The sequence below is a fragment of the Rhea pennata genome, chromosome 1, assembly GCF_028389875.1.
Source record: "Rhea pennata isolate bPtePen1 chromosome 1, bPtePen1.pri, whole genome shotgun sequence".
NCBI classification, from domain to species: Eukaryota; Metazoa; Chordata; class Aves; order Rheiformes; family Rheidae; genus Rhea; species Rhea pennata.
The window spans coordinates 169,462,384-169,534,472 of NC_084663.1; the positions used below are offsets into that span (position 1 = coordinate 169,462,384).

Below are 72,089 nucleotides of genomic sequence, written 5' to 3' on the forward strand. Positions count from 1 at the left end.
TTGCTTTAAAACTGCATTTTCCAGGCACTGAACTTATGTATGTGCTGAAGTTTGTCAGAAACATACCTTCTGAAGCCTGAGGAATGCTTTTTCCAAACAGGCAATATATCGCCTATAGGACTTCAGAATTTAGAAATTTTACAGGTATGTACTTTTCCAAAATTTCTAAAGCTGATAATGGTAAAGGCACAGCCGTAAACTATTGTGATATTGAGGAAAGGCACAAAGCAAAGCAGAAGGCAGATATAGCTGCGTTGTTAACTCTCTTAACTACTGGAAAAAAAAAGGTAATAAGAACAAAGATATGTATCTAAGCATGAGTACAAAGGAGCAGCATGAGAATTGAAAGCTGAAAGTGAAAACAGATGAAAGTAGAAAGTAAGTTACAAACAAGTGACTTATTAAAGAAGATATAGCTCAGAATATTTAGAAAACTCAGGTCTTTCTCAGAAACTAAGGGTAAATGAAATCCATTCTCTGGCTCTAAAGAATCCAGGAACATTAATGATCTTTGGGAATTTAGAACAAAACAAAGATTTTTAAAAGAACGTAAGAAAAACCAAACAAACCAACCAACCAACCAACCAACCAAACAAAAAAAAGAAAAATAGCAATCACAGATAAATTAAGTCAACCCAAGTTTGGAACAGAGAGAAACAGTGGAATAAGTTAATGAACACTTTGTTAACATCTCAGTAATCAGGTGACTAGAAATGGACACTGAATTATCAAGAACTGAGTCTAATTATTGCAATTTCATTTATGGTCAGAGTGATGAGGTTATTGTATATGGATGAATCAGTAGACCTTTTATATCCAATAAAACTTTGTTCAGTATTGCCTATCAGATTAAAGGATGGTGGATCTCTGTCTAGGGGAAAAAAATACTTCAATAGCAGTTATTAACAGTCAGATTGCAAAGATATATCAGGTAAGCTCCTAAGGGGATCCTCCTGAGTGTTATACAAAGTTTTTGTTAACAGTTTGGCCAGCAGAACAAAGAACATACTTACAAAAATATGCTTGAGAAAAACTCAGAAGTTGTAATCATTCATAGAACAAGAGTGGAATTCAGAGTGATCTTGGTCAACAGGTGAGCGTATCCACTTTCAATTCAATTTCAAAATACTGTAAAAAACATTTCATATTATACCTTTGCTAAGAAGTGGTGGTGTTATAATAGCGTTGTGACTGGTAGTGTCACAATGACCACTTTGTTTGGTGGTTTTTTGTCTCTGATTAGAACAGTAGGGAAAAGGGGACAGAGAATTTAAATGAATTAAAGTTCTGTCTGTTCTATTTGTCTGTATTTATTACCTTGAGTTTCCCTATAAGCTTTATAGCAGATTTATCCGCGAAAACTATTTTTTTTTCTATTAGAGTTTTCCTAACCATAGCACACTCCACTTGCCATGGTGAAAGACTGCTGAGATACAGTTCTCAGATCAACATCACATCTGCGTCTGGCCCTGAAACACTTTCACTCCAGCAGGAAGCAGCTTCAAGGTGTCAAGAACACCTTTGCCTGAATCAAAAACTATGCATCACAGAAAAATTAGATTTTGCGGATATTTGAAAGATTTAAGTTATTGAAGGTGTAGACTCATAAGAAAATCAAATCCTACCTTGTCAATATTTTGTAGCTGCCTGAGCTTTTCCTAATATTTGTCATAGGTGGCAGTGTTCAGTCATAGCCTAAAAACTTTCATATGTGAAAAATACTCATGTATATTGTCTGGGGTGGAAAGGAGTTCATAACCCTCTGATGTAAAGTAACAATACACTAGTTAAAGTTGTTCGCCAAACTGGCATGCAGTTGAAAGTGCTGAAACAAAAATGTATACTTTAAAATCATCAACTGTCAGTTCCTGTGGAGTGTAATTTTGAATTAAGTTTAGTATATCAGGAGCTGGTTGATAGTGAAGCAGCTAAATAGAAGATCTCTAACTATAGGATACTCATAGGCATCTCAGAGACCCCATGAGAGAATCTGTTTTGAGAGTGAGATATTTCATGAGTGGTCAGATAACTCTTGCAGGTGATATGAGGACAGAGTCCACTGAGTGTCCCATCAAAATGATGTCACATAAGAAGAACTAGAAATTTTTTATGCAGAAGAGTCACCATCCACAAGCAGTGTAAAGAATTGTATCAGTACCTATACTTGTATTTTGGAGCAGTGGTGTATGGAATTCTAATTTTCTTGATATACCAGATACCACTGAAAAAGAATCTAAAGTATATGCTGCAGGATATTCTGATTAGGCAATCTTCATTACCTTGAAATCTTCAGTTATAATTCAAAAAAGCCATTAAAAAAATTAAGTCCTGATATAAGAAAACAGAATGCACAGAAAGTGCAGAATAGTTATCAACTTCCTTCCATACCAGATTCCCTGAATAACATGTCAAAAGCAAAATGTTTTACTGGCTTTGACTTAGAATCTGGACACTATCAAATTAAAAGGGGGAAGAAAAAGGAGGTGAAGATCACGAGGAAAAAAACATATTTATGACACCCCATCAATAATTTCAGCAGTACACCATGCTTTTCAGACTACAAGCATAAAGTCCACATGAGGGACTTTTCAGAAGGCACTAAATGATCTAATCCACATTTTGATAATTTAAGACATCCTCACGTATTTAGATGACTTCATTTGTTTCTATAAAACATCGGAAGAACATCTGGCAGGAGCGGAAAGCTTCTAAAGCTTTTTAAGGAGTAATGGTTTAAATTTGAGGAAAACAAATGTCAGTTTGTGAGGGATCGCATTACCTTCTAGGGATATGCATGTCCTGAAAATGGGCTAGATTCTCAGTCACAGAAACTAGATATTAAAAAATATTGGATAATTCTTGGAAACATGGATACCAAAGCTTATGAAGATTCTCAGAACACTGATAATTTTCCAAAACAGTCAAAGAAAATAAGCTGTGGTATAATAAAAAAAAAATCAGAAAAAATTTGACTTCCTGAAGAAAAAGTTTTTAATCCATCCAGTGTTTAATTTCCTGAAAATATTTTAGCAGTTTGTAGAAAGGTTTGATTCCTCATAACTTAATGTCAGTGTTTTAGTTCAATAGATCAATAAGAAGCTGAGTGGCACCCCTGGGAGCTCAGAAATCAAGTTATAGCAAAATAAAAATACATTATCTGAACTGTTAGGAGGCCTCAAAGAGATATCTACTTGGGGTACAATTCCCTGTAATCTCTACCTACAAACCATGAACACTCTTAGGGAAAGGGATTCACAATATGTTCTGTCACAAACTGTAATTGCAGCTGAATTGTAATTATTCATTAACCTGGAAAGTGAGGGTCAGTGTAAGTTTCAAGCTAAGTAATCTTTTTTATTTTTCTTTTGTTTTACCTGGCCTACTTGCAGCTGTTCAATGGCTTGATATCGGCCTGCCTTATTTGTTAAGGGAGTCTAACTCGAGTCTGAAGGTTGGTTTCCAGAAACACTAGGAAATTTTGTCCTAGGGAAGCTTTGGAGATATTTGAAGAAGCATCACTATATTCTTCTTCTTTTTTTTTCTTTCTTTTTCTCTCTTTTTTTAATGTTAGGTACCTATTTTTTGGCTATTTCTGGGGAAAAAAAAGAATATTAGGCTAGATGGACCATTGATTTCCCCTAACACAACTTCTCTTACATTTTTCCCCTTATGACAATAACGTAGTGAAAGGTATACCATCCACAGAAGGACAGAATAAGAGAGAAACAAATGCACTAATGGAAAATGTGGCTTTCTTCATCAAGCTGAGCCTTCAGAATCTGGGAAAGGAGTTTGAACCATTGTTGTAACTTTCCAATAACCATAGGTATCCAAAGAATACAACAGCGTTCATTATTCACTTCTGAAACAACAGGTAGTATTCCCCTCTGAAGCAATGGGGAAGTGAAGAAGGTAAATTTCATCATTCTTATTTTCTGGGGAGCAGTACAGACACATTTGCTCACCTTTGCATATAATGTTCTCACCTTTTCCAAAAGCTGCCAATCACCTTATTCTTTAAAATCCGTGAGAGCATACTCACCTATCCCTGTTTTAGGGTAGAATCTTTCATCAGTAGCTGGAAACAAGTACAGGAGCTGGAAACAAGTATATGAAATCCAAAACATTAGGAAAAATTAAAATAGGGGCCTCAAAGGACCAAAAAATACAATTTCACAAATAATAAATACAAATATTTTTAATTGGAATAATGAATTTAACTCAATAATGAAACAATGCATAACAGTATTTGTGGTAACAAAATAAATTCTCTTTTGACTGAAGCTTTTCTTCAGTAGCAAACTCTCAAGGGTTCAGCAGCAATAACAGAAAGATTGAGAGGACTCAAGTGAGCACATAGAAGGATGTCAAAAGTGGTGGAGAAATAACTCATCTTTATCTTCAGAGGTTCAAGGTGTTACTATCTTAAAAACACCGTCCCACCACAGACAGATTTAACCTATAGTACCAGATGAGAAATCCTTTGTTCGCTGAATATCTAGGTCCAATATAGAGCCCATAAACACAAGACTCAAGATGATCAATGAAGAAATATTAGCAGCATAATATGGAAGTACTTGTTGCATATTTGGACACAAAGGCATTAAGAAAATGAATTAAAACTTCTGAAGTTGTTCTGAAATTCTTATTAAACTAAAGAGCAGAAGGGAGGGAGGAGCAAGTTTTAATAAATATTGCTCTTATCTAAAATTTAATTTGGAGTTCACTTTAGCTCGTCACCTTTTGTAATCATTGGAAAGAAGCATGCATTTGGGTGGGCCTTGATGTCTAACACTGGAGAAAAAACACCTTAAAAAAAACTTGCTTCTAAGGCTTCATCAGAGAAAGCTAAGTCTTGTCTCTTTACTGCTTGTGTTAGCCTTCTGTTGGCTACTATTACCTCTAAAAATGCAAAATCAAAAGCACAGCACAAATTATAAAAGAGGGCAACAGGCTGGGCAGAATGTTGCAAAAAGGATCTGGAAGGTTCATTGCATGTAAATGCTAAACAGGATATATTAGAAGAAATAATATAAAATAGACACTTAACAGTTTCTAAATCAGTTCTATCATCTCAGAAAAGAGAGAGAAAAAGAAAAAAAGGATTCAGCCCAATGGACAGTTTAGTGTAGCAGTGATTAAAAATCTGCCCCCCTCCCCAAAAAAAAAAAAAAAAAAAATGGAAGGTGTGAGGAATGAGAGGTCATTATAAATGTATAATATTATAATATATTTAAATCAGTAGTCTTTCTTCATGCAGCACTACTGTGTTGTTCTTTCCTCTTTCTTAATATGAATAAGATTGCAAAGAGAACAACAGTCTGGTCATGATAGTAATTGTTAGTGTGGAAAAACACTCACAAAAAGAAATTCTGAGAAAGATTTAGGTACTTTTCATCAAATGTGAATAAATAATAGACTTAATAAATACATACATGACAACTAGTACAGGAAAAGGTGGAACAGATATGTCCTTTTCCTATTTCAGAAACAGAGTAATACAGAAATGATGAAATACACAGATTTGTAACAGATAAAAAGAAATATTCTCTCACACCACACACAATGAAAAGTAATTGCCACAAGATATCCAGAACCTAGCAGGACCTGAAAAAAGATCAGATGTGCTTACAAATATTAAAGGTACCCACAGAACTGCAAAAGTTATTATTCAAATACATAAAGAGGTCCATAAAGGGACATCATGTTTCAAAGCCTAAGTTGATCTCTAATTCTTTTGAAAGAAAGTAGAATTTCTCATCCCTTCTTCTGACATTTTTGGAATTAGTCATAGACAATGACAAGGTAGCAGATTTGCTGGAAATGAGTGCTCCAAATCAGTCTGGTAATTATTCTGGTGCAAGAAAAACAAGATACATGAATACTTCACAAACCTTTGTAGGAGGTAGCACAACCGTAGAGCCAGTAGAATTATGTCTCCAAATGAGACCAGAAGTCTTAAGGCTCTGGAAAGTCCCTATTCTTTTCACTGTAAGATAAGTTCTATCTGCCCTGCAAGTCAGATCGGTGAGCCTGTAAATTTGCTTCTTTTTTTCAGAGTTCTCACTTCATTGCACCATTTTCTGTATGACAGCCTGTACAAGATAACTGTTCTCCTATAACCACCACTGCATGCAACATAAAGAGAAAAAATACTGTCAGAAAGCATATACTTTTGCCATACAGGAGTGGGTAAACCTTTCAGATCACTCCAAGACTTCAAGAGCAACAAATTCTGACCCTAAAAGAGCACCCAGCTGTTTCTGAAAACACCAGTCAAAAGAAACAGAAGCAGCACCACAGGAAGACTCCTGTACAGGTAATGCCTTGCCCAGTGGGGTTGTCAGTCATCACGACCCAATTTAGATTGCTATCATGTTCTGGGACTCTTCTCTAGCCAGGTCCATGGGTGCTTCTATGCACTCCCAAAACAGACTAGATTTCAAAAGAACCTGAGCCCAAACTTTGTTTACTTCAGTTCATTCTCTTGTTTATGTACCTACTCCTGAGTTATCACATAGTGACTATAACTTTGAGTTTGTGATGCTGGAATTTACATCTTCACTGATTTTGTAGTTATTGACATTAAAAAAAGGAATATAGATTAACATTTGTATGAGGCTATGCTACTGCTAAAGTAACATGGAATGGATGCCTTACAAATGAGTTGTGACTTTGTGAAAGGGCTCATCATCAACAGATGCTTTTACAGAAAGAAGGAGAATTTGGCAGAACAACTATGTTATTATTCTCCTATTATCTAGGGTAAAGAGATAATGACAGAAAAAAAAATAAATGAGTATAAAGTGACCATGACTAAGCTTTGGCTGGAATTTAGGAGAAAGATACTTACTGTGAGAGAAGTAAGATTGTGGAGCAGGATTTGAACAAGATAAGGGGAGACAAGGAACATAACTGCTTCCGGATGGAGCTGGATACATTTATTAACAAGATTATATAAGGGGCTTGCCTGTAATAGCCAAGAACTGGATGTAGTACTTGAAAAGCTCTTTTACTTCTGTGTCCCAAAGGTCTCTATTACTAGCACAATAAAAAGTAAGCCTGAGCTCAAGGACAGTTAGAAAAACACATAGGGAGTTCATGGATGAGATTTTGAATATCAGTATATCTTACTTTTTATAATATTTACATAATAATAATAACAATAATAATAAAAACACAATCAATTCAAAAACATATATATGTGTATACATATTTTCCATTATGCATATACATATTCTCCATTTTTTGTGCTATTGTGAATCTTTATTCTTTTTTTATGAGTGAAAAACCTCTCTTGAGGAAGAAAAAGGATTTTTAAACTTCATATTCCATGGCAAAAACCCTGCAGAAATTATTTTTTAGGATTGTTAAGTATAATAACTGACATTTCTGGCATATAAGCTATCACTGAAGAGTAAGAGTCAAGTCACCTTATTTGCAGGTACTGTCTCCAAGATTTTGTGAAGGTAAGTATGCTATTCATTCCTTGTGCTATTATCAAAATCAAGCCAGACTTTATCTTCTAATGTAAAGAAATTTGTAGATGTAGTGATATAAGATATACAAAGTAATCCATAAATGACTTTTGGCACTGATAATGGCCTTTACTTTGTCCTTCTTATGACTCTTCTGTACCACATCAAATATTAATCACCATGAACAGTGATCTGAATGAGTGCTGGTTCCTCTGCCACACATGGCTGACTTAAGTTACAGGCTAGAGGTCAGTCCTTTAGCTATGGTATTGAACTTAAAATATTTGGCTATTTAAATGTGTATCAAAAGCCAGAGAAAATGAATCATTGCAGTACTATTCACAAACCTACATTCTGTTCCCTTAGCCTTGAAGAAACTTGCATAAGATTTGCAAAGTATTGGTGGACTGCAAAGAGCAAATTTCATGGAAGTATTATAAGTTTCTGCATTCCCAAAGCACAACTCTATTGCAAGTAAAATCATATTCACAATAGGTGAACTATGAAGCCTTGCCTTCTTTGCAATGCAGAGCATTCATGGCCTCTGCCAGGTGGTATCTACAATTACAAAAGCCAAATGAAGTCCCAAGGACCAAGGGAATATTGAACCTACAGAGGCTACTGCTGAGCTGCCCATATGACTTCCTGTAACTACTGTCAGCATCAATTAAATTAATAGAGGTTCCTGATGCCCACAGAGAAGAATCTCATACATCCTTTGGGGTTTGATTCAAACACTCTGTGACATCCTCTGTCAGGTAGCTGCCTCTGCAGCTGAGGAATGCGCAGCACATCTCAGTAAGGTGTGTGGGGTAAGACTACCAAAGTGTCCCTAAGCAATCCTTGCAATGTCTTCGTGAAAACGCAGGGAAGATCTAGTCATTTTCCTTTTCTCTTGTACAATTCCCTACGCATGCAAGCAATAAATTGGGCCTCACATTACGGCAGTTTTATGAAATGTCAGGATCCTCCTGCCATGAGAGCTCCAGCTGCCTAAGCCACCTCTATGACCATGTGTTCAGGGTCTGCAATATAGCAGAAGACTGAGCTTTTGTCTCTAAAATTTATCTGACACAATAGGATGCAATAATTTTCAGCAGCATAAAACTCCAAATGTCTCTCAAACCTGTGGATGCCATCTGCAAATAAATTAAATACACAGATTAGGGCTGAGTAACCTCTGACAGAAAAATGAATTCCAAAATTGAACTGATTTTGTATCTGATATCATTTATCTGTAGAATGCAATAATTTTCATTGCAGTCCACTGCTCAGCAAACTGTCACTAACAAGTGGTAAGGCAAAATACAGCTTAAGAGGATCCTGTAAATACTTAAATTCTAAATGTGCCTTGAGCAGAAACGACCTAATATCCTGTATTTAAAATGAAAATATATTTCTCCTTTGTGAATAGTTAGCTGGAGCCAAGAACACATCTGTTATGAGGATTCTATCTCATTTTTTGTGCTCAGCATTCCTGAGGACAAAAGTTTAAATAAGAACATTTATGAATTTATATCAGCAAAAACATTTGTATTATTTATTGTCTATTACATTGAAAATATTCTGTACATCTTCTACTTATTATTATGAAGTTAAATAGGAGAAAACTGATTCTATCCTGAAGGATTCTGAAAAAGAGGCATCAATGAGAGAAAAGGTTATGGGAGTCACAAAAGAATGTAGCTATATCTTCTGATAAACAGTGACCAAAGAGAGAGGAAGCTGTAAATGATTCATATCTTTGTGAAATTCTGTAGTCTGGGTAACTTAAGACATAGAGTTATATCTAATTAGAAGTAAGTACAGTATCTACCCCAGCCTTAACTCTTTTATTGGGTACTGGCTCCAATAAAATTATTTTCATGTGATCTACATTGCTATTTTAAGGGCCTCTATATGGTGTGTTGGTTGATTTATTATTATCTGATTTGCACATTGAAAATGATTAACCCCAGGAGAATTACAATGAGATTTGATTCAGATGTAAATAAATAACAGAACAGTCTTAAGAGATCTCAGCACAGTTTGCTTCTTTTCGTGGTGCTTTCCAGATTTCCTAACTTGCCAGAGAATCTTTTCCAAACCTAAAGGCATAACTTTACAATTTGCATCTCTCTCTCTCTCTCTCTTTTAGCAGATACGTTATTTGTACAATGAGCAGCTGCCTCAAATTTCAGAAATATGTATGTTCTTGTGGTCATTCCTAAAGGAAACAAAACAGACCTCTGCTAGTGACAGTTCTAAAGGCTAGGGTAGACAAATAGGTACGTTTTCTGTCAAGAGTAACATAGATGTAGCTGTTATTCCTGTTATGCATATAGGCTAGATAACTGCTCAAATCTGATAACTGGAAACAAAACAACTTTCTATTATCTGCTGTATGTATTAAAATATCATGGTCCTGCAAATATGCACACAAATACACACAATTACCCAAACATTTTCAAGACTAGGGTTAAAAGCTAAACGCACTATAAAACTTTAAAGTTAGAACTTGAAACTTCTCATTTAAGTACCTGAAGGGAGGGTGTCAAGGGGACGGGGACAAACTCTTTTCAGTTGTCCCGTGTGACAGGACAAGAGGCAATGGGCAGAAATTGAAGCACAGGAAGTTCTGCCTGAGCGTGAGGGGGAATTTCTTCCCTGTGAGAGTGACGGAGCACTGGCCCAGGTTGCCCAGAGAGGTTGTGGAGTCTCCTTCTCTGGAGATCTTCAAGGCCCGCCTGGATGCAACTCTGTCTAAAATGCTGTAGGTGCCCCTGCTGTGTGGGGAGGTTGGACTAGATGATCTCCAGAGGTCCCTTCCGACCTTGCTGATTCTACGAGTCTATGGTTCTACGATTTCTAGACATGTGGAACTCTGAGGAAAAACCAAAATCTTGGCTTCTGGCCTGTGCACCTTGGAGAGGAAATTCAGAAAACTTACATATGCTGGGCAGGGAAGTGCAGAGCTAGGAAATTTGAAATTCTGAACATCTCTAGAAATCAAGAGTGTAAATGGGACTGCCATGGGGCTCTTGTGACCATTGGGAATTCGTATTTCCTGGAGAAGGTTACCTACAAATGTACTTTGAAAAAAACAAAATCAAAAAGCACACAGTATTTTAGCTATTATTTATAAAAAACTTGGCAGTCATATAGGAATTTGTTGTATCCCAGTTCAAAGGGCTGTAAGTCCATTTGAGGGACAACAGTTTTTTAAGTAGCAGGAGACTGATACCAAGAGGATATTTGAGTGTATCTTGAGCCTACAAATACCCTGACATGTAACCTTGTACTTCTCCTTAGGTGTTAACTTTCTTCGACAGTTTTTCAATTTCAACCCTGGTGATGATATCAGAAATGCATTTGGTGACAACAGTCACCTGAATGACTTAACAAAATCCTAAATGACTAAAACATAAAGTAATTCTCTGCTCTTCACTGCTAATTATCTGGAGACGTCCGCTGTACTAATGAGCACTGAAGGAATACGCTTTAACACTAAGGGCAGCCAGAAGTATCTGTTCTTTTTACAATTTCATCTTTTTCTTTGGAAGCTCTGAAGAGACTCTTCAAATCACAGTGAAACAGTTAACTCCCTCCATGCATTCCACTTACGACTATGTAAGATGTACCAGTCCTGCATACAGACCCAGGTTTTTACCCTCCCAATGTGTGAGATATTCCTAATTCTTAATAACACTATCCTGCTTTTTACATTTTATTTTTAACCCTTCTCTAAGCCACATCCCTGAAATAAATAAACAAGTGTAAAAGATGGTGCTTTATAATAATTTCCTCCTACTGATTTCTCGTCTGACAACAGGCATGCTCTGACACTCTTGATGAGAGTCCTGAGCTAGTTTAGTTCACTTTTTTCCGATTGCTGTGTTTCTCAAAGCTACTGCCAAGCTAACCTAGTTTAAGTGGTGCTGGAAAGAGTAACTATGAAGAGAATGATGGTGAGTTATTGTTAAAAATAATATGATTTTTCTGAAGGAGATGTCTTTTTCTGCAATTAATCCCTTTTCAATGTAAGCATCAGGGAACAGCAACATCCAGCCTCCGCTGTCCGCAGAGCCCAAGCATGGTGGTGGGTCCAGGGCTGCGGCCAAGCTGTCGGGGGGACAAGGGGCCTGGGCAGAGGTGATGCAGCGCCTGGGCAGGTGCCTCAGGAGAAGGCAATGCTGGTGCTACTATAAAGCAATATTCCATGAAAGCCCTTAACTAACAGATTCAGGTGAGGAAGTTGGAAAGGCCAGAGGTCCAGGCAACTAGCTTGCCTAAAATTTCTGGTTCAATTCTTATGGTAATTCCATTACATGAGCTAGTTACCATCGTAGCATAAGTGATACATATCTTTTTTACCTCAGATTTAACGTAATGGCTGTTCATCCCACTGGAGTTTCAAACCCATCTGCCCATCTGTCACAACTAAATTACTTTGTGGGGGCAGAGTTGTAAGGCAAAAGGAGGGCAAATAGATCTTTGATTTTGCTGTACTTTGACTTGTATAATCCAGTTAATGTCCAAGAAAATATTTTTTTCTTCCTCTGTTGATTATAGTATTATTATAAATACCATATACAGTTCATGGTGTGAGAAAGTTTTTCTGCAAAGAATATCAGACATACTTAAAGAGATATATTAAAAGAAGAAGCAAGCAACAAAATGATTTCAAGGGCAAAATAGTGTGGTAGTAAAATGCAAGAACAGTAAAGTGATATAAGAAAAATTAAGAGTGGAAAGGAGAAATAAAAGGAAAAAAGAAAACAGGAATATGAATGATAAAATAAGGAAATAGACAAATAAAAAGAAAAATAGACAAAGAAGACAAATAAAAATAAAAGAAAGGAAGCAGCAGAGATAGTGATGAAAATAGAAGAAAAAGACTGAAGATAGAAATGTTACAAGAAGACAGAGAAAATTACTGTAGTTGCTAATTAAAAAACTTAATATGAAATTTAGTACATGTTATACCTATATATGAATTAAAATGTCAGTCCACCAAGAAACATCAGGGAATACCAAGCATACTCATGGAAGAGCTTGGTCTTGCTTTTAATTTTAAGTAGTGAGAAGACCAGAAGAAAAGCTCACATCAAGATATGGTATGGATATTGAATCAACCAACCAAGATCAACTGAAAAGCTCAAACATTCAATTTTTCATGAAAAAGCAAAAAAAAAAAAAAAAAAAAAAAAAAATCCTTAAAAAAGTTGGCAAATGCAAAATTTTCTGTTTTATTCAATATTTTCCATTAATGTATTTACCTTTACTTTACTCATTTTATCAATGTTTTGATTCATACTTTTGCTGAATAATTTATTTTTCCCTGTATATTTCCTTGAATGTTTGTTTTAGGTTATTAAGTTGGTAGAAATAGATGTTCAGATATATGTTCAGTGTATGACTGCATTGCATTTTATGAGAGTTTATTTTTAATGAGTTTTTGAAAGCACATTATCCAAGAACACTCAGAAATTGATTTTTTTTTTTTTTGCAAAAGAAAAATTAACTTCTGAATATTGGTGTTTGTAGGAAATTTTAATGAGTGATAGTTTTTTTCTCTCTCTTTCTTTAATAAAAAGATAATTTATATACATAACATTTCTTTCTATTAAACTCTAGTGACGATAAAGCATGATCAACTTTCTTGTCAAGGCAGTAAGGTCAATGCTACAGCCTCACTTATGTTGACCTCACTTTCATACCCACTAGTGGGATTTCATACCCACTAGGCTTTTACAACAGAATAATAATGCATATTGTTTCGTTTTTATTTGCAGCAAGTGCGTTCTGCAAGTCAGTCCTGGTCTGTTAACTGGTCACATCACAGCTCTTGTATCCCGGGTTCCATTCCAATGATACACACCAAATTCTTCTCCCAGTATTCAGTCAAGAGACATAGTGCCCACTCAGATTTGGGAGCTAGGAAGCACTCCCACATTACATGATTATAATACATTGTATAAAGGCAGTCACCATTTTGATATATCCTTAGTTGCCATTGGGTATAGGCAGAAAAGCTAAGAAACTTTTAGCATAATATTTCATCGGGGCCATCTACCAAAGGGTTAATGTTATACCAGCATGATGAGAACATTTTTAGGAAAGAGGCAGAAGGACTGCAAGCACAAATGTGACAGCCACCATAAAAAGTTGTTGTTTAGTAAATTGATAAACATATATATGAATTGAAGGAAATAAGGCAAGAAATTCCAAAGAGCAAAAGGTAAACGGGAAAAGGAATAATAAGTTGGGAAAGGCAGAAGATGAATACAGAGAAAAATGGCTATGAAAGATGTTTAAAGCAGTTCAAGGTTTTCTGTATCATATGAACAAGCTAATGCGCATTCAGAAGACATGTCTTGAAGTGCTGAGGATCTGCAGTATCTAAGAAGCATCTTCTAGGTGTTCTGACACTTTTTTTTAAATGGAATAGCTTCTACCTTAGTGACTACCTCTATTCTTCAGACTTTAATTATACTCACCAGCAAAACATTTGTTCTAGGAGGTGGAAAACATGCTTTGCAACTAACAGTCTAATTTGGGCAGAGGAGATATTTGAACCTGCTTTTACTATAACTAACTGAGTGGTCTAGCATATGGAGTCTCAGAAATATGGGGGTAGATATCTGCTTCATCTGTCTGCTCTTTACTAGCCATGTTTTTAAAAGGTCTATTGGCTCTAATTCTAGAATTAAACAAGAAATGTGAGAATCCCACTGCAAGCTCAGGTATAGGTTAGATGGTTTAACAGCTATGCCAAGATCTGAGTAGTTGTGTACATTCCCATTAGTAGAAATGTAGCTTCCTATGTAATTTGAATGCTTCCCTAGATGCTTGGAGGAAGTACAAGAGCTCTGAAAATTTTCACAGGTCCATGAGTGTCAGCCATTGCCTGAGCATGATAGATAGGTATCTAAAGCCTTTCATGAATTTAATTTCTTGTTTTTTCAAATCTTCTTTTGCAATCTATTAAGACGAAATAATAATTTTTTTAACCTATAAATTTGTAGTCTTTTCATAACTTTGTAAAATAGATCTCAGGTATCACTTGACAATTACAGGCAATACTGCAATAAGCAAACTCTTACAGAAGGTCATGGTTTGGTACCATGGCTAAGTTGGTAGGAAAAAAATGACTTCAAATGAAAGCTTTATTACAGATGAAGCAGAAGGAAGATAAGGGAGCAATTAAAGTGTTTTAGATTCTTTGAAGTTTCAGATTCTCCAAATCCTTCAAGGTCAATAGAGAGATGACCTAGATTAACTCCAACAGATATCTTCCAACCCAGTAATTGTAAAAAGGTTGCAGACATGTTCTTAAGTATAATTTTCTTAAGAGAACGACAGAGAGAGTTCTGATTCGAATGAACGATGGAAACATAATACGGAAAGATAAAAACTGTAATGGTATTAGCAGCTATCTAGTATAGTATGGTAGGTATCAGGCTGTTGTTTGGAGCTTTCAGTATACATCTAATCTACACAGTCCAGCTCTGTGCAGAAGTACTTAAGTACAACGCTTAAGTTCACTATAAGCGTTGAACGTGATTGTATTTAAACAAGTTTTATATTAATCTTTCTTATAGAAAGCATTATTATGAAATACTATAAACTTTCTGTTTACACCAGTTCTGTTTAAAACAGATCTATCCAGGATCAACAGCATTCAGAGCACAACAAACCTAAAGGCCAAATGTTTGTACCTTTCCACAGAAATGAATCTACCAAGCAGAGCTGAGATACTGATCTATGAATAAGCAGTGATCAGCACTAAGAAAAGCTAAGTTGAAAGCAAAGACATGTAACATGTGGACTCGCAGGCATGGCTATCTTTGGATTAAGGCTTACAGACATCCTGTTAAAGACTCCTAAAGATTATGAGAAACAATAAAGCATTAGCTAACACTGTTTCTTCATGCCTAGAGTATTTCTCTCCTCAACACCTCTCAAATTACTTCTGCAAAAGAATTATTGTAAGCTTTGCTTATGGATATTGCACTGGGTTTTTTGTGAATGAGATGTAATCATTCATCTGAAGGGGTGGTAAGCCTGGAGGACAATGACAATGGTAGGGAGAAATGGTTAGCTACTTTTTCTGTAAAAGCCATCTGTTATAAGAGTTTGAATTAACTCCCATTGGCCCCCTTGCACTTCTTGATTAAAATAACAGTTTGTTCAAATGCAAAATGACTTATATTACTTAAAGGACAACATACACAGAATTAAGCATCTCATTCTGACTATCACCTCCTATGTTTGTGTCACTAGTTTAAATTTTCCAGTAAAAATTACTTGGGTCCCTCAAATGCTGATACTGTGCATACCTAGAGGTACTATCTGAACACCCTGGGAGCAGACTCAATGAGAGGAAAGATAAATAAATTAAATATCGGGTCATATGCTCTAAATTTGGAACTCTAGGAACATGAAATAGTTTCAAACACAATATTTAGAGCATTCTTCTGTGTCTTTCCCTAAAAACTTTAAAAAAGTGCTCTCATTAAGTATCTTTAGAAATTAACCTCTCTTTCCATTTTTCTTTAGAAAAGGTTTGTCCTTAATGTATTTTTCAATACTAGAAAAATAATAACAGTATTTTTGTCTGAACTGTTTTAGAAGACAAACTCATGGTTAAATTATGGGATCATATTGTTGAGTAAGAGATCAAAATCTGGCATTTATGTTCATGCCATTTAGTTCAGACATCTTCAGATATCCATGAAAATGATCTACTTGGGGACAGGGACAAACTCTTTTCAGTTGTCCCATGAGACAGGACAAGAGGCAATGGGCAGAAACTGAAGCACAGGACGTTCAGCCTGAGCGTGAGGGGGAATTTCTTCCCTGTGAGAGTGACGGAGCACTGGCCCAGGTTGCCCAGAGAGGTTGTGGAGTCTCCTTCTCTGAAGATATTCAAGGCCTGCCTGGATGCAACCCTGTCTAACATTCTCTGGGTGCCCCTGCTGTGTGGGGAGGTTGGACTAGATGATCTCCAGAGGTCCCTTCCAACCTTACTGATTCTGTGATTCTATGAACTGTCATGTGGTGATCATTGTTTCGGCAGTACTGATCCATTTTTCTTCAAAGATTAACATATTTTTCATTATCAGTACAATCTGTAGATCAAGTCAATCCATATCTCTAGACAGCAATGTTAAATTATTGAAATACAGAAATTGTAATTTGAAAATTTCTGGAAATTTTGATCAATATAGCAAAACTGTGCAGTGGCCAGATTACTCCCACATCATTTATATAGGTAGAAACATTTCTACAGTCTTCAGTGTCTATTCAGAACCAGTCTTGCAAGAGGGAGAGTAGGGTCCTGCTGTGTAATATAGACGAAGATTTTAAGATTTTAAGAATTAGTCCTTTTACCGTTTGACTCTGACGTATCTGAACTGTGCATGTGTATATTAATCTGCCTGGACATGGCCCTGTGCAAAATGCTTTAGGTGACCATACTTGAGCAGGGATTGGACTAGATGATCTCCAGAGGTCCCTTCCAACCTCAGCCATTCTGTGATTCTATGATTCTGTGTGATTCCCTGGAACTCAGGGTAGGTGCAGAGATGTGTCTACAAAGCCATTCAGAGTCTACATTTTATTACTTCTCAAAACAACTTTCATTAATCTAAACAGTTAAATTTTAGAATTTTGTTTTGCACTGAAGAGAGAAAATACAAATGTTATGAAAATTAGAATCTACACATAAAGCATATGCCATGTAAACTCTGAATTTCTAAAACTTAATTAGAAAATCAATTATATTCATTTTAAGTTCATGCTTGTCTATGACTGCATGGTAAGAAATAAGACAATGTTATGATATGTAGTAGAGTCATGTAGTATATGCAGCTTTTATACTGTTCAAAGAACAAGATTTTTGTTTGTTTTAAACTGATAAATCAAATAAATGTCCAAAAAGCTCATTTAGAATATAGCAGTGCTCTAGAAGAAGTTGGGAGACTTCAATATCAGTTTCAAAATGAGCAAAATTTCATTTTTCATTGTAGCAGTATGCTTTATATTCTTCTCTCTTTCAAAAACAGCTGGTCTGTAGCACGTTAAATGTGTTGGGTTTTTTGTAACACTATATGAATCACTAAAAATGCTATTGAAAAATGGTGTATTTCACAAATAATGTCACTGTAGCAGGATATTGTCAGAGAAGAATGCTCTCCTGTCCTTATAGAAACACCAGATTTTTTGCAGTGATTCTGGACACATACAACAAGATTCTGTTTATTTTCAGAAGGGATCTATTAAACCTGTAGTAATGCTACAGTACAAAACTTTACTGAATTGCACTTATACTATTTATGATCTGTTGTACTTGAGAAATTGGAGACTAAGATATTGTCCTCTGTGTGCAAGGGCAAGAAAAGGCTGATAGAAAGCTTAGATAACAAACTTATTTGGACTGTTCTCCCTCTTTTACTACGTCAGTGATGAATATAGTGGAATTAGTTGAGTGTTAGAGATATCAGGAAAATTAAGTAAATTATTTCTTCTAGGCTGTTCATAAAAATAATAGCTAATAAAAATAATAATTAACTAGAGCCCAGCACAGTGAGTATTTTCTTATCTTTACAATAAATGAATAGTCCTGATAAATTCAATGGATCTGTTTCTATTCCTAAATCACACAAGCATAACATTGTATGAATTTTTAGAAAGACAGGTCCATAGAGTTTTCTTGCTTTACACTGATCCAGCAACCTTATCCTTGATGTCATATTCATATTTTATAGAAAGCCCACAGCACTAATGGTTACCTTTGCATATCCTCTCAATAGGTTTATTACTGAAGGAAGAGCAGTTGTACCAATATGAAAAGCTGTCAACGAGCCCACGCCCTGCTGGACAGCTCCAAATTAATCATATAGTTCATTACAAAAACAGCATTTCCCTTCTTTTCCAGATGACAGTGATTACAGTCAGCCATGGAAAAGTTTCTCCAGATGAGGTGCCTGAAGGAGTTCACTAATCTGACTCTTCTGAAAGAGCAATGCTTTCCTTTCCCAGAGGCTACAAAACGCCATAAAAGAATGTTCTCCTTGGCTTTACCCCATTTTTCCCTCCCCAACTTACACTTCTCAATTTATTGAACAGCTCCGAACCTGAACTGCGGAACTTAACTCCTGCATATCCGAGGTGAAGCTGATTAGCTTGACTTTCCTCCAAATCTCTTTGTTCTTTTCCATCTTTCATTGAAAAGGCAAAGAAAGGAACAGAAGGGGGAAAAAAACCACACAAGCTGCAGTGAATGGATAATCTACTGCTTCAAAATTGACTATTTTGTAAGGTATTAACCCATGAAGTGACACAGAATAAGACAAGAAGGAAAGACTTTTCAGGAGGGATAACCTTCAATGTGGTTAATGAAGGCCAAGAGGTTGCACAAAGCTTACTGGTGGTCCTTTAGTTATGAATGACAGAAAAATGGGATAAATGCTTAGGGTAAATCTACAAAAAAGTCATGTGTTTACTTTTCAAGTGCCACTATATTCCTTGCTCCTAACAGAGGAAAACCATGTGAGGGTCCAGGTACCCCCAACACATAAATCTTCATTTCATCTATGAAGGGAGGAAAGAGTCAGGCACCTGTGCAGCTTTTGGTCCCTTGACCTTTGCAGGGCAGCTTCTGGTTCGAGATTCATAAACAAGGAAAGCGACAAAGAAGATGAAAGTGTGTGGCACCTGTGGCACCTTCTCTTGGAGCACTCTGGGTTCAGTGACGTTTCCTATTCTCAGGCTGGGTATAGAAAGGTTCTTCAGGAATAATATAACCTTAGACTGCACTAAATGTTTAACAAAAAAAAAAATTGGTAAAAGAATGACTTGAACCAACAGAGCCTGGCACAGAGATGGTCTATATATATGCTCAGACGTCTTGCTGATCTGCTAAAGAGTCATGAATGTCCTTGGACGTCCACAGTAATCTGTTGAAGGAGGAGACATATTTCCATTCCTGATGATAATCAAGTAAAGATTGTGAAGATTTTCTCCTTTTCTAGGCTTTGCTATATGAAGGGACTGTTTCTATGAAGTGAGGATTGTTCTCACAAAACAAGGCACAACTTAAACAAGCTCTCTTAGTTATTTTACAGTTTGTAATCAATTTTCCTTTTTTTTTTTTTTTTTTTTTCTTTCTTGGTATCTAACACACTGATTTGTTTCCCATTACCAGCTACAGGAACAATCTTATTCTATATCAGTATTTGATAAACAAGTCAATGCAACAGACATATGTTATTCCTCAAAACAGCAAAAATGTAAACATCTGCTCTAAATCCCCAAATGAAACGTGTTTTCCTTGGGGACATTTAAGTTTTCATTTCCTGATATATCATCTTTCATGTCTCAAGCTCCTTGTGGGAAATCCTGCAGTCATTATTCTGGATAAAAATAAATAAATCTAAAAACTCCTAGCAATTAGGAAAAAAAAAGATTAAATTGCTGAAAAATATACAGGCCACATGATCACATCCAGATAAAATGCAGTTAAAAAGATTGGCTACAGTTTTAAAGTATTTTCTCCAGATATGTGTTAATAAGCCATTATATTTACAGTTTTAGCTTTCTAGCTGGAGGATTAGTGAAGATGTGGAGAAAGCAAGTTTCTGCTGTTTTGAACACAGACTTGAATACTTGGCACAACTTTCAATAACTATTTTGCAGGGTTAGGGTCTCAACCTGAATTTATAATCAATGTATTACTAAGGATGAGAAGGCATTAAGGATGTCACTTCTGGTCAGCAAGTGTAAGTTTGGAAGTACCAAAGGACTGGCTTTGGAACGGAGCAGTTGGTTTAATGGCTTATCATGTAAAGAATCTATATTTTTCAGCAAAGGTTTTTTTATAAGATACAAGATTCCACTGTGCCACCAATCCTGTTAAAGATATGTGTAAAGCTATAAGAAAAAGAAACACAGGATTAAATCCTGACTTTAAGGTCAGAGAGCAGTTTTGATATTGATTTCAGTGTAGGTAAAATGTACTTAATATTTTTATTACGTTTTAACATATAACAATTGACATGTTAGGTAAATTTATATTTACATCATTCTGTTTAACAGTTCTTCCTTCCTAAAATACTAAAGTATACAGAGTATATAGAATCAAAATGTGAAGTAAACTGACTGCTGGAGAGGTCTGAATACCAGCCACTTGATTCAGGTAAGCCTGAAATGAAATCAACCGCAAGAGCTTGACAAGTTATGTCTGTATCCATAATTATGAGATTACCTCAGTCATTCATTCATTATAGTGTATTTCAATATTGGATCCTTTTTTTTTTTTTTTTTTTTTTTTTTTTTTTAACTCTAAAGGAAGTGATTCCTGAAAGGAATAGCATGACTTTTCATTTTGCTACTATTGTCACTCACCTTTTTTATCTTAATGTTGGATGAAAGATTCATTACAAGACCCTCTAGAAGCAGAAGCTAGATGTTTATACTCTATGCTTTGAAAATAAGCTGTACTTTACAGAGATAACTCAGGGTGCTGAGAGTCTGCACTGAGAGATATTAAATATGTGGGAGGTGTTCAAGGCTTTGGAGTTAAAAAATGAAATACATTTTAAAGAATTAGACAAATCTTGCTACATAAAATGAAAGTAAAGTTTCCAGCTGTGTTTGTATTTTAAGAATACTGACAGCCAGGTACCTTTTTTGTGACCCATGTAATGATTTGTAATGGTTTGAAAATATTTTTGTTTTGTTTTGCTTTTCATTCAAGTTATTTGCTATATAACTACTTAGAATATCTATTATTGAGATCCAACCAAGGTCAGTGCTATTAAAATTATGGATTTGTAAATAGTTCTCTGTCTATGTTAGAAGGCACATGCAAAGGTACACTGAATTTCAAGCATGAATTATGAAAAGGCTTTATTTCAACTTTCTTAAACTAACAGAGTCATATTCTCTTTAAGACATACATCTGGCCCCTGTTGCTGAAACAGAACATACTGTATTTTACAAAAAGTGCTAAAGATCAGCCAAGTGATTTTTATGTATTTTATAAATGCATTCACACAGTGTGCAGCTGCTGTGGTATTCTTCCAAGGTGTTCCCCTTATTTGTGCCTCTGCTTTTCCCAGTGTTGCAAGCTGAAATAATTCCACTGCTAATTCCAGATTATATCATTATTAAATACCAGTTCTCAAGTAGGAGAGCAGGAAAGCCTGGGAGTAACATCAGCAGTTCAGTATCTGGAAATAAAGGCAACAAAATCTAACAAGTTTTATTTTATTTTTAACTCCTGCATAAGTTCTAATATTTTGATATGTCAAAAGAAAGCAAAAAAAAAAAAAAAAAAAAAAAAAAAAAAAAAAAAGATGTACACTGTTTGAAGCAACTTATCTTCTTGGTGTGTTACAAATAAGCAGAGCAATGTATTTTGGATCTTGGAATGATCTGATCATTCTTAAGTTCAAAATACAACAATAATTTTTTCAAACATGCACTCTCACAATTACTAATATGACTAAGGTCATATTAGCACCAAAAAACACAGAAATGCTACAAATACTGAATTCAATTAACTTTGAAAAATTATTGTCAAGGTGTTTTTGCTTCAACTTGAGAAAGTTTTAATTAATATGAATGTATAATTATTGTTAATAATTGTAAATATATTTATAATAGTAAATACTTACAACATTAAATGTTATAAATGTAGATAATGTTGACATTTATTGGAGGCAATTTCTTCACTTGAACACTCACACTATTGACCATAGCAGTAATTCATTAGCTTCTTCAGGCATAAATCCTGGCTCCTAAACTAAAACTTAGTTTGTGTGCAATAGAATCTATTGAATTTTATAGACTATTGAGAATTAATATCTGTATTTATTGTTTAACACAGGCACACATAGTATACATATATGCATACATATACTAAGTATACATATGCGTATGTTCAACGGAGAAAAGATAAAAGAAATGCAATTACAATGAGTGGTTACATGTCCAGGTTAAAAAATAAAGAAGAAGGAAACAAATCCCTTCTACCACTACTAAAGAAGGAAGTCAGCTGGATTTACAGCTCTACAGCTAAACAGATCATGTGATGGAAAGTTCAGCTGCTGCAAAAGGACATGCTGACTTGACAAATGCAGTATGAAAAACTGGCAATCATGCAATCTCAACACTACAGGGTGGATTCACCAATGTTTTCAACTTGTATGGAAATCATATCCTTCTCATGTTTTTGTTGCTCTGCAAAGAGACTTACAAATGCTTCAGGCAGGAGGAATTTCTTCTTCTTTTTCTTCTTTCTTCATTATTATTATTATTATTATTATTATTATTATATTTTTAACAGCTGAAAATTCTGGATCAAATATACCAATGCACTCATACATTTTAATGCAGCTTGATTTGCTTGACTGTTTCTCTGGCTCAAAATGTCCCATCTGTTGTTCTGAATTTTATTGTGCCCATTCAGCAAGCATTTTCTGTTCTAACAAAGTGGATACAAATATTAGTATAAAAAGGAAGAAGCTCTTCCTTATACAGATGTTATTTCATATGGATGTCGTGACTACAGTACAACCCTGAGATTCCCAGTTGAGTGAACAGAATGTGCATGAAACTGTGAAACTAGATATTAAGAGCCTAGGACACTGAGTTGGTACACAGCTGTGGGAAGAGCCCCTTTTCCTTTCTCCGTGGCACAGTACTGGCATAATTTCCCACTCCGAATGATGACCATACTTCAGCTGAGGAGAAGGAAGCTAGCTGGGGGCTACCTACTTGGCAAAACTTCCTCACTGTCCCTCTCCTCCCTGAACCCACGCCTTGCAGTGACAAGCTTCAGAGAAATAGAAGTAACTACCAAGCTTCTGAGGCACAGTGAGGAATTAAGAGTATCTCAGCTGATGGATGCTGTTGAGGAGACATTCATTTCCACCCGGTTATGCTTAGCACAGCCCCTTACTCACAGAGTAGTGTGAAACAAGTGGTTTCAGAGAACCGGTCAGCAATACGAGTCCCTACAGCAGGGCTGTAGGTGAGAACAAAACATTGCTCCTTTTATTTTCAAAACAAAGCAACAATTGAAATATCAAAGGATCCTGTTTCTCCACATCAAAGCATTGATATGAATCCTTTATGCCACTGGCAGCAGAATTTCAAAGGTATTACATTCCTCGGAAATTCTGGGAAGGAGAGGTTTGGAAATGCAAAATTATGAACTAGAAGGGTTGGGGCAACTCTAGATACATTGGGAGGAACTCACAGGCAATTTTCAAGGGCACAGTCTGAGAAAAATCCGTAGATAATAGTTTTTGTTACCTCCATTTATTTTATCAGGAGATGATGGTCAGAGTTATATGTTTAACAAGGAAAAACAAACAAGCAAAGGAGCAAACTCCTGAATTTCATGCAAAATATTTTAAGAAATCTAAGTAAATATCAATAATCCCTTAATGTTGCTGCCCTGGTCCAGCTGAACACAGAGTGGGCCCCTAGGATGGCCACTGCCCTAAATGGGCATGTCCAGTCTCCTGTGTAGTTACAGGGACGTTCAGTGCAGAGCTCTAGGTGTTCAAGCAATACTTGATCTTTAGGCTATTACAGTCCATCTGGATTTTTTATCTGCTAAAAGATCAGGGCCAGATACCTGCTGTCTGTGAGTTTTAGTGCACTCAGTGAAACTACTCTTTCTCAGAATTTCTGACCTGCAAGTTTTAATAAGAGAGTTATACATGAGACTGAAGTAGATCTGAAATTTAAAAACCAATAAATAATCAGTCATTCCAGTGTAAATCACACAACAAGTGTATATATATATATATATATATATATATATATATACAAAAACAGAAGCCTTAAAAAAAACTTAATTTTCAAACTATTAAATTATTTGAACCTTGAGCTGTTTACCGTTCATTATCGCAACAAAAGTGCTTGCAGTGTCTACTCCAGACAGTATCAGTGAAGTGAACAGGAATTGTCTCGGAAAGAAAGGTTTCTTTAGCACACAGAGATAACGTGGAGCTCAAAAATAGGCGTAAGCACAACAAAAATAGGTAGTGTTCACTCATCTTTTTTTCTTGCTTGCTTCAGACTGCTCTGAGAGATTTAATTTCAGAACAGGAAAAGATTCACTTTGGACTAAATGAATCCCTTTCGACATTTGAATTTAGCAGCTTAAGCACTTCCTATAATTAAGTCCAAAGAAATACTTATTTTAGGCTTAAATAAATCCCCTTGGAGTTGTCAATGAATGCTAAGTTTTCTGGACTCCAGAGAGATGTAGGGGTCCAGGGATTTCTCCTAAGTGCCTCATTACCCATTAGCTTGCAAAACACATTTATTTTCAATACCTGTAATATGATATTGAGTTTTAAGAGAGTGAAAAATCAGTTGAGAATCCAGCAGGAATGTCCCCTTATGAAATTTAATATGAAACTAACTTCAATCCCAGTTTTCTTTCCTGACAGAGTGCAAGCTAACATGAAACACCATACAGGAAGCCTTTTTTTTTTTTTTTTTTTTTTCCCTCCTTTCTGCTTTTTAAGCGCCCCATCCCCACCCCCACCTCTGAAAACAATGCACAAAAAGGGACTCTTCTGCTGCCTGCCAGAGGTGTCTAATTACTAGCTGGAAACTCCATTCATCACCCAGGTGTTAGAAAACACAGCCCTCTAATAGCAGGCCATTGCACTTCAGTGAACTTGCCCTGCAGGGGATTGGACTGTTCAAGGCCAAGCCTAGGGAAACCTGTTCACAGCCATATGGAGGAGGTCTACAGCTTTGTTTATAACAGTCCTTTCTTAATTCCTGTTCTTCCTGCACTATCCCCACAGAGATTAAAAAATATGTATATATTTGCAGCAAAAAGCAGATGACTTCAGCCACCTGTCCAGTCGTTCTTTTTGGCGTAGAGATCATTGCTGGATCTCCTGTGAAAGATTAAAATGAAATACATGTGCATGAGCAGCTATCTAGCTTCAATCTGAAGAAGAAATAGAAGAAAAAAAAACCCTACTAGATAATTCCTCAATTTAAAAGTTTTTTAAAAAGATTGAAATTGACTTGAACAAATTAAAAAAAAAATCTGAGGCAGTGTAGTTTTCTATTATTTATATTCTCACCTCTAAAGATCAAATCTCGTTTCCTTCCATCTCTCTTTTTTGGGGGAGGGGAAGCAGAGAATGATAGGATGAACAGACACATCACCTTGTGCACTTCCCTAGTTGAGGCATCTGTGCATAATAGCTGTATAAAACCTCACATTTATCTCCCTGACATTTTAATTGAATTTTACAGGGGTTTCAAGAGCACTGACAAAAAACATTTCTTTCACCCAGATTTCCAGAGCTTCAGAGTCTGATTTGCTAAAGTTTAATTTTAGCCAGTTTTAAACAGTCCAGTACTCAAATATCTCTGTGTAAAAGGCCTATCCCTGTTGGTGCAAGTTACACCAGGTGTAACTACAATTGAATTTTAAGTCAGATCAGGAATGCAACTTTCAAAAGTAAATCTCCTGATTACTGTGGACTGAGTTGCTCTCCTCACAATAAAGTCTCAGAAAGCGTTAAATTGATTCATTTTGGCTGAAACTAACATGGAAGACGTGTTCCAGGAGCAAACAATTTCTTCCAGCCGGTAATAGATGCTCAGCCCATGGGACACAACTGGAGTTAGTAAAACCTCCTGAAATGCACATGGTGTTGACATACTAGGTCCTCAGCACCAGCTGGTTCACTCTGCAGACCCACTTCTACAGTGCCACGCTACTTACTAATGTTAGCATGGCCTGTGAGCATCTGTTGAGTAACAGATACACTTTAGGCCAACTCTATCTAGTCTTACTAACCTTTTTTCCCTCTATTAAGTAACGGATAAACTCTCTGTATCAACAGGTTGTGACCAGTTCATTTAGAATAAGAAAGGATATTGAACATCTTAAGGCAAACCCCTAGTCCACAAATGATTAGGAAAATGCTTATAATTAAAAAAAAAGAGAGAGAGAGAGAACTGGTTAAAAAAAAAGTAGTTCTGTATGTTGAAGTTCAAAACTCATGCTTGCAGTATAGATACATTTGCTTCATGCGGTGTTACAAAGTCCAGAAAGTAGGCATCATCTAGCGCAAGCTAGTTGTCTAGGCTTCTTTTATAGACAGTGGAGAAAGATATGCATTTACAGGAAGTGATTCATGTGATTGATCTTAAATGGTTATCTTAGGATGAGATATGTCTGCCTCTGGCGGTCGTTAGCTGCGATGAACAATGTATATAATGCTCCTCACCTGCATAGCTGAGAACAACCCTATGTTTACACAGAGAATTATGTGCATAGAAAGACCTCATCTCTCTTTTTTTGATCTGCAGCTTGTACTAAAGACAAGCAACTCTGGTCTACAAAAGAGGTGGCTATTTTTGCTTAGTGCTGTTTCTAAGTGAACATGACTCTCAGCAGAGATCAGATATGTCCATCTGCATGGAAGTGATGTAGGATATAGTCCCTGTATCACTGCGCCACTAATGTAGCTCAATTGCTTCCAAAACAAAATTTCCACTATCTTGTCACTCAACTACAGCTTCAATAAGTGGGAGGCCACCTTCACCCACCCAGATAGAAATTCAAATTTCCCTTGTTGAGAAGGCTCTAGAAAATATGGGAAGCATTGGCTCCTTGAGGTATCCTAAGGTCACCTTGTTATAAAGGACCGGAAATGAATATGCACATAAATCCTAATAAAACAAGGTATTGTCCATGTATATTCTGAGTTAGCAATGTTCTTCTCTTACAATTATGTTTATTAATTTGAAGTGCCTCTAATCTAAACAATATTTTTATTTATATTCAGATTGGGTCACTGAAGGAAACAAAGAACTTTCAGAGTGATCCTGCTTTTCAGTGCACATATTTGTTAAGATACACTATTTTCAGCTGCTGTGTTTGTGAGCACACTGAATATGGTTTATGTCTCAAATTTACGAAAATAGTAAAATTTTTATCTTTAATTTATTCCTTCCACCCTATTTCTAAAGTATCGCCATCACCTCAGAAGCATTCATTGTTCAATTCCCATCTTTATTTAACAGTTGTTACACTTCATCCCTGGCTTTCCTTTTAAAAATAATGTTTGAAAAAAAAGCTGGTCTCTCTGTCCATGGGGGTTTGATATTTACTATACGTTTCTTTATATTCAATCAGATTTTTTCTGACCCTTTTACAAAAATTATTTATTATTTTTGAATATAGTATTTTTCTTTTCAGAGGTATTCTACTTCCAAGGAAACTTGTTTAATAAACTCATATTATTTTGTTTTATTTCCCAACAACTGCATCCTACATTTTAATTGGATGATAAGTGTGTTTTCTTTTCATTAACTTTCCCAGGCCTCTCCTTCCTCTGTGATGAGTGGCCTTTCCGACCGCATTATCTCCAAACTCCCATGATGACAGGGAATCATTTTCTGAGTTCCTCTGGAAGGATGATGTCTCTCTGAATCATCTGCTGACAAGATATGCTATTATCTCTTTTATTCCTTCCTCCTCCTCTTTCCTCCCTCAAGGAAGAAAATGTCTGTACCTCCATCAAAAAAATGAATGAGTAGCTACATTTCTCTGGCCTTTCATCCATGCTCTTTACATTCTACCCATTCCAGAAGAGGAGGCTGAACTGGAATTGCTGTATCAACTAACATAAATAATTTATGCCTGAAACAGCAACTGATCTTCTGCAGAACACTGATTATAGGGTCTCTATCTCATCTTAGTAAAATGCTACATTTTACTAATAGAAAGAGGCCCCGAGTATGCTATTCATATTGCTAAAAACCTCTGAAATCTGACATTTATGCACAAGAGCAAAATAAGTTAGTGATGAATTACACTTATTTAAAGAACTTAACAGAATGCATAATATTGTGTCGTATATATAGAATATTCAATTTTCAAAAGGCAAAATAGTTGGAGTAAATGAGTCCAAGATGAACACTAGAGAATCTAGGATATTTTTCAGGAAGGTATCTTAAGTTTGGAAAATTTTAAAAGCTTATGTAGAAAGTTGTAAGCATAAGAGCTATGCCTCAAAATAATATTTCCAATATATTTCAATGACACAGTAATACCAGATAAGCATTACAGCAAAAACTAACTCTCTTTCACAGACAACTATTTCATTAAAAAGTTTGTGTGATTTTGGAATATATAATTTAAAGAATCCTCTTCCTATCTGATCAGCTAAAATGACATCAGAAGAAAAAACACATTATATTTCCATTTAAATAACAAATTAAAAAAAAAAAAGAAAACAAACAAATTATATGCTGAAAAAAGAGGAGTCGTCATATTTTCACAAGCTATGAGGGACATTTGTTTCCTCTATTTGCCTCAGCTTGCCTAGGTCTTAGTCTTTTGTATCACAGAAACTTTTGATCTGGTTTCAGAATTTAAAAACTTCACCTCCAGTGATCAGGAACATGTACTTTTCTCAGGTCATATTTCAATGAAAAGGATATGACCACAGCAACAGGAATTTGCATACTTTACATATGCAGTCAAGTTGCAGAACTATTTTCAAAGTTCTGTTTTACCATTACCACTCAATAAGCAAATCATGTCTAGTATCTGCTATGAATTTTAAATCCCTGATACCGTAGTGCTCATCTGTTTGCTCTGTGCTTTGCTACTGAATGATTATTCCCCTCTATTTTAACCTATATTTACAATAAGAAGAATCAATATCCCTACTTATCATGATTCCCCCAATTTGTGTTCAAAGGTCCTGACTCTCCATGCTGCAATCGTGTCAGTTTACAGCCTCTGGTCTGGATTTCACCAGCTTCCATGAGAATAAAAGGAAGGGTAAACCTGGCCATATAACAGAAAATTGTACAACTAAAGAGTTTGACCTTTGAGAGTTAAAGGCCAAAAGGAAAAGAAAGAACCTTGATAGATAAATGTCTGTTCTGTTCAGTGATAGCCGTGATCTTATCTGTTGGACTAAGTTTCCATGCACTGTGATCACTTACCCAATTCTGCTTTTCTAACAGACCTGATATTGCTGAAGAAGTTCTTGTATTCTCTACTAGAGGCGTTGAGCCTTAGAGGCTTACATAGCTAAGCTCTCAACCCCAGAAATGCAGAATCTTCCTTTTTCCCTGTGTGTCACATGTCCTATGCCATAGGCAATAATACTGTTCTAAAATTAAACAGGCTTTTTATAGAGAGAATTATTTATTTAAGTAACCTTCAAGCTATTCACATCATAATTGTCTTTCTTAGAAGCCAATTTCTCCCTCCAAGATTCAGCTACAGCAGAGGGTTTTTTTGTGTATTCAGCTTATATATTCACCCCTATGGCTCACAGTTTGCTGATTCTCCTGTGTTAATGGAGATCTGAAAGAGCTAAACAAAGAGTGTTTAAAAGCTATAGTATAAATTACTGAAGAGAAAAATGCCTCTATAAAGTCCCCCCAAATTAATGTGATTTCAGCTGGATGTTACTGAAAATGTAAATGATACAAAGGTGTCTGAAAGGAAATAATTTTCCCAAGCTTATGCATAAATTATAACATATATCATAACCTTAGGGTTAATGACATAAAAATTGAACTGTATGGAGATGGAAATAGCATAATGAAATATAAATAAGGCACTATAAAAATATTTATGTGCACATTATATACATAAATCTTTGTAAAATAACATATAGATTCAAACCTTTCTTTTTTCTTTTTCTTTTTCTTTTTCTTTTTCTTTTTCTTTTTCTTTTTCTTTTTCTTTTTCTTTCTTTCTTTTTTTTTTTTTTTTTTTTTTTTTTTTTGAGTTAGAAAGCTAGATCCTAACTCACTTAAGGTAAGGAACTCCATTTTAACTTAGCACTGAGGTACGTACTATAGAATCCTAGTGGAATATAGAAACATCATCCTGCATCTTCTGGTCTGACACTTCTGATGATGGCGTTCAGCAGCAGATGCCTGAAGGATGAAATAAACAAGAATAGATATAGAATTTTACAACACTCCCCAAATTCATCATCATCAGAATTTCTTGAACACATAGTTGCTTTCAGACTACTGTGTTTTCCAGCTACTAACTACCGTAGGCAAATCTCTTTAGGCATTTCTTCAGACTATTCATACATTTAGAGTTCGTGTTATGCTGCAGCTCTGAACTCTGTGGTTTTCTCTTCTGAAATTGGCACATCACTTGCGAGACAGGGGCAAAAAGAGATAAGGGTACAATGATTCCTCAGAAATCATCAGGTTTACCTAATTTTGTCCTGGCATAATCATCTATACTCTTGACAGTATTCAAGTGATGTAATTATTACAATCTTTTAAGACAGTCTGTTCTAGAGCTTTATTTCTCTTATCTTTTGAAACTTTTACTAATGTTTACCCTGAGCATTTTGTTAATTAACATGTAAATAAATCAAACCACTCCAAACCATAATAACTTAGTACTTCTTATTCTTTAGCTTTCTGGAACATGCTTTTACATTTTTTTCAGATTTAGCACAATCTCCATAAACCTTCTGTTCTTTAAGCTAAGCAACACTTTTTTATTATTGTTCATTCCTCACATAAGAGATTTTCCATAAATGAGGATCTTTTTGTTGCTCTCATTTAGACTCTCTCCACTTAAGCCACAAGTTACGAATATGCAGTATCCAAACTTGAACTCTGTATTCCAACTAATCCTTTAATATTGCTGAGTACAGTAGATGGATCATTTAGATGTCTTGCAGCCTTTAGTATAATTTATACATCTCAGTGTGCTTGCTTTTTCCCTAACAATATGATTCTGGTTCAGTATAATCTCAAGAGTGTTTTCTTACAAACTGCTTAGTTTTTCTCACCTTTATTTGCTCAGTTACTTGTTCCTATTTCATGATAGCCTCTGTTAAATACCATCCTAATTTTTCCCAACTAATATCCATAACAAATTAAGATCATTTTGAACTCTAGCCCTGTTTTTCAGTTTTTCACAATCACTGTTGATCATGTCTCAGTGCATTCAGGATTTTGAAGATCACTCATACTCATATATATATATCACTCATACTCATTTCTTACTGAAGATTCCTTGTCTTTTTACATTATTTTCATATGGAAGCCATTCCATACCTCCAATTAGCTAAGTTGATCTCTAGTGTATTTTTTCCTAGTTCTTTTATATAATCTTTTAGATAAGATAACAAAACATTTTAAGGTTCGAATAAATGATGTTTTTAAACATCATTTGTTGACTTAAAGATTCTCTTACTTTCCAGAGAATAGTTCCTAAAATAAGAGTGAATATCAGAATCCAACCACAGAATATTTAACGTATTTTTAAAGGATTAATGTTGCAAAACTAAGGACTTTCAATATTGCATGAAGTTTCATCACGGTAAATTTTATGCAGCACCTTCAATTTGGAAAGCAGACAGCTGTGTTCTGTTATTGAAACACTTCTTGCAATACCTGTCCTCATCTGGGTTCCTGGTTTATTGTGTAAGACATAAAACATCTTTTGTTCAGAAGAATGTTTACACGCATTTTATAGATATGATAGTGGAAAGTTATTTAAATTGCTTATGCAATCAGCAATTCCGGTCTCACAGAATGAAAATAGGTCTAGCTGCCAATTTATACATTTCTGCTTGTCCTCACCTTGTTATAGGTTTGATCCAGAACTCACTGAAATCACCACCTTCCTTTAACAAAATTCTCTCTGCATTTCAAAGCTCTGCAATGAGGCTTCAGCCCTACCAGTTGCTTGTCCTGCACAGATTGTTGAACCCCAGGGGGACCCCATGGACTGCTTAAAGTCTTCAGGCCTCTTTCTATGTGGAGCTGTTTTAACAGCAAGGACTAGGCCTTCACCATTAAGCACTACAGTGAATTGTGTCAGATTAGTCATTTTTTTACCCATCATACACCATTTTTGGCATGCTGGAAGGTATGCACACTGATGAAATTCTTAATGACAGGAAGTCATTTCAGCTGAGCTCAGGATATTTGTTGTTTTGATTGGAAAGTAGTACCGGCAATAAAACAGTAAGCTAACTCAAAAGATGAATTATTGCATATTCTTGTATTGCTTAATTAAGCAACAGCTTTAAAGCTAAATGCTGGTACAACATTTTCACATACACAAACAGCATCAGATAGCACAAATAATATTCCTGAATTATTACACAATTGAGAACACATGTGAGTGCCATTTCACATATATGAAAAATTCATATAAATGAAAGCAAGCACTTTAACTACCAAAAAAAAAAAAAAAAAATCATGGAAGCAGTAGAATGAAACTTTTTTTTACAGAAAGTGGACATATTGGGATTTATAAAAGTCATTTAACTACAGCTGAATCATTTGGAATTCTTTTTTTTGTTGTTGTTGTTGTTGTTGTTGTTGTAATCTTTGCCTATTGTCGTAATAAAGATATAGAAATAGAGATAAAGGTAGCACTAAAGAGGGAAAGAGATTTTTTTTTCACCAGTAGGTCTTAAAATCATTAGCATATGAGCGCCCAGGGATGAGATTCATCTCACATCGCTTTAAATGTATAAAATTTGAACATTAACCTCTGTGACAATTATCTTGTGCTTTCTGTAGAGTCAATAGAGGAAAAAGGAGTCTTCCGGGGCACAACTCATCTCATGGTCAGATCTAAAATCTAAAATAGGTCAGGCCAATTGTTTCTTTCCACTGACTATAAGGAAAATTATTGTGAATATCCCAAATATAAACATCTAATTCTTACAAACCTAAACTACGGGAGACATGTTCCATCCAAAATTTTGAAGAGACCGGAGCCTGCTAGTCAGTTCTGAATATACTGATGATTTTTTTAAGTCAGTGTCATATTAGTAGTCATGATAGAGTGTTTGTTTAATCTTGAGCCTGTAAGTTTTTTGAGCAAGCTGTTTAATATAAGTATATGAAAAGACCCATAAACCTCATTTGTAATCCTATGGAAGAACCTAACTGATGAAGCTTGAGATGAAGTACTTGCTAAGTGGGAATCAAGAATCTTATCATCTTATCTGTCTGTCAAGAGTCATGAATGATATGGACTCTAAACGCTAAAACCTGATATGCACTGTCACCTAAACCTATCTAAATTACTTTAGTAGATTTCTGTCATTTCACTTCTGAAAGGTTCGAGAAAGAGAAGTACTGAGGTATTTGTAAAGTATTTATGGCTCAAAAAGAAGCAGAATCCAGTAAAGGTTTCACAGCTAACCTCAGCTCGCAAGGTTTGTCAATCCATCAGTGCTTAATTGACTCAATTACTTTTAACAGCTGAGATAACATCTGACTAAACATCAAGTTTACCTTGAATGTCCTAAACCAACCTTTGCCATTCTTAAAGTCTGTTTATTACTACTTTAAATCTTAATTGAACTGACTCACTAGATTCACTGACTGAACTGACTGATTCACTAGAGATACACCCCATAATATTTTAAATTGTGATATAAAATGCATTTTTTTTCTTTAAATATGGAGTATTATTATTTTATGACTTTCAAACTCATTGTGAAGAAAAATTTCATGGAGAAATATAATTAATTTATATCAAAGAATACCCATGCAATATTATTAATGATAAGCATTAGTAATGAAATTTTCCTAATGTTAAAAACTGCAAATGGGAATTTACAATACCTATTGAATAACATAGGAGATGTCTATGGATGTAATATTCTGTATTGTTACTATACCACTCCACCACTTTGAAAACACTCTCGTTCACACACAGTGGTTGCTATAAACTCATGTCAACTTTACCTTCCTTCTACAACACAGTACTATAAAGAAGTGTCATTATACATGCTGCTGTCATAAAAATCATGTATAGCACTGTAAAAAGTTTCTTGTGGGACACAAGAAGAAGAAGAGGAAGAAACATTGAGTTTGGGGTGTGATGTGTCTAAGGAGAGAGAATCTATTGTTTCCAGCCGTGGTAAATCAGGTGGCACTCCCTAAAGATTTTATTCTACACCCACATATGTCCCCCCTACAAAAATAAGTTAATTTCCTTTCCATCCCACATGCTGCTCTCCCTGATGTCAGAGCAGTGAGGATATTATTGACGAGGGAAAATACTAAAAGTAAATGCTATTAAGAGCTTCTTTTGTTACAGTTAAATTGATTTTATAGTTAAAATAAACCCAAGCTGCCTTTGTGGTAGTTCCACAGAACTAACTTGTGCAATAGGTTTGCTTAACAATTCTGCTGCTCAGACTTAGTCATCCTTTTCTCAGTTCAGTACTCCTGCAAATGAAAGGACTGTCCTTTTACGGAAATTTGTTCTTCAAAAACATTTTATTCACTAGGTTTTCTTTTCTTCCCCCTCTCTTTTACTAAGCAAAAGACTTTTTAAATTTATTAAGAATTTGTTTCACTTCTGTCACTGCAGTATGTTTCATCTTACGTTCGTTATTGAATTTCTGTTCTGGGAATATATTTATGCAAACTTTAATAAGGTGGGACAAAAAGGCTAATTTTCTTGTGAATTTTGAAGAAATTTTAGTTGCAAAAACTGGTGGCAGCAAAAGCTTCAAATAAACTCAGCTTTCTAAAACCTACACACACATTTCTATCACCCTATATTCTTAGCTATTTTAGGAAGACATTACGGAATAAATTTGTTAAATTCAATAGAATTAGGCAGCTGAAGAACCAATCTGAAAGACAGTGAGGTTCAAAATGCAAACTTTTTTTGTTATTATAATTGATTCACAATTGAGTTCTAATTTTAGAAATATCACTGACATATTTTCAGTGCCTTTCATCCTTTTCACTAAAACATATAAATCTACCTCACACACAAATGACAAGAGCAAACAGCTCCTACATATTTGTTATCACACAAAAACATGCTCTTTTCATGTAACTGGGACTAAGGTAATTCTGAGAAGACGTAAATGACCATTTTTACTTTATAGAGCAAACACAGGATGCAGCAGCCCTTTTACAGAGATGTTTCCTGCTTTTCCGTGTCCATTTGGATTGCTTTTGCTCTCCAGACTGTGCCTACCTTTCTTGATACTGTTAGCAAAGTTCTAAGTCAAAAAGAAAGAGACAAAACATAATCATGATATGCAACCTGGTTTTAATTTTACTTTTACTTTTTTCAACCATGTAGTCTAAATGTCAAATTATATCTTTTGACTAAAATGTGCACATTTCTCAAAATATATTGCTGAAACATTTTTTAACATATTTTAATATAATTTAAATGTTAGTAATATAATTTAGTATATTCTATGGGAAATTCATAATGTAAAGTACTGCAGAAGATTAAGTATCGTTTCTATTTTACTCTCTGGAGAGTAAGGCAATCAGAATTTTGCCTCTGCATAAAAAGGAAAAGAGACTGGTCCTATATTAGAGTTCTGAAAAGAAATATAACCTCTCTGCCTCTATGAGAAGGAAAGTTCTTTCACTGCCATAACACTAAGCCTATTATCAGTGCTTCCATAAGTAGCTGCATTGGCAATGTTATCTAATTTACCTTTTGAACTGTATTTGCAACATTTTAAACTGCTTAACAGCTAATGCTCTTTCCCTTACATATTCTGCTGTATGGTAGCAGTTAAACTGCAAATTGCAGCACCTGTGCATGCTGTTTTATTTCACTTCACAGTTTCCAGATGGCATGGAACAGATGATACAGTGACTCGGAAAGTATCATTTACAATGGAGAAACATTTCTGCATGCATAGCACCGTGTCTCATCACACTGCAGCTAGAGCTCTGCAAAAAAAGGGTTTGAAACTATATAAAGCAAAAAGCACAACTGCTGACCAAAAGCTTAAGAATATCCTCTTCCTTTAAAAAAATTGCAGAGGCAAAGAGAGCTTTCCTGCCTCTCTGCCTACCCTGTGAGTTAATTATAGCAACTTTAAAGAACTATTGTGCGATCATGGCCAAAAAATTCCCAACGCTATTGTCATCTGGTCTCTCTTTTCTCATATACACTTATATAAGAAAATTAGTTGAGAAATTTCTTTCCAGGCTAAATTGTTCAGCATGGTCATTTTTTTTCCTGTGCTTCCACCAAGGAAGTCCAGGCCTCGTGTATCACAAAAACAACGGCAGTTCTGTCATCGGGCACGTCAGTGCTGCGTGATGGCGTGCGGTGATCCTCAAACCGGCAGGGATCTAACTCCATAAGTTCCTGAAGATGATTTAAACTAGCTTCGCCCAGCCATCTATCTATTTATACATACATACAGAGATATATGCAAAACCACACTATTTTATCTGTTTTTTCCCCTTCTTCCAGGGTTAGAAGTGCTGTATTTTCTACTGGAAGCTGCACAGTCCCCCCTCGTTTTCCATAAGCTCTCGTTTAACCACTAGAGGGCCGATAGATACTAGATTTCTTAGATTTGCCCATTATATGGTTAATGCTGGAAGAATCTGGAGTGAGTAAAGAGCAAATATTATTTCTGGCAGTTTGTCAGTGCTTTGTTTTGTTTGCTTGCCACTGGACACCGCTCAGGGAATCTCATTGTTTGAGTTCTTACGAGGCAAAGATTTGAGGAGCAGAACGCTGGTGAGGGGGGACAGAAGTGTGGGAGTAAATATGTGAGCACCTGGTCTGCGCAGTTTATCAGGCGCATACCTTCCCTACGCACATAGGTATGTAAACTTGGTGCCTGCATGAAAGACTGCACGTGCACACATGCATATGTACTCAGCTGCAAGTTGCCCAAAGATGTAAGAAAGCTTGCATTAGATTTTCAAAGATGATTACTAGTAAGGGTCTATCCATAGTCTTCCTTACCAAGAAGCAGTAAGGACAGTCCTGTGGTACAAAATTAGTTGAAAATGTTGTTACTTTGGGTAATTTTTAGATTTTTCATTTTAGATTAAGGCTGTTTTGCAACAGTTTGGACAAAATAAATTAAAACTCTTTTGCTCAAGGCCATTAAAATTGATTCAATGCAGAAGGATGTCTGATGGGGCTTCATGAATCTACCTCAGTAATATCTGCTGGAACGATTTTCAAGTACTGGCTAAAGTGCATTCCTGTGTATTTCCACTTAAGCCATCTGCCAATCTTAATACTTATTCCTGAGGGAGGAGAACTTCCAGTGCTGTTTTTCATTTAATTTGCAAGGACATCCTGTTTAGGTACTTATCAAAAGAACAGAAGAATGGATGCCAAATACCACAAGCCTCGGTTTAGAAAACTTAATGGGTCAGACTAAAGTAACAAGCTATATTTAAAAGAAGCTGCAGCATTCTTCCTTTATATTTGTAAAATATATGCTACTCTGCTCAGGCCAAATATGTTTATGTATGTCTCAACAATAACTGTATGCTGTTTCCTAAACACTAAAGGATTTTGCTAAAAGTTGCTAAATCCCACTAGTTTGATGACTGAGGATGAGATCCAAAAACTCCACAAAGCAAGTGAGCTATACACAGAAATCATGACTGACTTAGGACACCAGGTAGCTGAGCTGCCTAAAAAGTCATAGACCCTAGTGATCAATGCAAGACTGTTCAAGCAAATATATTTGGATGCCTGAAGGTTTGCTATTGTACCTGTACAGAGATATTTTGGCTCAGCTGTACAGGCTGAGCCGAGGATCTTGGTGCCTATCTCATGCTTCAGGCTGTTTGGCTCCAGCAAAAGAGGTTTCCCTGCCTCGCTCCACTGAATTGAGAGTGTCCTGGGAGCAGGGGAAGGAGGAGAGAGGAGGAGGATTAGACCAGCACCAAATTCAACACTGAATTCAGCACATGGTATAGCTGTCAGACAGACAGCTATTTCTAAAAACAGCCGGGGAGAGGCCATGGATTTGTCCTGGCCTGCTGGTATTCACTTCTTCTTTCAGAAAGAGTGCCCAACTACCAGTCTGCATGCAGAGCTGGGACTAGGATGGGAACACTCCTCCTCTCCTTTTAAATGTTTGGCTACTGCGCAAAAATCCATCAGTGAGAAGCACAAAGGAGAGCCTAAGTGTTGCCTGGCGGTTAATACGCTTGCATTCCCCTGGCAGGAGAAGGGGGTCTTATGTTCCATTTCTTGCTTAAGGACCTTACACTTTCTGCATTAAAGAATCATTGGGTAAAATGCCTTAACCTTCACAGCAAGATCTAAAATGCAAAGGGGATAAAATAAAAAGGGGAACCAGACAAGGAGGGACCTGTCTCAGCATACTAATAAAAATTACCTTATTCCTTGCACTAAATCTCTGGGAAGATGAATTCCTTCAGTTCCCACTGGCTTCACAAATAAATAAATAAAATCTCATCCTAGGGGAAAACACCATCATCTTCTTGTCTGATTTTTCTGATCAATATTATAATGTAAATCTACTGGCTATGTTTTTTTTTTTTTTTATTTTATTTTTCCTTCCAGGATCCCTCTTACACATAAAACTCATATAGATGCTGAGAGAAAAATCATCCCCTCTACAATATAGACTGATCTATCTTAGCTATTTATCTAGAGTTCTTTTACAGGCAAAAGACCAAGTTTTGGGCAGAAGTTCGTCTTATCCAAGGTTAGATACCTAGTAGAAGTTCAGTAACTTGAGCCCTGAAGGGTCTATTTCCTTCAGCTGAATACAAAGGAATCTAGAAAGGTAGCTCAGATGAAAAGATCTATATTAGAGATATCCAAAGTAAGCAGTAACACATGTTTCAGCATGGTGTTTGCCTGTATAAGGGCAACATACTCAGCCTCAGATCTTCCTTTTAGCTGAACAGCCAAACAATCAGTGATGATTCAGAACAGATCATAATAATAATAAAAAAACCACTAATAATATAAAAACTCTAAGAACATATCCTGAATTTTGTTTCCATACCAAATAAAACTCGACTGAAGAGACAGATACAATTTTGGAACCTGAAGAGGAGGAAAGTAATTAGACTACACATGGTCTAATTTACTGTAATTAGTAAGATGTGAACTCCTATTGCTTTGAAAAACAGACGACATAACACTTTGTTAGAGTGAATCCATGGCTAGGATGGATTCAAATGCATTGTTGGAAAAGAGAGTAGAAAAATTATTCCAAGGAGTCCACCAAAGATTGATATCTGAAGTTATCTTTGCATGATTTTGTGATCTATCTTCTAAAGAAAGGAAGGGTGGGAATGTTTGTTCAGTATTAGATTTTCTGGCCCCACAACAGTCTTGGCCCCTACATGAGTTTTTCCAGTGCCTTTCTGTTTCTGTATAGGCAGCTTGCATAAAGCTGGGCTTTGCTGCCTGCAAGAAGTATTAACCCTGTGCACTTCTCCTTCTTGTCTCCAGATCCAGAACAAGAAAACATTAGGTTGCCTGCCAAGAGTCCATATGTGGCTAAGGAGGAGTTGGTAGAGCTTGCCTATTAATGAAGAGCAGACTATGTTTCAAATCTGAAAAAAAAACATTTTTAAAATACCTACAGAACATGTTTCTACAAGTTTATGTAAGACAGCAAGACACTTACTAAAAAAAACAACGAAAAAGAAAAAAATGAAAAACACAGTGAAGGGATTCTCATGGGGGGAAAAAAAAAACTAAACACTGTTAAAGTTGTGACTCAGATGAATGACTGCCAGGAAATTCAGAGTTAAGGATGACATTCCATTACAAGCTCATGCTGTTGTTCCTGTCTTCTAGTTCTCACAGGCGTCGGAGAAAAGAACCTACCGTCTGAATTGTCTTGTTTGTGTCCGCTGGAGTTCCTAATGTGGCCATTTAAATGTGGCTTTCCTCCATTAGAGCATATTTCATTCATGAGCTCTAGGCTTATAATGACCCATTTTGAAGCTGCATTAGCTGCAGCAAGAGCCAGTTTGTCACAATAACTGACCATCAGCCACAGAGCAGTTACTTAGTCATCTCTAGCAGCATGAAACTATTTTTTTTTCCTTCATGTTCATTTTTTAAAAGGAGATTGGCCACAGAAATATTTTACTAAGAAACTCTATCTGATCTGGCACCGTTACCTCAGTCAGCAGAGCTCTCGCCCGACAGAGCGGCCCTCATTTGCTGAAACACCAAAGCTATCGTGAAGTTATTTTTAAAATTACTAATTGTAGTACTACCAGAGAGTTTGTTTGGCAGGGTCATAAGTTCCGTGTCATGAAGGACCAACACATCCATCTACTCTATCACCTGATGCTTTAGAGGCAGAATAACTGGTTTAGCTCTCCTTTAACAAAGAAACAAATCAGCTCGCTGTTAGAGCCAAGTGATGTTTGTCTAAGCAGCTTATCAGAATATTTCAGAAACTTACTTACAAGGGTAGATGCATAGGAAATGAAGGTCAAAAAGGATTAAGCTCAACTTTAGACCTCAGCAACATTTAAAAATCATTTCAGTCATCTTGGGGATATCACACTCTCATTTAGCTTAACATAGACGTTTTTTCCCCCCTTCTCTCTCATTCCGTTGAAACTATTAAAATTCAAAGAATTAATTTATAATTGTGCAGGCATTCCTATGTGTCCTGAAGTTTGTTCCTATCAATTGGCTCTTTATGCCTCTCAGTAGAGGCCGGATGTTTGCAGTTGCTGGCAGCTGTTGTTCAAGGCCCAGCTAACAGCTGATAGACTGGCAGTGTACATTGAAAGAGTGCAGCCCAGAGCCTGGGAAAGGTCCTAATGCTGAATACTCTCAGCTCCGATGGGTAATTAGCTTACTACATGCAAGATTAGAAAACTAGCACTGAAGATAGTTCATCTGACCTGCTTTTCAGAAGTCATTAGAAATTAGAAACGGTAATTCTTTCACAAGAAATGTAAAGAATTTTGTGAATGGGACTTGTTGGCTTTCTTTACTGAAGAAACTCTGTGTTAGGATTTGGGCTCTTCTGAGCATTTCTGGAAACAAGCGGTTATTATTTTATGCTTGCTTTCTGCAATTAATTAGTGTATTAGAAATAAAAGTATTTACAAATAGAGTTATATGTACTTGACTCTGGAACTTGTGGATGCTGCAAATGTCCGGGCTTAACCTCCCTCCCAGTAAATCGTCTTTTTAATATTATTTTATTTTATATTTTTGGTGGAGGGAGGACAGAGGAGGGAATTTCATTCAAACAGTAAAACTCTCATTCCTTCTGCATCTGATCTGAAAAATAAAAAAGTGAGGAAACAAGCTGTTTGCATAAATAGAATCTAGGCTTCAGTTTTCACTGTTGCTTATGTTCTGTGGAAATCTCCATATTCATTGTATAGACAAGGTCAGACTCAAAGCCAGATGGGATCAAATGAACTCTTCTGTGGCCTAAGAGGATCTGCTGTAATATTGAAGAAGTATCCATACGTATGGGGATGGGAGGAGGGTGAACATATCACATCTTTTTCCACATCGATATCTGCATTTAGACTGAGCTTCTTTCATAATCATGAAGTTGTTGGAAATTCTGATCTAAGCATGGCAATAAAACATTTTCTAATCCAGGATTGACACTAGCTCCCTCTATATTCTGATCGTATTTTCATGGGTTTCTGCAAAAATGAAGAAAATTATTATCTCCTTCACAGATGTTTTGAAAAAAAAGAAAAGTTGATGTCTATAACACACTTTCTGGAAAAAAAGTAAAATACTGTCATAAATAGGAGTCTAATGTCTGAGTTCTTACTCAGAAATTCAGAGAGTTTAATAGAGTGTGGATATTATAAGTAATTTGCAATATTAAAATATTTGACACATTTAATTCTTAGTGTCTACCTGTTTTTGGACTTCAGGAGCATTGATATCTATGGCTCATGTTACCCCACATCTAGCCCTGCAGAAACCACCTATGAGGTATCAACAGTATTTGAGCTTTGTGAGAGAAAACACACAAAGAAGAAGTTGAGCAAATCTGGGAATAAACAGAGAGCCTGACTGAATATTCTTTTTTTCTGCTGCATTAACTTACTGTAATTTCAATTTACAAAGACATTTGCTGCTATAGAAACTTCTTTGGAGAATGAGATAAAAATCTAGGAGCTGAAGCCTAGATTTAGAAGAAAAGACTTTAGAAGCATATGGCAGGGAAGTGAAAGGAATATATATATATATGTATGTATGTATGTATGTATGTATTCATGACTTTATTTATTTCATTGGGAACCTATGACTTACAAGAGAAAAAGTATTGGCTTTTTCTGTGGCTGGAAGTGAACTACACACCTGGGATGGAATAACATATAGAAAAATGTTGATTTCAAAGAGTAAGCTCTAAAATATTACTTTCATAAACAGATTTCTGGGGTGGGAGGCACTCATATTTCTACTCATCTCTGTTCGTTTCCAGCCAAAAATATTTGAGTAGGAGCAAGTTAAACACAGGACAATTAATAAGTGTATGACTTAGTCCACCTCAGGTCTCTACTGGATTAATTCTTGTGGCTGAGATTATCCCTTCCAGAAGGGGAAAAAAAAGGAAAAGAGTGAGAGAGAAATGCAGAAATGAAGAGTATAATGTCTTTTGCAGTGGCTGGTGTTCACTTTTATTAATTACTGACCATTATCTGTATACTGCACTGTTTAAAAGACACAGCTCCAAAGGGATTTAGCATCTCAAATAGCCAAATCATCAAAAACTGGTATGACTTCATGGTAAGACTTCAAGGCCACCCATTTAAAAATACAGAGATTTGCAGGTGTAAAGAACAACCAAGAAAAGAGTGCCAAGAGAAATGAGCTTTCTTCCTTGTGTTCATTATCTCAGTGCAAGAAAGACACAAGACAAAATGCCTGTGATTTAGCTTATCCACAACTTTATCAACATTCATGGGGAAAAATCTAGCAATGAATATTATACTCTTCCTGAGGGTGCTCTGCTTTTTCACTAAAGCCTCCACACTCATGTCAGATGTGCTGTAGTGACCCTTTGACCTTCTCTGAAGATAAAAGAAGGAAGTGAAGAAAAGAGTTTAGGCCTTTTCTAAACCAGAAATCAGACACACTTAATTTCATGAAACTTTACGTATCTGAAATGCGATGACTGTATCTGAGTTAATCATGTAGAGGACGGTGTGGAGTAATTCTCATTCTAAAGCAAATATAAAATAGAATTACTTCCCATTTTACCCATTTATCCCCACTGACTACAAGGAATGCTAGTTCAGACGTAGACATATACATTATGCATGTCTAAAGCTGACTGAAACAAATCCAGTCCTGGCCTCACCCAACAATCTCCCTGGCCCTCTTCCAGGAAAGATGTGCCATGAGCTTCATTTCAAGTTTAAATCAGTAGTGACCAAGACACTCCATTACATGAGAAGCACACTGAGAACTTCCTAAACTGCAAAAAGAATTTTATAATTTACTCCACTCATACCGTTTATATGCTTCAGAGAGGAAAGCAAGGAAAAATAGCATCATGTAACCAACATGGTTGTAAGAGGAAGAGATATTCATCCCTCTTTATCAGCCCCCAAAAGCAGGTGTCTGCATCATTGCTTGGGCTGATGAGGTAATGTTCATAATTTTTGAATAATTTGCTCCCAGCAACAATTCCCCAGGCAGGAGAAACTGTTTGTAAAACAATAGATTTCTTCTATGTTATTCCAATTCAGGCAATTATTCCAGGAATCCCACTTCTTATCAACAGATTGAGTAGTCTAAGTGTTTGTAGGGAAAGTACAGAGCATATGATAAATATGCTTGTGATAGCTCCAAGGTTGTTTTTTTCACCAGTCAACTCACACACACCTCCCACATCTAAGACAGAAATGGAAGCTGCAAGAGAACGTTTTAAATGACAAATGAGTTCCAGGGAAGACGAACATACTGTCTGACTCAGAAATATGTGAAGTAATAATAGTTTGTGCTTTCATGTTGCAAATTTCGCCACTAGCATGTATTAACTACCTTATGTTTTTTTGTTCTTATATTCACACATCATGCTGCTTTCCGCGGTATCTGGTTGATATTTAGCTCTTACTATTCTGTGTCTAAACTCAGAATTGCTTCCTTTTAGCCCTGCAAGATCTCCTTCAAATTAAAGCATGAAACAAGAAAATCTTCAAACAGATGCCACAAAATGCTAACCGTTATTAATACGGGACACAGAACATCAGGAGCAATGCTGATAAGAATAGTGCCAATTCATCTGTGTGTACATGTGTGTGTGTGTACGTGCATGTGAGTGTGCATGTGTGTGTGTGTGTGTAAAAGATGTGAGAACATGCTGAAGCATTTTAATGCATTGGGTGCATTACATGTGTGCATGTCATATACATATATACATACAATACATATGTTTTAGTACTAAATTGAATAATAACTTTAAGTTAATACTAAAACTAAATTTAAAGCCCTTGACAAGTTTGAATTAGATACGGTATGGATGATTTTATCTTTCACATTTCCCTAGAACCTATACAAGTTTTATGAATTAATCTGGAATAAGGAGACTTAGATCCATCCAGAGTGAAATAATCAAAAATTAAAAGCAGACCTCTATTGACATTATTTACTACTGAAATCTGACCTGGGTTTTATTTCTACTAATATAACGGGGCAATTTTCTTTTTTTTTTTTTTTTTTTTGTTTGTTTATTTTAGTTAATCCTGTTTTAATTTGGAAATATTTCTTCAGAATTTTTTCAGAATATTATTTTAAAAGCTATAAGCTGAAGGTACCTGAGAAAAAAAAGTAATTGTTTTCAGGGGAGCGTAATCTTTAATGAAGCAGTCTATAGTGATCTAATTTTATGCTAGGAATATATTTGCACACAGTATATATCTCACTTGGAGGATGCATTTTTTTGAGCTGAGATACATCCCTGTATGGTAATGGGACATTTAATTGTTGTTCTAAGTAGTTATTTCTGATGAACACAGAAAAATTCCTAGAAGTCTATGGGATATAATACCAATGGAACACTTGCATAATAAAGACTCTGTAACCAGGACACTCAGAAACTTAGACCTATAATTTAGACTCACACTTTCCATATTTTTATTTAGGAATGGATTATCTCCATGTTAGAATGAAAAGGAGGAAGACATCAAAATGAAAATGAAAGGAAACAGGAAACAGAAAAAGGGAAAGGGGAAAGGGGGAAGGGGGAAAGGGGAAAAAGGAAACAGCAGCACAAACTGGATTAAAAGAGAATGTTTGACTTTCATAATGGAATTTAGACTTACATTTTCCATTCCAGGCCTTTAAAATTTTGGTTCCAGGTCACACTTGCATTTTGAAGCCTGTTATATGGTTTCCATTCAAATATATCCTAAATGTCAGGAGAATAGTATATAGAGTTTCAGCACAATTGACTGAAATCAAATGTGACTCAACAATAAACCTCATTTTACCTACAGACCAAGCCTCTCTGATAGGAAAACCACCACACTGGGCAACTAAGTTATTATCAGAAAGCCATGGTCCGTGCTGAAAGAAGCAAAACTTCAACATCATTGCTGAAATCTCATTAGAATCAGCCTTGGGGATGCCAAAAAGAACCAGACCTCTGTCATAGGTGAAACAGGTAATTTTGCTTACAGTTAATATTAGCCTATGTGATTCATTATATTCCTCCCTTTTCAGCTATTTGATTCATTACTAGATTTTTACTTTTTTGAGTTGAAATTTTCTAAGATTGATTTTCCCTGGGGCTGATTATGGTAATGTCATTTCAACAATAATGGTTTTATTAAACTTTTTAACACCTGCCTTTACAACCTCAATATCTTTTTAATTCATTTTTGTACAAAATATTCTACACTTATTAAAGTACCAACTTAATGATGTTCAGTTACTAGCACTATAAGCTAAGCTTTTTAATCACTTGAACTGAAGCCTAAAATCAGATCTTAAGTGTCAGTTCTTAAAACAATGAGTTAATATAAACAATTAAATAGGGATAAAATTGAAGGATTAGCCTAATCTTTATATCATGTGAATCATTAAAAATGTGGTTTGAATTACTCTATAGTGCTTCTAGATATTGTAAATATTTTTTTCTTAAAAGCTACATTTGTAGGAAAGGAATTTCTTCAGTAATCTCATTTATCCATTCTAAATGTTAGCAGATTTCCTGCTTCTGTTAATGCTCCCCAGAAGAATATATATGTTACACTGATGTAAGCATTGAAGAGGGTTCTCTATCTAGGGTATGAATGCAGTGGATCTCTCAGCTTTAATTAATAGAAAGTCACTAGTTCAAGTTAACTTGATCAGGAGAGATGAAAAGAGTCTCCAGGTGGAAATTTAAATGTTAAAAATGGATTAAATACGGCACATTGGCAGAAGTAGCTTTATCAAGATTTCAATTTTTGGCAGTATGTCAACTTTGGAAAAAAAAGAATATGGAAACATAAATCATTTAGATTTTTGGATTTTATCTTCTTAGTACAAAAATGCTTTCTTTTGTGATGCTTATAGTATTTACATTCAATATTGTGATTTTCTTTAATTTTATCATTTATATAAAAAGATATAATGTAAATTTTAAATATATTTTAAATTTTATATAATAATTTTCAATGTTATGCAAATATTTTGGACTTGAGGCAATATATTTTGAATCATCAAAGTTCAGTTCTTCCAAAAATAGAATATACATAAAATCTAATTACATACAAAATCTTTAAAGGTGAATATTTGGGCCTTTTGAAAAATTCAAAACATAAGTGATTTCAGAATACTGCTATTTCCAAAGGCAAGAAATTCTGGTCTCTCAACAATATGAAATAGCCTATTTAGTTAAATGAAGTGTTACTGAGTGTTTGAACATCTGCAGTAGGATTTCTGTTAGAGATGTACTAAGTTCTGCCTCTTCAGCAGTTGTTCTTTAGCAAGTGCCCTGAATGATTTAGGACAGATAGACTATATAGCAGACACTTATCCAGTCATGACTTGCTCATTCTGCTTACACTATCAGTATCCTGCTTAATTACTCCACTTATTTTGTTCAATGATTCAATGAAAAGGACTTGAGGTATAGTTTTTATCTATGCCACACAGAGGCTAACTGACCAAATGCTATCAAAATATGTACTCAGGTGAATAAGGTGAATAAGCTGAATTTGGGGATCAATCAAAATATTTTAGTCCACAGTAATAAAAATGTGAAATGAAAGTGAATAATTCAACAGGAAAAAAAACAAAACAAAACAAAAGCAAACAAAGAAACAAAAAAGAACAAACTTCAGAAGGGTGATAACAGACTCTTTCAAAGTAGGCCTTATGTTTAGTGGTAGAAACAAATAGCTAACTGTAGGCATCCAAATATGAAAGTGTTAGCTACAAATTTTAGACTATTTTTTATGTTATAATATTAGAATGTAATTAGAATATATTTAATGTATTTTATCCAACTTTTTCCATACTGAGGTTCTATTTTAGAGTATGCCTTATTTTTCTAATTATTCCATGGTTGACTGTGGTAGTCTGTTATCAGCAGTTTCTGCGTTTCTGCTTTTAGCTCTATTACTGACTCCTTAGGTGATCAGCCATTACTTTTTCTGACTGTTCAGGCTGGAGGATGGTGATAATGACTTGTAACAACTTTATTGTTGTGACAATAAGATATCAGTTTTCTGGCATTTCAATGAACTTGAACTGAATGTAAAAGGAGAACGAATGAAAGAGAGATGCTTTGCTAACCTGTATTAGTTATTCTCAGAAAAAATTTAGAGGAGCTGATTAATCAACACTATTTAAAAGGGAGGTAGAAAAATTAGAACTAGAATTATACATATTTTATTTTTTGTTTGTGCAAGAAACAAATTGCACAGAGGTTAACCAGCGTAGAATGACCACTTGCTGGCCCGGGATATGAAACTGGGAATCTCATAGAGCAGCAGCTTTGCACTTTTTAAAATGCGTATAGTATTTCTTTTATAGTCCATAATGTTTGAAAAAATAGCATTGTGAAGGTCAGTCTAACAATTAAACTACTAATACAAAAAGTTAAGTGTTTGAAATTTCATTACGAGTGTCAAACCAGGAAGAAGAGAAATCAATCTAGTCAAAATACCCTATAGATATAGGACAGAGAAACTTAGCTGAAGTTCCGTGCCAAGAATGTTCTTGTTAGAATCAGCCCTGTGGCTGTGACAGCAGGCACACTAATGATGGAGAATGCTTTGAAATCATCTGTCAGGTTCATATCTGCTAGAGCTCTCTGCCAAACATACTTGATAACAAAAAGGATGACTTTTTGATTTAGACATGCAATGACACATATATATTGACACGCTTCCCCTCTATGCTCAATACCATGAGTAAACTGGATTTCTTTTTTTTAATGACTACATGATAAATTGAGTTAATAATATAAAGCTTGGTACAATAAGGAAACTACATCAATTCCTGCTGTGGAACTTCAGTCAAAACCAGGAAACACTGCCGATTCAGTATGATTAAATGAAAATTTAATTTTCTTCTTTGCCTGCAAAGCATATTATTGATATCAAGTTCATCATTTAATGTTTCCCCACATATATATAGCTATACAGGAAAACTTCAAGCACTTTGGTCTCAGTTCATTTACATTAAAAAAAAGCCCTTTGAGGTGTCCCACAACATCCTACCTTACCTCCAGCTGCATGTGAAAAAGATGTCATGTCAGATGTCCTATAGGTCTCCAGGCAGCCCTGTGTAGTATCTTGAATATCCTAGTGCACCTCAGATGGAACAATCTGTTTAGGTGACTGAACGCAGCCATTTGAAAGGAGTAGATTGTGTTCCAGTGCCAAAATGTAGATACATACATGTGAGTTAGTCACACAAGATCCTGTTGCAATCTTGTCACTCAGTTAATGGGTTTAGAGAGTTACTGAGCTCACTCTAAACTAGACACATTTTACATAGGCCAGCTGAATACCTCTCTCCTAGCCTAGATTCATCTGTCAAAATCTGAGCATCTAATGTTGATGTGCTCTGGTTTCCTGACTGGCCTTCAGCTGGCAGTCCAGAAGTGTGTGGAGCTCTCATGGGCCCTGTGTCATATCTGTCAGCCCTATGCAGATGTCCTTAGATCCCAGGGGACATCTCTAATGCTATCGGGTGTCTGTACAGAAGCAACTGAATGAAGCCTTGTATTTTCATTGACAATAATGTGAGATTAGAGCTTCATTTACATGTTGGCATCTTCATTTTTAGATATCTAAATTTAGGTGACCATGATCTGATACTGGCTCTAAATGTTGTTTTCAGAAGTTTAAACTGAGCAGAAAATAGAAATTCTCTGAGAGGAGAAAATCCCCAAAACATCAAAACATTTGGTTCTCATAATTTAATTATGACTATTTCAAAATTGTATTACTTGCAATTTTGAGCCAAATATACATATATAAAATCATATCAATAACCCTGAAAACCTAATGTTTTTGGAGAGATTATACTTCTGAGTGGCTAGAGTATATATAAGTATTCTCAAATATGGGTAGGTCTTCTAACTTCCTGCTCCTGAAATCAAAAGTGTTTCTTTAATGTTTGCTTTTGGAATATAAGATTTTTTCTACGTCAAACCAAAACAAGATGGAAGCTAGGAAAAATATTTCTAACTAGACCATAAAATTCAAATAAGTCTTTTTAGGCTCAGGGCATTATTGACTACAATCTCCAACATAAAAACGAAGAAGAAATTTGTCGCTTCATTTCCCACTAGTTTGAAAACTATCAGCTGGTTGATAGTCAGCCCTGTTCAACAAATAATTGACATGGAACAGCATTATGGCCTCTGAAAATGTTTTTACACTGTTCACAACTGTAAGCACAACCACTCTCTCAACATATAAGCCTTCATGCAGAACAAAGCTGCTGTGGCTGCTGCCTTTATACAATTCAAACCCTGATGTGCCAGACTTGGCATAAGCCTATCTCCTATTAACATCAAAGACTCTCAAATAAAACAGCATTAGTGTTGTTTGGGATTTTCATGAGCACTGCATATAAATACACATCTCTTACACTGTCATAGCTGTATTATGCTTCAGCATTAGTGATGGCTCTGAGACACAGAGCCCTGATCCAGAGCTAGGGTTTGAATCTCCTGCATTCAGATCTACAAATTTTGGAAAGTGGGTTGGCACCCAGTGTTTGGATTAGAATTATGGAAAATGAAAACATCAGATCTACAACTGAATTTTACAGACTATTCTAACATCTACTGTATCTGGCTCATTTGCTCTCTCATTATCTACTGTCCTTTTCCAGGCACTTTGTTTTGACCGTGATGTATCTCTTTTCTCAAAAGTAGATGTGCACCCATTCAGATATTTTAAGTGAAATCATTACTAAGATGGAAATCATCCTGAGGGAACTTTTAAACTTTTAAGTGGATAATTCAGATGCAATTACTTTCTTTGAAACCTTTTCTAAATCTGCCTATCAAAACCTCATCTTACATGTTTTTAATAGTAAGCTTATTTCTGATATTTGACTAAATATGTCTAAAGATTTGATTGTAGTTCAGAATTTCCAGGAATTTTTAAAATTTAATGACTACTTGAAACAGCAGTATTAAAGCTCATGCAGAGTACACACACACTACAGCTTGCAAAAACATGTGAAAGTGATGATGTTTAGATACCTAGTTTTGAAAAAGGGAGAAAGATCCTCAGAATAAATCTTTGCATCAGATAACTTTGATTTTAATTTCTGTCTTTGCTTACCAGTTTGCTCCTCTTTAGGTGGAAGGAGGATAATTGAGATGCCACAAATTCAGCAGGATATCAGCTTACTGCTTAAAAGGTTTCCATTCTGGCAACGATTTTATGGCTTTCCAGGCATAACTACTATTGTGTCTCTTGTCCTAGAGATGGTGATTGTTTAGAAGACATAATTATTACTAACAGAAATCACAGTTAGTATTAGTGGAAGTTCAGTAGAAGAGTATCCAGAGTAAGAGGATCCAGAATAACCATCAGGGAAGTGAAAACAGACACAGTGACCTAAAGAGGGCTTTCCCACCTTGAGCTAAATGAGGTGGGTGGTTTGATGTTAATGATAAGTACTCTTTTTTGCTACTTACTGTGTTATGAACTGCTTTTGGCTAAATTTTACAATGTTATACTGCATAAGTGCCAGTAAGGCTTCCAGGCACATTATTTTGTAGCAAATACATCAAACAATCTTGGCTATATCCATGAGGTTTTATAAATCTGAGCAAAATTTTCACCCTGACACTCTTGTCAGATGTTAATAGACATCACATGGTTGTAATGAAAGCACTATAAATTAACATTAACATGATGGCTTAAACAAGAAAATAACTTTTTAGTGCTAGCTCATTTTCATTTTAAATTATATAAATAATGAACAAATGACAACTGGGCATATAAATATAGATATAAATACTGAAATAGTTTGTATATAAAAATTTTATTAAAATATTAAACAAAAATAACTAATAATTAATCAAAAATAAATGAAATAGGCTTGAATAGAAAGGGGTCTTGCTGACCCAAAAACACTTCTTTGAAATATCATAATTTCTAAATATGTGTGTAGCTTTTAGTATAATTCTATTTCACTTTTTTAACTTTTGAGAGCATTATATAACAAAATAGAAATTCTCTCTATATTACAATACTTTTATAGCATCTTAAATGTATTAATAATCTAATGATCAGAGGAAACTGATAGACATATTTTAAAAAATAAAAAGTTTATTTTTTCAGTTATAACTCTTAAGCATCCTCATAATATCTTTAGAAACTTCCTAAAATTTTCATTCAGTTCTTTTCCTCCAAAATCTTCTCCTTCGTATTACGACATGTAATTGTACCTTGTCTATTCTTAATTCTCAGGTTTTCCATAGCTTTCAAGTTCTTCAGCATTTTTTTTCTGTAAAATCATCACTGACACATAACACTAAAATGACATAGATGCTAACCAGATTCAAATATTGGCATAGTAACTACTATTTTACTGTGAATCAAACTGATGCTTGTAATATCAGAATTACTGTCCTCATATATGATGTTGACTACTTATCTGATCATAGATTAATATGTTGAATGTTATTTCCTGCCAAATTAAAGAATGCTGCTGAATTTAGAGAGCTGAATTCGGTAAAAATTTAGACTGGTATTATTCAAATGGCGTATCCTTAGAAATAATTGTAAATTAAAGATAATGCTGCTCAAGCTCAATTGTAAAACCCAACAAAAGATATTGAATCAGCACAGAAAAATTCTGAGAAACAAGTATGGTAACAAAATGGTTTTGTCAAACATCCAAAATGAGCAATGATAGTTCCATCTGTGACGGTTATTAAAATCTATGTCCGCTTAGAGGGAAAAAGAAAGAAAACTGGCAAACAAAAAAAGCTGCTTGTTATGTAGTTAAACAGGAAGCCTCAGTTGAAAGTCAAAGAAATGATGGAGAGAAAAAAGTAAGTGTGGTGTGATTTTGAAGAAGCTTTTCAACAAAGGCTTTTGCAGATTAGGAAGATATTTATAACTTCTATAAAAAGAAGATTTAAACAAAAATCTATAGCTTAAGGCTACTTTGCAACAAGGATCATCAAGTCCTCTTGGCTGATCAAAAGAAAATACCAGATATCCACTTTTCAACATTTTGTTAAAATGTTTTTCTCTGTTCAAACTGAAACGATATACTGCTCCATCTAGGAGTAGCTAGCAACAATTTTAAAATCTGCCCTTAAATCTCTTTAAAGATGTTACAAGGCAGGCCAGAAGCTGCTAATGCAACTCCTGCAGGAAAATATGATCTGCAATTACACAAACATCATCTTCTACTCAGATTATCAGCGCAGATGTTTGCCCTGTGGATGTGGAATATGGTGAAGATGATGTGAGCATCGTTACCAAAAGACGACTGCTCATGTCAAGAGAAGTGCCAGAACATATCACTTGTCTCAGCTGTGGGATAAATCTCTGTTTGGATAGCAGTGAAGTTGCTAAAAGATCTCTCAAGAGAGTTAAAGTGTCTATGATTTCTGCAACCAAACTGGCACATAGTGCACAGAGACATATGTGGCTCCATGCCATATATGTTAATTGGCAACATTAATGTTGCCATTCTGGCCAAAATAACACCAGTAACTGCAATCATCTCTAGAGGTTGCTGCAAAAATTCTGCTGCCTGGACAAATTTGTAAATCTGTTTTTTTTTTGTTTGCTGTTTTTTTTTTTTTTTTTTTTTTTTTTTTTTTTTTTTTGCATTATGGCAGGATGAAAAGGCCATCAATACAGATGGAATGGCAGAATCTCCTAAGAACTTCTTGTCAACACTTGGACCTTGATTGAACATGCACAATATAATGCACTGCACATTACAGACTGTTTTGATTGTGCTGCCATGCAACTCAGAGTGAACATCACCAAAAAGAAAAGAGAAAACCTGTTCCCGCCTGACCACAGTGGAAAACATGTTGAGGCAATCGTGTGTGTTGACAGAGCAGCTCTGAAAACTATGGATGAATACTGCTACCAAGGTAGCACAATGTCTCAGGTTATCATGACAGATGACAAAGTACATCAGAGATATGGAAACATAGCTGTCAAGAGATTAAAACACCATTACTAGAAAGAAGGAGACAGCTAACTGCCTACAGATGAATAGTCCTGTATTTCTACTGAAGTTTGGCAACTTACAGGAGTTTGTGCCCCTCTCAGGGTGCATGGTTTTCCTGCTTTTGCTGATGTAAAATAACAAGATGAAGTCCTAAATAATCAGATCTCATAAGCACTCACTGCCAAAGCAAAATTTCCGCAGGTGCAACTATACTGGGTCGGAGCATTTTATGCTTAGTCAGATAGCAGATGCCCAAAGTCCATCTGTATGGCCAGATAAAACGTAATACACAGCTGGAAGGCGAGGCTGCTGAAATGTCAAAAGTGCACGCTTGAGCAAGTCTTTGGCTGTACAGCACCTTCTCTGTAATGTGGGAGACTATAGCCTAAGACCTTCTGGTATAGCAGAGAGAATGCACCAGTACTATCAGAACCAATGAGCCTGAAAAAACACATCGCATTTAAGGTGCTAGAGAAAAAGCACTCCCCCTTAAATGGAATCTGCATAGGATGAATAAATAAGAAATACCATCATCATTAATTAATAACATTTTATTAATAATAATACCATTACCATGTATGCTTTCTTAATAGTTGACAGGAAATAGGACAAAAATTATTTCTGCATTTTAATTCATAGGCACTTTCAATAGTAAGAAGGTAATATTGCCATGTATATATCTGGAAAGATCAATTACTAATATTTTGCCAAAGTATCTGATATAATTTTCACAATATTCCTTTCTGGAAATTTTTATTTAGAGATTTGCTTCAAGTTTTATCACACTTGGATTAGATAGTGTCTTCATCAAATATTCAGAGATGAAATATTCTTGTTCAAAAATTGACATCCATTCACCTTAAGAATAAACTAATCTACAGAAAACTGTTTGGCTGGAAAGATTTATTATAAGAATAAAACACAAAATTATTAGTCAAGTGATGCAAAAAATAGAATATTATGAAAAATAGTAAAGTGCTTGTTTTATCTATTTATTTATTTATTTAAATCAGAAAAAATTGTCAGGAAAAAGAATGAAACTTTTAGAAATATTCTGGGCCTGGAGTGAAGTATATTTTACTTTTTATTTTGTTTTAATTTTACATTTTTAACACTCATAAGCACAACTTTATTATTGTCTCAAGAACTCTTTGAAAGTATGGAAATGTTGCAAAAATAGTAAAATGAAATGTTCAAAACCAAAAGAAAATATTTGCCTTCAGTAAGAAAAGATACAAAAGCACTGCTTGTGCAAAAGGAACACTGAAACTTAGGTGATGGAATATGGATGGTGCAAAGGAATAAAGTACTGTCTTATTGAATTCATGCTCGACTAAAGGAAAGAATGACAAAGAAATATTTAGATAGATTATATCATGAGCTATTCATTTCCTGTTACCAAGGAAGAGGCAGTAGCCAAGATTTTCCAGCCTTCTGCCCTTATTGTACATCTGCTGTTACACTGTTGTTTAGCACACTAAGTTTCATTGACCAGAGGGTAAGTTAACATATTTGTTCCCCCTAAAGACATAGACAATAACAGATGTTTTCAAATGCACATTAAGTTATTTTGAGATTTTTGTAATAGCTTGGGAGCAATCAAGTGTAGGCTATACATATATGGCCATAAAGTAATACACATTTCTTCTGAGAATAGAAAAAACTTGGATCCAATAAGTATATTAATTTGCTTGACCTATACATTTTATATTAGAGATATATTTTTCTAATTTGTAATAGATTTCAGCTTTTGTAAAAGAATGCCAGGTCACAGAGCTAAAATCTCTGCACCTATTGTGCAATTTTGTCCAATACACTACAGAATTCAAATGGTGCTAAATAGATTTTGCAGTTATAGCACAAAAAACATAGAGATACTAAGCAGAAGATGCATAGTTATCAGATTATTGTTTGAAAGAATGTTTTTCACATTGCTATCTTAAATATATTATAGCTCAGATAAGCAAAGATAAGAAATACACACAGACTTATAGTCCCCTTCATCCTAAAATCTTGTTGCTATCTGTGCCTCTGTACTTCATTTTATTTCTCATGAATCTCATTCATAATAATATTCTTTATTTCATTTCTTGAAGATTTTTTGGGGGCTGTGTGGTAGCTGAGGAGCTGTATTATTTTCAAGAGGAAAGACTACAGATGTTTTCATTATGAAAGAATGGACTGTGTTCTAGTTGGCAACATAGAGCAATCTCTGAAATGAGTAAACAAGTATCTTTTTAAAGGTAACTTCTCCCCTGTTCTCTTCAAATTTCCTGAAATAAGTATTTAAACTGATCTTGCCAAAAAACTTCTAATTAAATAGAGCTATCCATTTCAAAGGTGAAATAAGAATATACCTATTTGAATATCAATTCAAATGAAGTCTGAACTTTTCTTTTTTAAAAAGAGCCTTGCAGATCTTATAAAGAATAAGAAGCAACTGAGATAAAGGTATTCACTAGAAATACATATATATATATATATATATTTTCTGCAAAGTGAGAAGGATAAAATGGTAAAGCAAACAAAGCCTATAAATCAGATGGTAAAAAAATGCACATTATAGAAGAACTGCTTCCTATTCGGGAAGGAGGAAAAACTAAAATAACATGCACTCAGCTTTCACTACCTGTAGCAGGAATGATTTCAAAGAAACAGCTAAGCAGCCAAAGGTTAAAAGGAAGTACCCAGTCACATCTGTCAAAATCTGTTTTAACTGTATGGATGGAGATATGCCATGTTTACATTTTTTTCAATTATAGACAGAAAGATTGCATTTAGAGTGATCTTCATTATCTTTTAGTGGATGCTGGGATAATCTAATAATCTTTCTTTCACTCTTGTGATTTTGCTAATTTTTATTCCAACTTTGCAGACAGAAATAGGGGATATGTGAGTTGTGAACACTTACCCCGAAAACAATCTTTGAAAAAACACTTGTCTTTACCATTAGCACATCAAGTGTTCTTCTAAGTCAGATCGTAGAAACTTTTTTGAACTGGAGTTTAAAATCTATATACAAACATATCTGAAGCTCTTTGGATGCCAAAGCCTCTGTTATACAGCATGCAAAGGAAATTATTTCACTTTTCTTCACAATTTTACGTTCCAGAAAAATGCCTGTAGTAACCAGCCACTTCTTGTAGGTCGATTTTCATGACTGTTTGCATTTTTCATTTCATTCCTATTGTCTCTCCTGTGATCACTTTGCATCCTGCCCGGTTACACAGGAAAAATCAGACATCAGTATTTCCAGATAATCAAAGCACTGATCCTTTATATAATTTTTATAAACTTCTCAAGTTCCTTGACTTAAATACTGAATTTTTTCTTTTAAAGTTAGAAAAATTATTGTCGTTCTGTGCATGCGTGTGTGTGTGTTTGTGTGTGCATATTTTTAATTCTCAACAGCTAGATCAACTATCCAAGAAAAATGTCTTCTATTAGTCTCCTGAATGGACTTGTATTGATAAAGGATATTTTGAACTATATAACTAATCACTGTTAAAAATAAACGCTGGAAACATCAGCAGGCATAGCTGGTCTTAGCAGCTGTCCCTCTGATCCAAGCTAAAGTGTTTTGACTGTACTAGGTTCTTTCCTCGGCAAGGACCAAGCACTGCTCTCCAGAACTGCTGGACTATCAAAGACTAAAAGGAATCGTGGAACACATACATTCTGAACTCTTCCAAAAACCCAATGCTAGGTCTGATCCAGCTGAAAAGCTGCCTCACTTGAAAGGCAACTTTAAAATGAGTTATCTGCAATTGCTGCTGACTCTATCAGTTTTTGATGGGCTGTATCTGACTAGCAAATCTAGGGAAATGTGGTCCAGGTAGTAACAGAGACTGTACAATAAAAAGTCCCTGGAGTCTCCCAACAGCTTCACTGCTTTTTGTTACAACATCCTTTGTATTGAAACACACCTCTTCCAAAAACAGCCTGGGGAAACTAGAAAACTTTGCTGGAACCTTTATCAACGAGAATAAAAAGTTTAGGAGGAAAAATGTGGAAGTAACTTTCCATGTAGTACATTCCTTTTATGCATCTTCTGAAAATATAGTATTTCTCAGGCGTGCTCTGATCAAATGCACGGGAAGGCCACTGCTTGCCAAAAAGCTTCTGGCTTTCTGGGCACGCACGGAAGGGTTCTGCTGTGCATGCAAAGCACGCTCTCAGCAAGTGGCCTGGTGACTTGGAAAATAGCTGGAAAACGTAGAGGTGAAGACCAGGCTTCTGTTCCTGCCAGAACAGTTTTATTTGGCTCAGGGTTTTCCTGAGATCTCCCCAAGATGGTATGACCATCAAAAGCAGGCCAGAGGCTACACAGGCTCAGAAAGGCTAGCAACTCTGTGTGTTGCATGTTCAGACTGCATGTCCTAAGCTATATTGCCCGTGTATTCTAGTGGTGTCTGCCAAATATCCAGATTAACAACAAAAAAAAAAAGCAAATTCCCTCTATTGTTGGGTCACATAACTTAATGAGTAACATTACAGAGAAGGAATGTGTATTTTGCATGAGTACAGGCTCAGAAAGCAAATGCCAGCATCTCAGTTGTGCAAACTGTAGTCTTCTGCATCCCACTGCCTTGTTTAAGGCATCCAAGGCTCCCTGTGCGGTCAATGAAAAAAGAGAGAGGAAGTCTGCAGAGGGATTCAGACTGTATGCACGTAGACTAAATTCTTCTCTCAAATGTTACTGTTTTCTTCTCAGTAGCTGAAAGATTAATTTAGAATAATTATAAACCAGTCTTCCAAACTCAGAGAAAGGTCTTTAAAACAGTAAAATTCTGATTCTCCTCTCATCTCAAACTTTATGAAATGGTCTACTACAGAGAAAAGTTAAATCATGCTAGACGATTTTCTGAAAAATCTAATACTTAGTCAATAGAGATCACAGTAGACAAACCACAAAATATCCTTGAGACTAAAAAATTTTTTTAATTCTTGTTCTGCTGAATAATATCACTTACTTAATTTTTAAGTACCAATATATGACCTAATTATCAAAAACATAATCTCATTTGAAATTCAAACCAGTAATGTTTAAATAAAATAGAAGTGAATCAAATTTCTACACTGTATTTCGTTACTGCAATAATTCTAAATTATGTCACTTAAACACAGCACCTGTCAGCAGTAGTCCAAAAATATGAAAACACAATTCCTTACAGATATTCCCTAAATGTGCACGCAACTCTCTTTTTAGAGTTTTCAGTTGCAGATTTGTGCAGGAGTCATGTCACAGGATAACTTTTAGGAGCATTTAGATTATCCTACAGTCTTTTGGGCTTCTACACCAAGCAAAATTTGCTCAATTGCAAAAAGAAAATTACAAAAATTTTCTAATTACAAAAAAGAAAAAAATCATTAAAATATTTACAACGGAAGCTAAAAAGGTATAAGAGTGAACCATCTGAACCATCATTTCTTATAGTTTTTATGGTTTGTTTGAATGGTTAAGAAAGCAGCAATAAATTGCAAAAAGAGTATTTAAAGCCACAAAAACAACACATCAACCCACCACACAGCATTCCTGTGCAAAGCAAATTGGCCTTTTCTCATCTTTGTTTACAACCAGCTCTTCATAGACTAAACTCCAGTAAGTTGTGGAGTTTCTGATGTCCTCTTTCTATATACAAACAGTGCATTTGCTATAAACACAATGAGGGAGGTAGGAAATAGAACCCCGCAATAGGACCTTGAAGAAGTGACCCCTCACATGAAGAACTGTTTGATAAAGAAAATCAATGGGGGTGACAAAAGGTAAGACAAGTTTAAAACACTAACGATGTAAGCATGAAAATATCAGCTTACTCTCTCTGATTTCTGCAGTAAGGAAGCCTACAAAGATTTTGTTTTCTACCAGAAACAGAAGCTCATTTAGAAGTGAGTTCTGTAAAAACTATTTTCCGTTTGCATGTGTAATTGATAAGTGCCCTGCACTACTAAGCAGAGTCATTTCGATTTCGACATAGTTTTCCATGTTTGCAAAGCTTCCAGACTATTTCCTATGAACTAGAAGAGCTGTTTTATATGCCATAACTTTCTATTATACAGTTTTTGTAAGAGTTGAATACACATTAACATGGCTTTCTAAAAAATATTAATATGCAAAAACACTAGGAATGCTATTTAAATTTACTTCTGCAGACTCCATGCAAATAAAAGAAAAGAAACTGTTAAATACCAGTCATGAACTATCTAGTGCTTCTTAGGCCAATTTAAGAGGATACATCTGTCAGATCTGCACATATTTTGGCACTTGTAATTTCAGGTTTAGGAGTTAGGTGATCATTTCAAGCCATACTCAAATTATAAGCTTTAAATAAAAACACTATTATTCATATCTTGCTGAGTAATAGAAATTTCACCAGTGCTACTTACAAACAAATAACAGTCACTCCAGCAACAAGAGTACTTAATTCAAAAGGACATCTGTTTCCTTAGATGAAAATCTGAGTTAGAAATAGTAACAGAACTTGATAGAGAGAAGAAGGTTTCTAACATAGCGTAACTTCATTGATTACTTACTTGTGACAGCAAAAGACCGTTTTAATTAGGAAAGAGACTAGAAAAAAAAAGGAGTCATTGCTAGTCTACACAGTTCTCTAAAAGCTTTGCCTGCTTTGCATACTACTGAAAGAAATTCCGTTAAAAGCCACCATAGGATCTACTTTGCTGTTAAGCAGAACTGCCGCATTACTGAATCATTCCCTGGCCCCTGGAAACACCCGCTAGAGACAATAGATCAGAAAGCTCATCAGGAAAGGTGGACAGACACTGGACTGCACTTCATAAAGATGGTAGAAAGCAAAGGCTATTGCCCTCTCCTATTGTGATAAACCAGGAGTAATCCAAAGGAATGAATAGGATTTCATATACCAGAAAAGAATTTAAGCATGAAACTCCATGATAGAGTACTGAAATGTTCTTATTTGTGGCAATGTTGGCAATACATCTATGTCGCAAGATGAGAACATTCTTATTCTAATTAAATTCTACATGTAGACAAATGTTGCATGATTTCTCATTCAAGCTTTTTATTTAATGTTTATTTTTATCAATATACCTGCTTTCATATGTAGGAATTTTGATGATACAGAAATCAAACAATTAGTAGTGTACTGATGTACAGCTGGTATAAATCATTTTAATTCCCAGAAGTACTAAGGATTTTGCCATCTAATTATATTTTCTTTTTACTGTGGATTCCAAATAAATGGAATTTGGGGAAAGAAGAAAGCATAATGATAGTATGCTAACAAAAACAAAACAAAACAAACAACAAAAAAAAGCATCCTACTTATGAATCATAAAATCACAGAATCAGTAAGTTTGGAAGGGACCTCTGGAGATCATCTAGTCCAAGCAGGGTCACCTAGAGCATGTTAGACAGTGTTGCATCCAGGCAGGCTTTGAATATCTCCAGAGAAGGAGACTCCACAACCTCTCTGGGCAACCTGGGCCAGTGCTCCGTCACTCTCACAGGGAAGAAATTTCCCCTCACGCTCAGGCGGAACTTCCTGTGCTTCAGTTTTTGCCCATTTTCTCTTGTCCTGTCACATGAATGAATGACATCTTCATTACTATATCGTGTCAAGAAAAATGAATAAGAGGGACTTAAATAATAACTTCCAATGCACTGTAGATATAAAAAGGCAAAAAAATCTTGATTTGATTTTTTCATTATTTTTTCAAACTTTTATACAATTTGTATGTAGAAAGCCAGGTTTTTATCTATTTTACAATGCATAAATAAGACTACTAGAATGTTTGCCATTTTTATGATAGACACACTCATTATTATGATGCAATGTAATGTAAGTCACACATTAAAAATGGTATCAGTCTAACAGAACCCGAGTTGTTCTAATGGACTATGAGAAGAGCAGAGCAAAAGTCTAAGTTATACAGTTTAGACTGACTTATTATGACCTCTTCAGTCCAAGAGTTATAATCTTTCTTATTTCCCTTTTCTTCATTTCATCCCATTTTCATGGGTGCCCAAAACTCTGCCTCTAACAGTGAAAGAACCAGAGCTTGGCCAGAGAATGTAATGAAACTTCAAGGGTGTTTTATTCTTTTTCATCTTTTCAAGATAGCCTTGTGTTTTGTTGTCTCTTCTTTGATAAATTCACACTTTATAACTTCAAGGAGTACAATGTTTTACAGCAAACCTACATAAATAGCTGTTCATTACTTAATATTACATTTTTTATAAATGCAGTATGGCACACGGATCTGTAAATGTTGCAGTTAACATAAATAATATATAAGAAATAGCAGCTCCTCTATTGTTTTTATAAAGATTTTTCCTTTCTTTTTTTTTTAACTGAAGTTAAAAAAAAAAAAAAAAAAGTTAACAAAAAAGGGAATTAGAGAGTTCAGATTTTGAGAAAAGAAAAATTTTCAATTGATACCCTCCCTTATATTCTGGTTGATACAATATAAAATAAATGTCATGTTTCAGTATTTGTGATTACTCTTTGTCCATAGATTCCCTCTACAAAAATGATACTTTAGAGAAGTGAACTTAAAAGCTACCTTGCACCTTTACTAACAGTGAGAAAATGAGGTGGGAAGCTAAAAAGAAAAGAAAAAAAAAAAAAAAAAAAAGGAAAGATGGTCCTCAGAGGAAGCATGAACCCAAAACAACAATAAAGCCATTGGAAATAGCCATTTATATTATGCAAAAGGGTATGTATGGAAATTATTTCTAATTTCAGAATTGTTGTGCCTTCTATTTCTATAATGAAATTGATTATGTTTATCCCAGAAATTCCTTCTCTGAAGCAAATATTTCACAAATCGCTGTAGTCATCTAGTTTCAGGTTTTTGATCCAACATGCACAAATAGAAACACATTTTCTGGTAAACAAATATGTAACATGGCATATCTTTGGAAAATCAGATTCCGAACCACTGGAACTCACTGACTAAGCAACTAAAACAAGTTTCTTGGATTCTAAATCAACTTCTGTCTTCAATAGCTTCTTCTGCAGGTACTGAAGGAATACTTTCTTAGTCTCATTTTATTCAATGTAATTCAATTTTATATGATTTGTTTAACTTAATTCAATGTATAACTCTTTCAACACAAAGTAACCCATGGGTTACATAAAGGAAGAAAGTTAGTTTTCTCTGCTATAGTATATGAATAAAATCAAGATATTAGCAGAATTGTCTATAAACCTTGATAGGGATAGTAACCAGAAATGACCTCTTCGGTTTACCAACTACAGATATGGCTGGGGAGCCGGGCAGAGAGGAACCTCATGAGGGCAAGTGCAGAGTCCTGCACCTAGGGAAAAACAACCCCTGTGCACCAGTACAAGCTGGAGGCTGACCTTCTGGAGAGCAGCTCTGCAGAGAAGGACCTGGGAGTGCTGGTGGATGACAAGTTGACCATGAGCCAGCAATGTGCCCTTGTGGCCAAGAAGGCCAATGGTCTCCTGGGGTGCATTAGGAAGAATGTTGCCAGCAGGTCGAGGGAGGTGATCCTGATCCTCTCCTCAGCCCTGGGGAGGCCTCATCTGGAGTACTGTGTCCAGTTCTGGGCTCCCCAGGACAAGACACACATGGAGCTAGAGGAGAGAGTCCAGCGTAGGGCTATGAAGAGAGGTTGGACTAGATGATCTCCAGAGGTCCCTTACAACCTTACTGATTCTATGATTCTGTGATTTTATGATATGTGTGTGTAGATAGATAGATAAACAGATAGATAGGTAACATTTCAATTAGTTTTAAATACAAAACATATTTTAATAAATTCGCATTCTTATATATGTAGTATATTTAAGATTTTTTCCAGTAGCAAGTGATATTTAGCTAATAAACTATCATAAAAGGCATAGTTTACTCATTTTTATACACCAAATCTAAATGTCACAGCACAAATGACAGGAAAAAGTGACAGGAAGTGAGCAAGAGATGTATTAACTTACATTCTTACCATCTTATAATAAAATAGAAGAGTATCAGTCAAATGTCTTCATAGATTCATGCTGAACTACATTGTGGCATAAATAATTATGATTAATAAAATATTTGATATAAAAATAACGATGCTTAACAAAATAACAGTATTCATAAGCAAATTATGATTATATTGTTTCATGCCAGTGAAACTGTATTTAGAATAAGATCTAAAACAACTACTTGTATGTCTTTTCCCATCATGGGACAAATTAATTCTGTCTATTGTATATTTTGATCAGGAGACAAATAAAAGACAATGTCCCTGTCTTCAGGGGATGTTATAGTCAAGAGATTATAGTAATCATTTGGTTCTCATGCGAGGAAAGCTGGAGCACAGCATAAATACGCTTTTCAAATTAGAAAAGTTAAGCTTAGTGAAAATCCACAGAAATAAGAACAGTGTCAAGGTCCAAGTTAAGGAACACATTAAGATACGGATTTGGAAAAGTGTTACTGAATACAGTACATGTGATTATTTTGGGTGACAATGAGCATTCACTAAAATCTCCATATGTTTTGTCTGTAAGATTTCAGTAGTATTTCTGTATATTTTTCCTTCTAACAGGATAGAAATATTCTGTTAACATGTTTAAATGATGGATTTCTCCTCAGATAAAATCCAATCATTTAACCCTAACCTTATGTACTCCTGCAATATGTCTTCATGTACAGGCAAGAAGAGATAAGTGATCCATTTAAAATAAAAAGAATACCAACTAATGCCATCTGCAGTTATGAAAAATATTATTTTAAATTTTATTTTCTATTCTAGATATAATTGAGACTATTTCAGTTTATTTTAATTATAAATTATATTGTAGGAGAGTATTATGTATTTTTTTCATTATTCATTTTATCTTATAACAATTATAAAGAAAAGCAATATGTGATATGGAACATATGTGCTATTCCTAAGAATAGAAATGTAATATTTAAATTTATACAGAGTTTCTTTGCCTTCAAGACTGTGTAAGATCAGTGTAAAAGCTATGAAATCAGACCAGTCTTTTTGATGAAGAACGAAATTTCTGTTCTGTAAGTCACTTTTGTCAATAACTTGATAATAGCAGCCCATTTTTCACCATACATTTAAGTGTTTTAAAATAATCTTACTATTCCATTTCAGAAACCCTTTTCCTCGATTTCTAAATATTACCACTGAGAGAAATAGCTATCTACTTAGGGGCAAATCCAGCACAAAGTAGCTGTAGATATTTTGGACTATACAAGCCCAGAAAGGTTACAGATTCTGGCTTTGAGTCATGCTGTGTTGGTAGCTAATCACGCCAACCACAGAATATTCACAGAACTCATGAAAAGTGAACTGTAGAGCCGACCAAGACCTTCAGACATGCTACTCATCTCATATATTGCACAAGACATGATTTAGTACATAGTTAAATTTTAGAACTCATTGCTTCAGTTTGTTGTAGAAGCCAGAGGCGCAAGTGCCTCTGTAAAATAATTAGGGAAATTCCTTGAGTATGGGTTGATTGAGGGCTATCAAGAAAACATACACCTCCAGCTTCTAGCTCAGGACCTATTCTGCATATTTCTGGGAGCTGAGGAGGGATAATGTAGAAGTTGCCTTATTTTATCCTTTCTGTTGTTAAGAGAGAGCTGCCACCAGATTCAGAATATTGCAGAATAAAAAATATCTTGCAATTGAGCCACTGCAACTCTTCTTGTGTCCTTAAAAAAACTTAGTTCTTGAAAATTTATACATTATGCTATGAGGTAAAAATACTGTAGGCATAAAAGAACTAGATTTACTCTGATGTAATTGAATTTCAAAAAGTAAAACTAACAGGGGGTAATCTGCCACATTCCATCAGCCAGAGAAGAAAAAATTCCTTTCCTGCTTGTTAGCAAACTGATCCTGTACAATCATATGCATCTTATGAAATAACCATATATAATAAATATAAGCCTTTGCTCTTGGAAAGAAGGAAGTAGAAAACGTGATTTCATAATTACCAGAGGCAAAATAATGTCCTTCTGAAGAGGAAGTAGTGTCCAGTGCTGGATGAACTCCCTGTTCTGCAGCTGATAAATTTTGACAGGAATGAAGTCCTTAGGAGAAACCTTGCCAAGTGGATACAATTTACAAATCCTCGCAGGTCGAGTTCAAAACACTTTTTTTTTTTTTTCTAGAATTCCTTGTTTCACTTATGATCTTTATGCCAATACACATTATCAAGTGAAAAAGGAGATATTGTAAAAATTAGATCATTTTCCTACTGTAAAATATATTATGGCACAATGTGACTAGTGTCTTGTGTCATTCAAATACTGAGTTGTCACTATTGTTGTAGGCAGAAAAATATTGACAGCTATGAATAACATATTTGATTTCTTTGATATAGAATTTTAAATTGTAACCAGAAATATGGAACTGACTTTCCTCCAACCACAGAATATGTAGAAGTTTCTCTGTATAATTTTAAAGCTTTTATCTAGAATTATCATAAACAAAAACAAACAAAAACAACAACAAAAAATGTCACTATTCCTAGGGAGGTGGCACATACTCATTTACCATACAATTTAAATGTGTGCATTCAAATGCAGCCTTCAACCTGTGTGCAATCTTTAGCCTCTAAATTGGGCTAGCGTTTCTCCTTTTCAGAAATTTAACCTTTATGAAAAGTATTAAAATACATTCGTCTGCATATAATAATAAGAAAAAACGTGAATTAGAGAACAAAACCATTCAAAGGATCTGTAATGAAATTGGAGTATTTCCAGTTAGAGTTCTGGCCCACGGTGGTCGTAACTAAAATGTGTTATTATCTGCTAACTCTTTATCAGTCTACACTAAATGAATCACTGGTCTCAATCAATATCTAGTTTACAAAAACCACACTCACATTTGGTATCCATCAATATCCCTGTTTACAGTTTCAGAAAGGAGACTGAGGAATAAGCTAACTTGGGGTTGGAACTGAACCCTAATTCCTTTAGATAAGCTGTCAAATTGGGCTCCACAGACTGACAGAAAGACTGCGGGGCCTCAGCAACTGTAACAGGAAGAAAACTGAGAAAACAGAGTCTGTCAAAAATTGAACATATGTTTTCATTTCTCACTTCCAAGTACTAACAGCAAGAATAAAAGTGTCTGATTTTGTAGCCTGAATACAATATACACGCATGCCACCCTTTCAGAACGTATTTCCCAGAATTATCACATTCTCCAAGTAATGGTATGCCAGGGAGTGGTCTCAGCTATAGCAATTTAATAACCAGGTTGTAGAAATTATGCAGCCTCCTCAGGCAATCTATTCCAGGATTTCTCTGGCCTTCCTGTTTGAATTCTTTCTTGTAATATCTAACCCAAATCTTCCTTCCTGTAATTTAAACCCATTATTTTTCTTCTTACCTGCCATGAATATGTAAACATGTTATCCTTTCCTTTCTACAAGATCTTTTTACCCAAAGTACTGTTGATGTTCAGCTTGAGTTCCACTATATCCTGCAGATGCTTTTTTAAAACCACCTGTCTTGTGTCTATTCATACCTGAATGCAGATACTTTCACTCATGTTGATGAACTACATTCTTCTTAAAAAAAAAAAAAAAAAAAAAAAAAAAAAAAAGTATTTTCTCAGCTTTTAATTCCCTTTTGGAATGCTAATAAGGCTCTTTGGTCTGCTTTCAATGTCTATTAGCTCCATAGAGCTTTCTGATTTATTTAGATATCCACTATTCCATTATCACTGAGAGGTAGCTAAAATAGAACTTTGACGATGCAACACTATATATCCACCTTGACAATGAGACGTTGACAGCTACTTTGACATTCACCAGGTTTGTACCACCTTATGGTAATACGTTTTCCTAACCTACTTAGGAGTACATTATGTCAAACCATGTCAGTAATCTTATTCTAGTCAAGATGTACAACATTCTCTGTTTCTCTTGTATTTACAGAGAATCTGTTATAGAAGAAATGAATTTGGTTTGTGATTATTTTTCTTGATAACCCATCCTGAATTTCACCATATTTTATTGTACTACTTAAAAAATTTTATTATTTGCTTTGATATTTTATGAGGAAATAGATTTTTTTCTTTTTTTAAAAAAAAGTTAGACATAAAGTTTTCTCTTTTCCAGCTAGAATGTTATTTCTGTTTTGAAATACTTGCCGTAATTGGATTCTCATTATTCAATTCTAAGAAAGCAATTTGAACCTCTGATTCTGGGTTGTAGATGATTAATACAGAGGCAAATCCTTTAAATATCCTTTGTGAATTGCTAGCATATGTTCTTCCATCTCTTTGATTTTGGGATAAATTATATCACAATTCTGATGAAGGAAAGGCCTATTAAAATTAGATAACACCCTGCATACAGAAGCCCTACCTGACCTCACAGTAACTTGTTCATTCAACCACATCTTTACAACACTAATATGTAGAGAATACGTTATTAAATATATAGAGGTATGAATTCAAATCAGATTTGTGTTGATTGCTACTATTAGAAAATGAAAACTTCTCTCTGCAAAGCTTAAAATTTAAAGGATCACTGTCAAAGTGGTTTTGGGAAACAGCACAACCTCCCTGCATCCAAGCCAGAATTCAAATTTGAACAAGCTTAAACAAGGAAGTTTAAGTTTAAGTTTAAGACAACTTGGTCCTTCTTCTTTATCTAAGCCATCAAATCAAGAAAATGGGGAAACAAAGTAAAAGTTCATTAGAAAACTAAGAGCAAATTAACATTCTTAATTCAAAACAATTACAAGATAATTACAAGAGCCATCATTAAGACATTGCACTGACATTTTACAAGAAAAAAAATGTACAAGTACTGCAAAGAAAAGGTTAGCACGAACAATGCCAAATATGTACTACAATAGAATACAAACATTTGTCTAAGGAGTGGGGAAGCAATGTGTATGCTGCATGAAATCAAACTTATAGACAGTCTCTGTTGAAAAAAGGGAGAAAGAAAGCCTTTTCCTGAATTATGTGTTGACAACAGTAGAGTTCCACAAACAATTTATTTGAAAATTGAAACTATTTGATCTTGGTGTATGCCCTTTAGTGTTCAACTAAATGGGTACACTTTTGCAAAGCAGTAAATAATATCAAAAAGATAGCATGTGAATACTTCAGAAGTCCTCTCTGTATTGTTTGCAATAGATCATGTGCTGTTTAGCAAATTTCTGCCAGTTACTTCAACACTTAGCCAAAACAAGGTGGGGGTGAAGAGAGGGATCAGGAGAGGGGAAGCAAGATAGAGAGAGACAAAGAGAGAGAGGGGGGGGGAAAGCGAGAGAAACTTTTACATTGATTGGAAGCTAGAATGACATGCCAGTGCCAGTTCAAGTCTCTACAAACAGCTGGAGGATATTTACACTGTAAAATCATGTTCATTCTAAATGAACAGTATGAAAACATCAGCAGAGAGAGCTTGCTGGTACAGCCATGTACCGCCAAAGAATTTCCACACAATTAAGCCGTGAAAATCACAAACATTTGTAACCAGGCCTGTTGCTAAAGTTTTTCTTTTTTTTTCTTTCTTTTTTTTTTTTTTTTTTCTTCTTCTTCAGATGGATTGGAGAGTGTGAGTCATTTTAGGAATTATTTTTAGAGCACATTCTTAAAAAAAATATGTGCCATTTGCATAAAATCACTGGATATTTTGGACTATGAAATGGGTTGTTACAGAAATCTGTTACCAACTTTCCAGTCATTAACATTTTAATAATGTTAAATGTTATACTGGTCTCTGTGGCTGCACAGTGAAATTATACAAATAGTGGATTTGTATATGGAACCATATTTTATAACATAAAAAAAATTGTGTTACATTTCTGGACACAGCTTATTTGAGGAGATTATTAAGAGTCTACTTTCAAAATTTGCTTGGACCTGAGATACCAGAACCACCTCAGTCACCACTAAATACTAATCCTAGTAATCCTTCATCCATTTCCTTTCCACAGCGCAGTGGAAAGTTCCTTCTGGGACACCTGGTGTAAGTACAGCTATCTCATAGCCATGTGCATGCCTTTTTTCCACCATACTCTGTAGTCTGACTGTCACTCAGGTACTAAATCTTTTATTTTCTTTTTCATTTTTTTCCCCCGAAGTTATTCTCATGCTACTAAAAAATGAAAGCTTCTAACCAGGAATAATCATATACAACAAAAAGTTCTTCATAGACCTTCTCCCAGTTGAATAAGAACACCAAGTCCTAAAAACTTATTCCTTGTTATATTCATTTGAAAACCAGTTAGCCAATGATGATCATTGCAAAACTCAACATATTATAAAATTCAAGGACTGAATTCAGACTGATGTTCAGATACCTACTGTAAAGTGTGGGGTTTGGTCTTAACCCTTAAATTCGTGGCTATCCTCTTTCTTATTTTCTTAATTTATCTCCTCTACTCCTCTCTTTCGCTTTCCATCCCCCTTGCCGTTTCTCAGTCTGTTGTTACCTCTTGCACTGATCACTAATGAGAGTATGCATGAAGATACACACCCATCTGTATACAAATTTATTTAGAAACATTATGAAAAAACATGAAGACAAATTTTCGTTGTTTCCTCTAACCTTGAAATAGGTTGCTTATGTGTATCATGATTAAACTGAGCCAATGAGCTTTCTTTAAAATGTCACCCAAAAGTTCTTAGAGGCAATCACAAAACAGTTTGGATGCATTGGAAATAACAATATTGGTCTAGATCTAGTATAACTACCTGACATCCGTGAGATCATTATGATCACTCCTGAGTTGCATACCTAGTGGAACAAACACTGAAGTCAACAAATGGAGGTTGGGCTCCCAAGAGCACTTACGTTAAACTTCTGCCTCTGTTGCTTGCCCTTATAAAGAGCCAATAAGAAACACCTAGCACTTTCACTAGCTCTGGATGTTGTTTGTTTGTTTCTCTTTTTAATTTTTTTTCTTTTTTTCTTTCTTTTTTCATAAAGACGATATAAGCAATTTTTAGAGCACCTGCCAAGAAACTGAAGAACATTCAGTTAAGGTGCTCTGAAACCCAAGATCTTGGAAATATCACCCATTCCCTTAAAAGCTTTTGGTGGATTTGCCTTATGATAGTATTCTAAGCATAGCTATAGAACATCTGTCAAGCCACTTGGTGGCCAAGCACATCTAAGAAATCTAAGACTTTTTTTTTCTTTTCCTATTTCTAAACAGTGACGGGAAGCTGGCTCCAACTTCCACTTACGTCATCATCCATTTATTCAATTTTTATTGAAGAAGAATTTTCCTGCTTTCTTGTTGCCTTTCATATGCAGTGGATCCTGTTCTTAACATCTTTAAAAACAGCTCATAGTTTCTCTTCAAGCATTTAAATCTGTCTTCAGCCTTGATGTCTAAAAAATACATGAACTAACTGAACTTCTGACTGTTTATCTTCTGACACTTTTTACCATATGTACAAGTACTATTAGCAGCTCTCTTGTGTTTCCTAACTGGCTTCTTGTTTTATATCTTTACTCTGTACAGCATTTAGTGTATACATACCATAGTCAATGGTTTCAAATAATTGCTTACAAAAAACAACGAAGCACATGAAAATGCAGTTGCAAAAAACATCAAGCTTTTACATAATTAGAATCCAAGCACACAATGAAAAAACAGGAATGCAGCTTCATTTTGGACAGGAATTGTGAACAAATAATGGAAATAGATTTAAAAATTTACTTTATAATAGCATTGGTTTTAATCTTGTATTATTATCAACTTTTGTGTTCATTGTTGTAGACATATTTTCTTGCATTCAAGTATTCTCTTTTTTCTTTTTTTCATTATCTTTTCCTTCCTCTTTTTAACATATTCTTTTCATTTTCCCAATTTTCCCTTTATATATACATATTTCTATTCACTGAGGTTGACAGGCACTTTAAAAAGCCTGTAATTCTACCTTTATATAATTGTATGAGCAACTGAATTTTCTAATTTTTAAACACATTGCAGGTGATGTGGTCTTCATGTACTTTTCCTGAAACATTACCTCAGAAGTTATGGTCTTCTACTGATATCTAAGTGAACATAGACAATTTAAACATAAATAGTAAATAAATAAATAAAAATAAAAAGAATTCCATCTGTTTCGTACAAGGGACAAGACATTCATGTACAGATCACTATAATTTATTAGTCTTATTTAGGTAAGAGATACTTGAAAGATTTTAAAACATTCTGTAAACAAAGCATAAGTAAAA

At 35.1% G+C, this 72,089-nt stretch overlaps 1 long non-coding RNA gene across 1 annotated transcript; it reads right to left on the reverse strand.

Moving 5' to 3' along the window:
* Nucleotides 1-21,668: 21,668 nt before the first annotated feature.
* Nucleotides 21,669-49,335, reverse strand: LOC134140590 (uncharacterized). Its single transcript, XR_009958436.1, has 3 exons — nucleotides 48,956-49,335; nucleotides 30,346-30,428; nucleotides 21,669-21,694 (listed from the first exon to the last, which is right to left on the reverse strand). It is a non-coding gene; the product is annotated as an uncharacterized LOC134140590 (long non-coding RNA).
* Between the last annotated feature and the right edge of the window lie 22,754 nt (nucleotides 49,336-72,089).